General features: G+C 47.1%; 1 long non-coding RNA gene across 1 annotated transcript; it reads left to right on the forward strand.

Moving 5' to 3' along the window:
- The first annotated feature begins 26,682 nt into the window (after positions 1-26,682).
- LOC142021259 (uncharacterized) lies at positions 26,683-47,523 on the forward strand. The gene is made up of 3 exons (XR_012647635.1): positions 26,683-26,845; positions 46,186-46,434; positions 46,894-47,523. It is a non-coding gene; the product is annotated as an uncharacterized LOC142021259 (long non-coding RNA).
- Positions 47,524-72,089: the final 24,566 nt, after the last annotated feature.

The raw sequence follows: 72,089 nt of genomic DNA on the forward strand, positions 1-72,089 counted from the left end.
CGCGTCACAGCAGGCACGTTCTCTTCGCTTGGCCTGGTTATCAATCTGGCAAAATCAAAGATAGATCCCACACAAGACATAGAGTTCATAGGGGCATGCATAAATTCTGTTACAGCGACAGCGTATCTACCAGAGACACGCTTTCGGGCCATCGGCTCCCTCGTGCAAGTCATCACCTTCAGCCCTACGGTGCCGGTTCTGACGTGCTTACAGCTGCTGGGCCACATGGCAGCAGCGACGTTCGTAGTACAGAACGCCAGGTTACACATGCGCAGCATGCAGCACTGGCTGGCGAGTGTATACAAAGCAGCAACACACACCATTCACAGGGTGGTGTCGCGCACGACAGAGGTGCGCAAATCCCTGCAATGGTGGGTAAACCCCAAGAACATGCTAACAGGGGTACCCTTCCACCAACCACAAGTATCGGTTTTTCTTACTACAGATGCCTCCCACATAGGGTGGGGAGCACACATGGGCGAAGAGGTGATGCAAGGACTGTGGTCCTCCACGGAACAGTCAGTGCACATAAATATACTGGAGCTCAGAGCGGTGTTCAACACCTGCAGACACTTTCGAGACCATATACAAGGCAAAGTAGTCAGGATCAGTACAGACAATACCTCCACCATGTTTTATATAAATCAGCAAGGAGGAGCTCAGTCCCGTGCCTTATGTGCGGAAGCAGTCCGGTTGTGGAACTGGTGCATCGCCAACAATATAACCTTGAAAGCCTTGTACTTACCAGGCGCTCACAATGTGAAGGCAGACCAGCTGAGCAGGTGTTTCGCACTCACGCATGAGTGGCAGATCCATCCCGATCTGCTACGACCGATTTTTCACGCATGGGGCTTTCCCCAGATAGACCTGTTTGCCACTCAACACAACAAGAAGTGCCCACGATACTGCTCCAGGGCAGGACCGGGACGGGGGTCCCTGGGGGACGCATTCGTGATCTCCTGGAGGGGCCCCCTGCTTTACGCTTTTCCTCCCATAGTGCTGATCCACAAAGTCTTGAAGAAAGCCAGGAGAGAAGGAGCCCAAATGATCCTGATAGTCCCAACGTGGGATCGACAGCAATGGTTCCCCCTACTCCTGCGCATGTCGGACCGTCCACCGATGCCCCTCCTGTTGGTGCTGGATCTGCTCACGCAAGCCCAGGGGTCCATAGTGCATCCGCACCCCCAAGGCCTGCGACTACAAGCGTGGTTAATCCATGGCTCAGCTCCCTAGAGAGCACATGTACGGAGGAAGTGCAACAAGTCCTAGAAAGTAGCAGGAGGACTTCCACCAGGAAGACCTACAAGCAGAAGTGGACTCGCTTCATGGCATGGTGTTCTACCAAACAGTTAGCCCCCCCTTTCGCTGCCTATACCTGTAATATTAGAATATTTACTGGACCTCAAGAGAGGAGGACTCTCACTATCCTCGTTAAAGGTCCACCTTGCCGCCATTTCGGCGTTCAGACATGAAGAGGAAGGGCACACGGTGTTCGCCCATCCCATGGTTACCAGGTTCCTCAAAGGGTTGGTAAACCTATAGCCCCCTCGGAAACCGCTTCCACCTTCGTGGAAGTTGGACCTGGTGCTTAATGCGCTAACAGGACCACCGTTCGAGCCTTTAGCCACGGTTTCCCTCCGCCTCCTTACGTTAAAGACGACCTTCCTTCTCGCAATCACGTCAGCTTTCAGGGTGAGCAAGCTTGCGGCAGTTATGGCAACGCCACCCTGCACAGTATTTTCCAAGGAGGCGGTAACCATACGGCTGCATCCAGCCTTTGTTCCTAAAGTTTCTTCTGAGTTTCATATTAACGAACCTATTGTTTTACCCTCGTTTTATCCAAAGCCTCATAACTCTAACAAAGAGGCACGCCTACACCTCCTCGACCTGAGGAGGGCGCTAGCCTTCTATATAGACAAGACCAAGTCCTTCCAGAAAACGGATAGACTCCCAGTCTCTCTCGCTCCCAAATTGAAAGGAGAAGGTCTCTCTTTGCAGAGAATCTCGAAGCACATCGTATCCTGCATAAAAATGTGCTACGAACTCAAAAAGACTCCTTTACTGGCCACACCCAGGGCTCACTCCACTAGGGCGGTGGCGGCATCAACAGCCTTTTTCAAGGGCGTTGCGCTAACAGACATTTGCAGAGCGGCGACCTGGTCATCCTATGACACCTTCGCCAAGCACTACGCCCTTCACAGGGTATTCCAAGAGGATACCCGTCTCTCGACAGCGGTCCTCTTGGGGACAAGCTGCACATGATCCGATTACCCACCTCCTATTTTGGGTTACTGCTGGGTAGTCACCTAACGTGGAGCACCCACGGGGACACTCGAAGAAGAAAGAGAAGTAACTCACTGTAGTAACGGTGGTTCTTCGAGATGTGTCCGCGTGGGTGCTCCACCACCCGCCCATCCTCCCCGCTTCGGATCTCTGCTTAGTGTTTTGCAGGAGCATCCGAGGCAGTTGGTCAAGGAACTGGCGGGGACCGGATCGCGCACATGGCCAGGAGCGCACAAGGGAGCGGCGCGCACCGGCGCATGCGCGGTCCGGCAGAAACTGCTTGGAAGATCCGACCTGCGGCGCTGGGGCGAGCCCGACACCTAAGGTGGAGCACCCACGGGGACACATCTCGAAGAACCACCATTACTACGGTGAGTAACTTCTCTGCCTGTGGTGTTGATGTGCTTCACCCTGCCCAGAACAGTGGCAGCTGCTTAGAGGTGTGGGGCTGGGCCGAGGAAGGTATTTTCTGTGACTTTATGCAGAAAGTCAGGTTATAGCTCAGGTGTAGTGGAGGCAGGAAATGGCCAGAAGCTAGTGAGACTGTTAAGAACAGTAGAACAGCCAGTGAACAGGCTTTGGGTATAACAGAGGCAAGATGGATGTGAAGAGCTGGCAATTAGGTGCAGCTGGGCTAAAAGACTGCTCATGACATAGGCACGAGACAGGTGTGCAGTAGAGCAGTGAGCCCTATCCACCATAAACTCATCCAACACTTTTTTGAATTCAGTTATTGTTTCAAACTTCACAACATCCCCCAGCAGTGAGTTCCACAGGTTGACTGTGTGCTGTGTGAAGTAGTACTTCGTTCTGTATGTTTAAAATCTTCCTCCTAGGCATTTAATTGGCTGACTTCTGGTTCATGTGTTATTAGAAGGAATAATGACCACTTCCTTATTCACGTCCCACACTCTATTCGTGAGTTGATATATCTCTGTCATACCGCTCCTTATTGTCTCTTTTCAAAGCCAAACAGCCTTTTTAATCTCACCCCTTATATTTCATACCCCTGTTCAATTGCATTGCCCTTCTCTTTACTTTTTCTAACGCTGGTGTGTTTTGGTTTTTTGAGAGTAGGGAGACAAGAAGCACACATCACCTGAGGAAATGGCAATCTTACAATGTAATTAGTAATCCCTAAATAAATTGCACTCTCAGATATTCAAGCCCAGCACTACTTTATTGGCCTAAAGCCAATATCTGTGCATTTTTTAATGGCAGCTTGGAGTAGCTTTATATTAAAAATTGCATTTTAGAATATCTTCCAAGTCCATGTTTCCCTGTGGGGAGCAGAGGGTTGGATGGAGAATGGAACTCACTGCCCAATGACTGAGGAGTTCCATGGAATGTGCCCCTGGGAACCTTTCTCAGGCAGAGTTTGGTGACGGTAACATGGGAGAATATGATAAGTTATTGCTCTCTCTAGGAATTTTATTTGCATCGTAATGGGATGGAGTAGGACTGCAGTGGTCCTTCAGTACTTCCATCCTTACAATGTACTACCAGGGTTACATTTGTGTCGCAAAAGCATGCATATTAATAAGGAGGGCGACACCTCCTTGCCTTCTCAAAATAAGTTGAAGAATTGGAAACAATGACCCCAGGGTCATCTCTGAAGATGCACAGGGGGCACCGGGTGCTTTGAATTCGTGTTGTTTTTCATCCTGCCTGGTGTTGTGCAAGGGAAGGGGGTGGCTCCTGTTGTCGTGAGAGGGGCTGAGCTTCTCCTGCGGTATTGTACTCAATATTCCAATCACCTTGCAAGTAAATGGCTTGCAGCGCTTGCAGTGGTGTCAGAGTGAAAAACGAGCCGTGCTGTCATGCTTGGCCAGGCGGTGGCTGGCGGCTCTTGACTGAGTGCTATGCTGCAGAGTGTTCCTTTTTGGTATAAAGCACTTCAGTGCAGGGTTGCGGTGGGGTGTTTTTTATTTTAAAGCAAGAGACAAGCTCAAACAATGACTGCCGTCCTGACTGGCTCTGCTAACTTCCCATCCTGGGTTCCTCCTGTGGGGGCGTCAGTCATTGGCAAAGACGCAGGAGGAGTGCGGGCTAGGGTGGGCAGTGTGGGATGTATTTTTCTTCTCCCTGCTCCTGCTTTTTATTTACAGAGTCAGTTGGGAGCAGCCAGTTCCTGTGGTGAAAGGATTGGGAGCGGGTGGGAGCGAGGGGTGAGATTTTTCCCAGAGGGAGGCATCGTCACGGAGAGGTAGCGCTGACCCCTCGGGATGCCGTTAAGCAATCCACAGAGACTCTCTTGTTTTTTTTCATGGCTACAGATGCTTTTACTAGGCAGCCATGATACTCCTCCAGAATTCCGCATAGGCACAGAGGGACCCAGCCGCTCACTTCTGCATCAAAGCAACAGCATGAGTTGAAAGTGAGGGAAGGGATGTACTAGTGCCAGGCAACCAGAGTGGTGCAAAAGGCCACACAGGCTCTCTCCAGCACGCCTGGTATGAACGACATCATCCTTTGCTAGTCCTGCCTGGGTTTCTCACACACGGCTTTGCTGAGCAAATTCGTCCCTGGCCTGGGGTCCTTCTGGTCTGCACAGTCAGTCACAGCTGTGTCACTGCATTTTATTCCAGCCCCTTTGCTTGTCAAGTGCTGTCCTTCTACTCTTCCAAAGGCGAGAGAAGGTGGAAATTACCCTCTTCAGCTGCCTATACCATTATTCAAAGCCTCTGCCTCAGAATTCAGATGGTTTGTGTGTGTGTGTGTGAATATAATTATTACCCACTGAATGGCTGTACAGGGATCAGCTTGAAAGGAGGTGGGGGTCGCAGGCCACTCCCTCATGAACATCGCATTGTAAACCCCCTCCCTGCAAGGGAAAAAAAATACCTCCTTGGAACTGTTCTTTCCAGAAATTTCTGTCTTGTCCAGAGACAAACGCACCTCTTTGTCCAGTGAGTTTGTGATACAGCCATGTGCCCATCAGAGTCTCAGAAGAATGACCCTCCAAAATGTATTTTCATTTGTGCTAGGCCATTGCCTGGGATGAGCAGTCACCAAAGGTAGCCCATGGGGGTTCTATCAGACCTACGCACCAACCTCCAATGGAACACCTACTGTGCAGAAAGAATAAATCCTCAGGCCCAGGGCTGTAGGTTAGGTAGATTAAAGAAAGAAGGTGGAAAGGAGGAGGTACTTAGAGTTCCCCTTCCCATTTCCTTCTCCTTTCTGTAACAGGTAAGGGATATCATCTTAAAATATCATAAGGAGATTTTTTAGTTAGAAAACCATAAAAAATCATGAGAGGTAGTGGATGTACATGATTGGTACTCCATTCATAATTATATTACACATAACATGGTAACGATGGTGATGCCCATCTGATCGACTGGAGAACCATGTGATAATCTGTCTAACTTGTTAGGCTATGTCTACACTAGGCTAATAAAGTCAACCACAGATACACAATTCTAGCTATGGCAATTGCACAGCTAAAATCGACATATCTGCACTCAGCTAACTTGCCCGTCTGTCCTGGGGAAGTTTCTCACGTCTCGCAAGGAGTACAGGGGTCAACCCCTGACTGGGTCGATCTTCCAGGTTAATGTAGACCTCCCCTTAGAGTTATTGCACTCAGAGGACCTCGATCTATTGAGTTTTAAATCCCATCATTATTCTGTATTTTCAGCTAATATTCGCCCACAATTTCTGGTGCCTATTCCTCATTTAAGCCTCAAACAAACAGTGGCATTTCAAAATAAATATATAAAATAAAATGTGACTAACTTGTTGAAGGACAGCAGAGGAACAAAACAGAAGTTTTTAATGCTACTAGCATCTGGGATCAAGTTCTAAATACTGTTAAACATAGAGGAACACTCCCATTGATTTGTATAAATTCAGATATTTTAACAGTGCTTCAGCTTGCAATGGTGATACCATTGTTAATAGACTACTGTCAAATGAAAATTGCATTTCACAACTGGCAGATAAAGTCATTACCACAAAATTAAAGGCTTTGGCCCTTAAAAGCGAACAAAATCTAAAAGAAAAATATAAAAATTAAAACAAGCATTAAATAAATTTACCTGATGTAAAATCATAGAATCAGAGAACAATAGACCTGGAAGAGACCTAAAAAAACCATGGAGTCCAGCCCCCTGCTCTAAGCAGGACCAAACCCAAATAATAACAACATGAACATATTTCATAAACCATATATTAGCTAGTAATATATACATATTATATAAATGATAAAATGTTAGTCTAATTTAGTTTGGACAATAAAATCTTTAAATAACCCTTCAAAATATGAACACAGCCTTTTAAAATATCCTGTTGCTCAGTTTTTTAAAATGTCCCTAGCTTTCCCTAACTTAACTGTAAAACAAAAAGGTCTGCATTATCTACCAAACATCATAACGCCCAATCCCTATAAAACAATGCATTTAATACATTTGTTGTTTGTATTATATATATATTATATTACAGATTTATCAACGTTAATATGTAATAATGCATAATTACTATTAAATAACATGTACACATTTTAATGAAAGTAGCCTGTCATCTTATACATAAAAACGTATTAAAACTCAAGTCTTTGCTTTTGTTTATATATATGCAGCCAGTTCTTTGGCCAACTGCAAATAATCAGTTAAATGCAGCATTTTGTATCTATGTTAAAATAACCCCGTTCCTCATATTTAAGCTCAAAATTAGTTGCCATCTCTGTCTGCTACCTGTGAAAGAGCCATTCAAGTGGTAATGAAGCCATTTAACAGGTGTTTGGCAACTGTGTTAGTCGACAGGGCGTTAGTAAAAATTTTCTTTAAAATTATATTATTGTGTTGAAGATTATAAAATCATATGTCTAAAAATTTACACACACACCCAGTCTTGGCTGCCATTGGACATAGGAGACAAGTTTAGTAGCACTGTACAGGGCCCCATAAATCCCAGGGATGGCCGTGGTTTAAACTGTTTTGCTTCTCTTTATCTCTTGAAGCATCAGGCAAATGCCAGACTGTCCTTGGGCCCAGTCCAGTTGCCCTAGGCTGAAATGATAGACAATGTGTCCAGCAGAGCTGCCAGCAGGGACTGCAGCCTCTGCATCACTTTCCCATAAAGCAACATGCTGCCCTCACAGCCAATGTCAGCGGAGCAGGCTGGCTCCGGGTGGAAGAGTGTTCTGGGAGCGAGACTGCCCTGATTGGAGTGATTCATGCCTGAGTGATATCCTTTCACTGCTAGGGAAGGCAAGTGCAATGGGAGCATGCGCCATTTGCTGTGACAGGGAGATTCGGCTGGAGATGTACAATGGCTTTTGAATTGAGGGTGGGGAGGAGGGATGTCTGGTTTGGTTCCCAGCATGCCCATACAGTATAAATCAGTAAGTAATCCCCCCTGGCTGATGGTCCGCTTTCGCATAGATCTTAATGTAAGTCCATACAAATAGCCAGATACTGAGTGTGTATAATATACTAAATTACACCTGCCCCTGCTGCACGGGTACCTTGAAGGTGGAATCTCTGGACAGAATGCAGCCGTAAGGAGGCTTCCAGTGCTCTGGGAACAAAGGGTAGTTTAAACAATGATGGCAGCATTCTTGCATGCAATGTATTGTGAAACTCTTCTTCGCACCCCAAAACACCAAGATAGTGCTGGTATGGGATGTGCCTTGCTATAGCCTCTATAAAAGTGCAAGGGATACTTCTAACTGTGCTCTGATTGAACCCCAGAAATGTTTTGGACTATCACTCATGTAATATGCTTCTTCCAACTTTCCTGAATGGCTAACTACACAGGACTCATTTGTTGGCCATATAAACACTGCCTGCCTGCCCTGCCTATCTGTCTGCATCAGCATTAATGCATTTACAAGGGGCCTATTGCCACAGTATCTAGGCATCAGTGTGTTTGAAAGTGACTGCTAAGGGCCTGGGATTGGGTGAGTACTTTTTAGGTATCTCAATCAAAACAGGTTAAGTTAAAAGACATGAGCAAAGCGTTGCAGTCTGATATGGCCATTTTGTTGGCATGAGCTCGGGATGGCTCTTGAGTGACAAAGCCACAAATGCATGACACAAATATTTCAGATGAAGACCAAATAAAACATCATGCTTAGCTCACCCCATGAGATGTGTTGCATGTGCTATGAATATTACTAGAATCTACATTAGAAAAGTTCTAGAGAGAGCTAAAACTGGATTGATCCTTTTTTCCCCAAAGGCCTGAACCAACACCCCCCAAATCAATGAGTCTTTCAGTGAGTTTTAGATCAGGTCCATATTCTCCTGCCTGTAAAGCCAGGCAGCTCAGTACCAGGATTCCCTCTGTTACAGACTGCTGAATCAGAGAGAAATTATGCTTGCTGAGTTTTACAACCAGTGTTCCCTGTAAGCTGTGAGTTTGTTTGGCCGCCCAGGAAAGATTCCAATGCTGCCCTCCTGATTATCAGAGCTCCCACAGCCAGGTTTTGTTTCTACCAATGGTTCACATTTGCACCTGCCTCTGTGCACATTAAATTTTATTCTGCACATGACTGGAAAAAATCTGCATCTGGATGGAAAAGATTAGAGGGAACATTGGCTAAAACCTCTTTAAATGACCTAATATATTACTTTTTTCCAATAGGCCATGACTACACTAGCCCCCTCCTTTCAGAAGGGGCATGGTAATGAGCCACATTGGCAGTTGCTAATGAGGCACTGCCATGAATATACAGCACTTCATTAGCGTAATGGTGGCCACGCACGTTTAGAAAATGCTGCTTTCAAAATGCATGAAGCCTGTGCAGACAGGGGACTTTTGAAAGGCCCCCCCCCCCCAGACTTCACAAGACCCTTCTTCCCAAAACCAAATGGGAAGAAGGGGCTTTTGAAATCAGGGGGTCATATCGAAAGGTCCTGGCTACATGGGCGGTGCGTGTTTTGAAAGCAGCACTTTCAAAATGTGTGCAGCTGCCATTATGCGAATAAGATGATGCATATTCATTGCAGCACCTCATTAGCATCTGCCGAAGAAGCTCATTACCATGCCCCTTCTGAAAGGAGGGGGCTAGGGTAGCCATGGCCATACAGAATAATGATGGGATTTAAAATGCAATAGATTGATAGTGCAATAGACAGTGCAATAACTCTAAGGGGAAGTCTACACTACCCTAGAAGATCGACCCAGTCAGGGGTCACAGTTGACCCCTGTACTCCTCGCAAGATGTGTGAAACTTCCCCAGGACAGACAGGCAAGTTAGCTGAGTGCAGATATGTCGATTTAACTGTGCAATTGCCATAGCTAGAACTGTGCATCTGTGGTTAACTTTATTAGCCTCGTGTAGACATAGCCTAACAAGTTAGACAGCTTATCACATGGTTTTCCAGTTGATCAGATGGGCATCACCATCATTACCATGTTATGTGTGATATAATTATGAATGGAGTACCAGTCATGTACATCCATTACCTCTCATGATTTTTGAGTGATATCAATTGTTTTAAAGACCTAATACTAATCACCCTGTGTTAAATTTCCAAAAACACCTATGTGACTTGCTTGCACCAGTCACTTTTGAAATGGTAGCTAGACAACTGAGTTTCATTGACTTTCAATGACACTCGGGCACCTAAACAATCTTAAAAATGGCATCTTGACTCCTAACTCACTTAGGCCATTCTGAAAATTGTCCCCTCTTTCCACAAGATCTGGCAGTCCACAGGCATTATCCTGAAAACTCTGTGTCATATTAGTCACCAATGATGTCAAAGTCCTCCTGTTCACAACGGGATGTATTTATGTGATCAGGTCTCAAAATGAGCCAATAGTAACAACAAGAAGTAGCAGCAAACCAGGGACACTAGTGGAGGTAATGGAAAGGGAGGCTGGGTTTGACAACAAATACCATGTGATTGCATTGCTGAATGATTGACATGTCTTGAGATTGCTGTGCATTAGTTTTTTCATTATTTAGAGTGAAGTTTCAGGGAAGAAGTGTATTTTGAAATGGAACTGAAGGATCAGAATGTGAAGGCATTGTATGTAGATAGCCTTTTCTATGTTATTAACCAAGGTCCATGCCAGCTGGGTGGATTAGCCAAATAAAATTATTCTTACCATGAGATTTTTAAAAAATACATTTGAAATATATTTTGTTTGTTTCTGATTTTTATTTGAATCTTTAAAACTCAGAAGCTTATTTCTCAGCTTTTCTCTGTAACCGTAAGGTCTAGAATAATTTTTTCACTGAAATCTTAAATGGTCTTATAATCACATGACTGAGATCTGGGGCAACCTGGATCACTAGCATGCCATAGAAAGGGCATTTCTGCTTCTCTGTTTCACCTTTGTCTTTCTACCAGTGGCACACAATGGTTTAGTCTCCCAAGGGTTTAATATTTCTATCTGTATCTGGTTGCTGAGTGGTATTTGGTGGTCTGTGACATACAAAATGGATTAGAGAATCTATTGATCCCTTCTGATCTTAAATTCTACAACTAAAAATAGTGAAATTTCAGGAGTTGGTTGCATGGAGTATGGCAAACTGGGCCCTTCTCCACCTAACCCACTTCCTTCCCAGAAGCTTGAAACCCAGCCTGGAGCAGCAACGCCGCTGGGTATGTTGTATCTGGATATTGCTACTGTGCTGATGGCGTGCTTTTCTGAGAGTTCTGAATTCAAGATGGCTGCTGCTTGGGCTGTGAACCCCATTTCCACTGATGATGATTTCCATGGTGACAATGACCTTCCTTACCCCCAAGGAGCTGTGAAGGAGCAAGGAGAAAGAAAAATACCATTTTCTTCACCAAAGGATTTTGTTTTGCTGGGTCCACAAATTCTTCCATGTGGCCCATTTTGGGAACTGAAATTCTCACACCCATTTTCACCAGAGGAGAATGGCAAATTTTCACTGGTGAGCAAAGGTGTGACTTCCCAGGAAGACTGTTTTCTCTTGCAGACTGACACTGGTGCCCAGAATTCCCTGCAAGCTGGGAACTTGATTTAAATTACACTTGAACCTGTTTAATCCAGCAGCCTTGGGAAACAGGCTGTGCTGGAGCATGGAATTTTCCAGGCCCTGGGTGTTCATTGTGATGCAGGGCAGTCAGAGAAGGGGTTCAGGGTGTAGGGGCGAGATGAGCAGGAGTGTGTGGGTGGAGGAGGGAGGCTGGGAGGGTGTCCACAGAGCTACATCCTTCTCACCCTGCCAGGATCCTAACCGTGTGTGCTCCTGAATCAGGGACACCTAGATTATGGAGGTTCAAGTGTACTGTAGTTGCTAGTACAGTCCTCAGGCAGCTGTGGGTATTTCCCAGCCTTTTTTTCATCTTTATGAGACAGGAAGACTTTAATTATTAACATCTGCTGAAAAGAAAGGGAAATATTTAACTTCATGTGTATGGCGCTGGTGCTGCGTGGGAGAGAGAGGGTCGAGGAGGGCAGGAAATGTGGATTTATTTCACATTAGTGGGATGTAGGTGAAAGCTTCAGGCCAGCAGAATTCTGCTTGTCATCTTCTTTCTCCTTTGGGATCTTTTTGTCTTTTGCTGTTATCCTTGAGTTTCTGCTTGAGTCAGCCATACTGGGCAGGGAAATTGTTGTGCCTGGGACATCGTTATGTCTTGAAGAACTGGCGAAGACAAGAATTAGCAAGAGTGGAAAAGGGAGGGAGAGTTCAGCTCCTCTATCTACAGGTGTGTTTGAAAAGATGCCATTGAAGGACAAATCTGTCAGCATTAAAGAAAGTATCCCTCTCAGCACGGATTACAGTGATATCACATACAAATAAATAGGTGAAGCAATTATCCTGGGAGCAAAAATGAGAGGAGAGAAGTGTTAGGAGGCAGAGAATGCACCAAGTTTCCCTGAGCCACTGCAAATGTTTCCAAAACTAGGAGGACTTGATGTAACAAATGATGCATTCGCAAAAGAAGAGATATTTTCCAAACTAATGTGAAATTCATAAATTCCAAAGCCAGAAGGGACCAATCTAATCATGTACCCTGGCTCCCATGTAACACAGGTCTGGAAACGCCACCAAAATAACTATTAGAGCAGAACATTTAAAAAAAAAGTTGCCAATTTTAATTTAAAAATTATCAGGGATGGAGCATTTTCCACAACCTTCGTAAATAGTTCCAGTGTTTAATTATTCTGACCATTACAAAATTTATGTCTATTTCCAGTCTGAATTTGTCTAGCTTCAACTTCCAGGCATTGGATCATGTGATTTCTCTGTTAAATTCAAGAGCTCAGTGTTAAATATTTGTTCCATTAAAAATTGATTCGCAGGCTAGACTGTCTCCATCACCCCTTCATTGCCAGCATGTCTTACAGCACCAGGCCTCTTTGGTACAAGTAGAGCTCTGCAAATACAGGCTGAACCTCTCTAGTCTGGTGTCCTCAGGAACTGACCTTTGCTGAATGAGAGAATTTGCCAGACCATGGGAGGTCAATATTGCCTCACCAACACTTCCACTGCTTACTGGTCTTTTAGAAGACATTTAGGGGTAAATTACAGCTAAATAACAGCACAGAACACCGAGAGCCAGGGCTGCAAACAAAAGTTATAGAACTATGGGAAACTTGGCCACTCCCATGATAAGCAGACATCTGGGCCGTGTTTACACTAGCCCAAATCTTCAAAATGGCCATGCAAATGGCCATTTCGAAGATTACTAATGAGGCACTGAAATACATATTCAGCACCTCATTAGCATGCTGGCAGCCGTGGCACTTTGAAATTGCCGCTGCTCGCTGCCACATGGCTCGTCCAGAGAGGGTTCCTTTTCGAAAGGACCCCGCCAACTTCAAAATCCCATTTTTCCTATCTGCAAGTAGTTCCTGGGGTCCTGTCAAAAAGGAGCCCTGTCTGGATGAGCCTTGGCAATTTTGACAAACCATGGCCGGTGGCATGCTAATGAGGTGCTGAATATGTATTTGTATGGCTGAATATGCATGCATGGCCATTTCGAAGATTTGGGCTAGTGTAGACGTAGCCCTGGTGAACTAAAATTATGCTGGACTGCAGATGCTGCCAAACGAGAGAGTTGTGGACTAGAGAGGTTCACCTTGTAACTGTTTTTTCAGTCTGCTGGCAGTTCTGAAAAAAATGGCCAAAAAGTTCAGGGAACATAAGAATTTGAAAAGCAAAATTGGGGTCCAACTAAATGTTTTGTTTGAACTGAAATATTTTATTTTGGCACTTTTGAAATGTTTTAAAAGTAAAATGAAGTAAACTGAAAGCCAAAAAGTCATTTCTGATTTAATTGCATTTCCTTGTTTTCAAAATGGAAACAGTGCAATTTTTACAGAACTCTTGCCACTGACACATGCTGGTAAAATTGATGTCAATTCAGGGAAAGTTTTATTTGACCTAAATCTGCATTTTGTAGTGAAAAAAAATGTTTGAGGTGAAAAATATTACTGAGCTCTATATACAATTAATTAAAGACAGGTTTAGAACACTTCCTTTTCCCCTGCTGGAGAAATATAGGATAGAGGGGCAAAAGGAGTGAGTATATATGACTAAGTTTGGAGCTGGGAACCAGCAACAGCCTAAATTCTAGTCCCAGTCCTGCTAGGGACTCACTACATGACATCAAGCAGATCACAAAAGTGATATATAACCATGATGTTGGGGAACTAGTGAAAGACCCCTTGGGTCATGGAAGTATGGGACCATGGAAGCATGAGAGGGCATAGAGGATCTTGCTGTTTATGTGTTTTCACAACAGACTACAGGTTTCCTGAGTAGTCCACAGTCTACTTGGCTGCCTTTCTGCAGAAGGAAATGAAATAGGGAAAGGGAGCCAATCGGAGTATTGACATGTGATTTCAGAGAGTTTGGACCTTCAGCAAGGGGACCAGTTAGTTGGCTGTCCTGCTCCACTCCCAGAGAGTGCTGTTGGGTACTAAGATCTGACTGGTGAGCAGCTGCTGCCTTCCCCAGCCCTGGAAGAAGATTGTCACAGCATTACTGGACACCCTTAGGCTTCCTAAGGTGAGGGGATGGGTTTTGTGATAGTGTTGTTTTGAATGGAGAGGGATAACTTGGCAATGAAATAGGATGAATGAGACAGAATTCTCTCCCTACCCTTTCACGTCAATGAATTTGGTGGTGGGTTGCCCAGTTTGATCTATTTCTCTCAATGGCCATGTCTACACGAGCCCCAAACTTCGAAATGGCCACGCAAATGGCCATTTCGAAGTTTACTAATGACGCTCTGAAATGTATATTCAGCGCTTCATTAGCATGCGGGCAGCCACGGCACTTCAAAATTGACGCGCCTCGCTGCCGCGCGTCTCATCCCCACGGGGCTACTTTTCTAAAGGACCCCGCCTACTTCGAAGTCCCCTTATTCCCATGAGCTGATGGGGATAAGGGGACTTCGAAGTAGGCGGGGTCCTTTTGAAAAGGAGCCCCGTCGGGACGAGACGCATGGCAGCGAGGCGCGTCAATTTCGAAGTGCCGCGGCCGCCCGCATGCTAATGAAGCGCTGAATATGCATTTCAGAGCTTCATTAGTAAACTTCGAAATGGCCATTTGCGTGGCCAATTCGAAGTTTGGGGCTTGTGTAGACATAGCCAATGAAGTTGGTTGATATTATGGGTCTTTGCATAAAGTTGGGTTGTGGGGAGAGCTGGTTGGCCTCCCCTCTTCCCTGTGTGGTTGGTTTGCAAACGTTAGAATAAAATGTGGATGGGGTGATTAAGAAAGGTTAAAAGCTTGACTATCTCCAGTCCCTTCTCCCTGTTTCCCCTGCTCTACATCCTTATGCAGAGTCATGCAGATTTCTTGTAGATCTGAAATCTGCTAGGCTTTAGTCTGGATTCTGGCATGTGTGGCAGCTGTGTTACTTGAAACAGCTGGGCTGAACATCTCATGTCATTAGCTCAGAGAGACTATGGTTAGACATCAGGGTTGAAAATTGTTGGAAGTGCAAATTTCCCTAAATACAGTAAGGGCTGTGGTGTCATAAAGGATTCATGATTTCCATGCAAACAATTCACCTGGAAAAAGAAGTTATTTCTTCTTTGTAATTTTCTGGGAATGTAATTAATTTTTAAGGCTAAAGTCATAGAAAAGAACTCATTAATTTCTCAAATTTCACTTATTTACACTAAAAATCTACCTTCCTTGGATGGATAGGTCCTCTGGTAAATGAGCGGTGTATCAGTACCCACAGTGGTCTTTCGAGTGGCCTTTGTAATCAACTGTGTTGCCTTTCATGGTGCCACATGGCCACATTGTGAGTGACTTTCTGTACTGCACAAACAAGGAAAAAAAGTCCATTGCCAAGACCAAAGTACAGTAATTAGTAATATGAATAGTGACCTCTTGCCATCTTCTCCTTTCTGACACCTCTCTCTTTCTTTCTTAGGATCACTATCTAATTTTCAGGACAGATTTTGGCTCTATTTTCTTATTTCCCCTCCCCCTGTCCCTTCTCTGCTCCTGGTTTTCAAAGTGATGCTCATTGTATCAGAGGACTCATTGCACCAGCTGAAGCCCAGTGGAAGGCACGCAGTTCTTGCACTAGCTTCGCTTAACACCTCAGCTCTGTCCATTCTGACTTGCAGCATCCTTCTTGTCAAAGGTATGCTGCAAGCTAGGGTCATGATTCCCCTGCTTGTGTACACTTACCATGCTAGGTCTCATCGGGCTAGTGTGAATATAAATAGCAGTATAGCCACAGTTGCATGGGCAGTGCTGGAACAAGTGCTGAGTATGAACCTACCTGGAGATGGTGGTTGCCGCTAAGCCATGCCTCTGCTACAGATGTCTCTGCTACTGTGCCTACAATGCACAGGCAGCAGGTGAGGGTGCAGCTAGGGAAGACAAGTCTCACCCTCGCCCCTTCCCACACGAGGCTCCACCCCTTCCATCTTAGGCCCTGCCCCTTCTGCAACCTTCCCCCTCTCCCGCCCCGCTGGAGCCCAGACATGCCAGAATCCAGCTCACCAGGGCAACCGGGGAACCGGGCTGCTGTTCCACAGCCCCAGTCTTCCCTGGTTTTGGGAGTGTAGGCAATTTTGGGAAGTCAATACCTTCTCTTGCCTACATTACCCACTGCCTGTGCTCCACTGCCATTTACATTTACACTTGCTCTATAGGAACCAATACAACCACAGGGAGCAACAGTTCTGGGTGCATACAGCCTACCTAGTTCACCTCAATCTACACTTGTTACTCAAATCTGGAAGCCCCAAACAGCAGTGCCACAGTCTCTAACTTGCTGCCACCCTTCACCAACTTCCCACATCACTATGCCACCAGATTGAAATTTCTGTGGGAGGAAATCCCAGGGACTGCAGTTTCATTAAAAATTTCCCTTCTCTGGCCTTTGTTCTGTCTTTTACTCTTCTACTCCTCTTCAATTGATAATGCAACAAAGGCACCAAATAATGAAGTAATAACCTCCATGCCATTTGACAGAATCAGAGAATCATAGAACACTAGAACTGGCAGGAACCTTGGGAGGTCATTGAGTCCAGTCCCCTGAACTCATGGCAATACCAAGCACCACCTAGATCACCCCTAATAGATGCCTGTCCAACCTGTTCTTAAATATCTCCAATGATGGAGATTTCACAACTTCCTTAGGCAATTTATTTGAGTGCTTAACCATCCTGACAGTTAGGAAGCTTTTCTTAACATCCAAACTGAACCTCCCTTTCTGTCAATTTAAGCCAATTGTATCTTGTCCTACCCTCAGATGTTGAGGACAGTAATTTTTCTCCCTCCTCCTTGTAACAACTTCTTAGGTACTTGAAAGCTGCAATCATGTCCCCATTCAGTCTTCTTTTTTCCAAACTAAACAAACCTATTTTTTTTTTCAATCATCGCTCAAGGTTTGTGTTTTTTAGACCTTTAATCATTTTTGTTGCTCTTCTCTGGACCATCTCCAATTTCTCCAAAATTTTGAAAAAATATAAAAGAAATCTTAGGGTCCACCCCAACATTTTTATGACATTTTTGACAAATTGAAAGGGTAAAACCAGTGTTTTGGGTTGAAAGTAACATTTTCTTTCAGACTGATGTTGAGAACTCATAAAGATTTTTATTCTTTTTAAACAACAGCAAAGGCCATTTTGACATGGAAGATCATCTCACTCTGAGAAATCAAATAGTTCAACTTTTTTATGTGGCCACGAGCAACGTGGCAAAACCATCACAGATTCACAAAACGTTTGTGTTGCTGAATCTGCATTTTCCATGGAATAAAATGTCTGACCAAACAATTTCACTGAGATCTATGAATGTAGGATTCCAAAGAGAGGAAATGCAGGTGCCTCAAGCAGTTAGACCTGCCAGGTGATAAACTGTTGGTATGTAGGAGAGAGCTTCTTCAGATACCATGTAAGTTCCTATGTCTGAGCAGCAGAGCTAGAGGCTTTGTGGGAATGGGGAGCAGAGAAAGAAGGGAGGGGGAAATGCAAGATGCATGAGTACAAATGCGTGGGGCAGAGCCTCTGCAATATTTCCATTGTAGGGGAGTGTGTCCCCTCATCCTCTTAGTTCCACTGCTCCTGGTTTCTCATGTGCACCCCTGTGACAATAGGCTTAGAGGTGGCTACCTTACAGCCCTGCTTACTTTCTGCAGGGTAGGTGGCTGAATTCCCCTTTTCCCCAGCCCAACCTCCTCTGGAGTGCCCCTGCCTTGTAGACTGCACTGCCTGTGTGTGTATATGGAGGAGAGGGAAATTTCCGCCCCCAGAGAGAAGGCAGGATTATTTCATCTTTATAACCCGGAGTGTGCAGGTGACACAGTAATTACTTCTGAACTCGCTAGCTCTAATCACTAAGTAATATATGGTCAATGTAATTACCACCTGTATGCAGACTCTGTAATTACCGTATTATGAAGCAACAGGGTATTTACCAAGCAAACTCTTCTCAGATACTGGGTAATTTAAAAGAATGTATGCAGTGTTTGTACAGGCAAAACCCCTTGTTTCAATTAGCAAAAATCAGAAGTTTTAGAAGGCAAAGAAAGTGGCAGGAATTGAACTCCAAATTAACAAATGCCATTTTGTTCAATTTTCCTTTATTTTAAATAGCCTCTGCTGGAGTGAATTGAAATAAAGGACAGTTCATTTAAACATTTACCCCTATGAGCTCATGTTTCTTTTTGTTTCATGCTTCCTGGCACCTATGGACAAAGATCAGTGTGGAATTAGTAAAGTAGCTGGATTTAGGACTGATTATGCATTATACAAAGAAAAAATGATTCCAGGAACAAAACAGAACTTCACCCACTACCCGCTCCCTGGCGCTCAGTGAAATGATTGGGTAAACTTCCACTGAATCCACCAGGAAAGGGTCTGGTATTACAAACATTTCTTGCAAGGCTCTGTGCGTTCTTCAGCTCCCATTGAATCAGTAGGATTAGATGAGCTGCAGAATCTCCCTGAAAATCCTCCATATGTCTCAGCATCATAAATTAGGGATGGAATTTTGGCTGCATTGACATCATTGGCTAAACCTCCGTTGCCTTAATTGGGGTGAGAATTTCACCCCAGGGCTATAATTTGGTTGGTAGCCCTTCCAAGTAGAAAGGTATGCGAGCCCTTAAATGTTTCCAGGGGCTGATCCTGCAATCCCTAACCATTGAGTCCTATTGAGTTTAAAAGGCCTTCTCCCAGGAGCAGAGGAGACACTATGGCTGTGTCTACACTCGAGAGTTTTGTCAACAGAAGGGGCCTTCAGGGCTGGGTCTACACTAGAGAGCTTTGTCGAGAGAAGGGGCCTTCTGTCGACATAACTCAGGGAGCGTCTACCCACTTAAAGCATTCTGTCGACAGATTCTTGACAGAACTCTGCATTTGCCTTAACAGTATTATCCCTCAAAAATTCAAGGCATAACAACCTGTTGGCGGAGGTTCTGTCGAGATTTCCCTGTTGACAGTAACTGCTGTTGACAGGTGCTTCTAGTGTAGACATAGCCTATCTGAATAATCGTGGTGCCTTAGGAAATTGCCAGCTTTAGCTTTCTAAATGACCCCTAATTACATAGTAAAAATGTGTTCCTGAAGATTACTGGTTAAAGCACAACAAGCAGCATTTCTTCCTTCTGTAATAGGACAATTAATGCTATTAACTCATTATACTCCCCTCTAATCCATTTTTCTTCAGTTGCTGAGAATACGCTAGCATACCAAATAAAAAATAATTAAACAAATAAAAAGGTAAAAAAAAGTTTGGTGGCATCTTAAAGACTAGCCATTTATTGGGGCATAAGCTTTCATGGGCTGCAGCCATGAAAGCCCATGAAAACTGAAGGCCAAATAAAATTGTTAGTCTGTTTCAGCAAAAGTAATGGGGAGCTCTGTGTCACCTTAAAGACCAACACAGCAAGGCCTCTGTAGGAGGCAGACAGCACTAAATGAGTAGCAACCACTATATAGTGCTGCTCGCCCAGGCAACATACACTAAATTTAATGACTTTCACCTGGGTGAGAATGACTGAAGTCAGACTACTTTCACTATATAAAAACAAAAAAGCAGTCAAGTAGCACTTTAAAGACTAGGAAAATAGTTTATTAGGTGAGATTTCGTGGGACAGACCCACTTCTTCAGACCATAGCCAGACCAGAACAAATTCAATATTTAAGGCACAGAGAACCAAAAACAGTAAGCAAGGAGGACAAATCAGAAAAAGATAATCAAGGTGAGCAAATCAGAGAGTGGAGGGGTGGGGGGGAAGGTCAAGAATTAGATTGAGCCAAGTATGCAGATGAGCCCCTATAGTGACTCAGAAAGTTCCCATCACGATTTAAACCATGTGTTAATGTGCCGAATTTGAATGTAAAATTTGAATATAAAATAGTGATGGGAACTTTCTGAGTCACTATAGGGACTCGTCTGCATACTTGGCTCAATCTAATTCTTGACTTTCCCCCCCGACCCTTCCACTCTCTGATTTGCTCACCTTGATTATCTTTTTCTGATTTGTCCTCCTTCCTTACTGTTTTTGGTTCTCTGTGCCTTAAATATTGAGTCTGTTCTGGTCGGGCTATGGTCTGAAGAAGTGGGTCTGTCCCATGAAAACTCACCTAATAAACTATTTTCCTAGTCTTTAAAGTGCTACTTGACTGCTTTTTGTTTTGATAGTGTATAGACTAGCATGGCTTCCTCTCTGTTACCTTTCACTATGTAGTGTGCACTTCCTGAAAAATGAAGTCAGGCATAGAGCATGTAATGGATGCATAGGAAAAGCTGTTAAAGGTAGGAAATTTTCTTTCCACCACCAATGGTAGAGGAGCAGACATTTCTGAACAGTTGACCACTTACATTTTAAAATCAAATTTATTTATTTGAAATTATCACTGTTACAGTTACTCTCTGTTATCTTTTACTTCAACTTGTTAATCAGGAACCAACCCTTCCAAAATGGTGAGATCTTTCCAAATGGTGAGACACTACAGGTAAGCTTTACTATATAGTGCCTCATGACTGAAGGCACCAACACTATATAGTGCATTTTACCCAGGCACAAATCACTGTATAGCCGGCTGTGCCTGGGTGGTCTTCACTATATAGTTGATCATGCCTGTTGGGTGAAAATCACTAAAGTTAGGCAGTAGGGACTAAAGCCATAAAACATAGGCAAAAGAAAAACAATAAAACACAAAAAACTGATTGTTTTCACTCTTCATCACTTTCATTTATTTCATAAGAAAATGCAGAAAGAAAGAGAGGAGATTAAATACTGGCAACACCCAGCACCCAGTCAAAATGAGTCCATCATTCTGCATTGTCTGAAGGTGACTACGCTATAGTCAGGTCTGCTGCTGTGAATGTGATGAAATCTCCTGACTACCAAGAAGCTTTCGAAGCCTTGGTCAGTCTTCCTGTGAAGAAGTACTTGCTCCAAAGCCAAATGAAGCAAGACAAAGTCTGGGGTACAGATGCTGAGCTCTTCACTCTTGCCACAGCTCTCCAAACTCCCACAGCTGTCTATTACCAGCCAGCAGGAGCATTGAAACTCCATCACAAAACCTCTAGGAGTTCCATGCCAATCCCAAGCTTGTATAAAGATGAATGTCGATGTGCTGATCATAAAACAACAATATGAATGAAATCTGATTCCAGTACGACTAACTGATAAAGAATGGTGGCTCAGATGTTGCCTGGATGAACAAGGTCTGTGGTATTAATTGAGCAACTGGGGCTGGGTCGATAAGTTGGCTACCAAAAGAAAATTACAACTAACACATATACTATTAATTGGAAAGTGGAACATTCAAACGCAAAAGTTAGAGCTGCTTTGAAACTAGATGGAGAGATACAGATGTGATCTACTTGGGCTGGTGGAGATGCGTTGGACGGCATCGGGAGAGATGTGCAGTTGCAAAATCATTTGGTCAGGGAATGAAATGAAACGAAGCAATAGGCAAGAGTTAGATTCCTTCTTATCAAAAGAGCTAGAGGAGCATTGTTAGGATACCAACTGGTGAGTACAAGAATGATGGTATCAAGATATGAAGTGAAACTGTTCAACATCTCAGTTGTTCAGGTGTATGTACCCATGTTGGATAGTACGGAGGAAGAGATTGAGCTATTTTGTAAAGACTTGACAAAGATGCTGGAGGAGATACTGAAGAGAGAAGTGTTGATCATTGGAGGAGATTGGAATGTGAAGGTGGGAACAGATAACAAAGGTGGGGAGAGAGTCATGGGAAGGTTTGGATACAAAGAAAGAAATGAACAAGGTTAGAAACTACTATAGTTTACTATGGAGCACGAGATGCTGATTTGCAACATGAGATTCCAACAGAAGGATTGTTACGAATAAATGAAAATTATGATGAGTTCAAACTGTCAGTTCTTTGTGTTTTATTATTTTTCTTTCGCCTATATTTTACGGCTTTAGTCCCTTCTGCCTAACTTTAGTGATTCTCACCCAACAGGCATGACAAACTATATAGTTAAAGCTACCCAGTCATGTCTGGCTGTATAGTCATTTGCACCCAGCTAAGCTGCACTATATAATGCTGGATGCCTTTAGTCATGAGACACTATATAGTGCAGCTTACCTGTAGTGCTTTGTGACTGCTTCAACTTTGAAACTACCATACAAAAGGCGACAGGTATGGCAACAGAAATCAGGGAAGCAAATGAGGGTGTGGCCCCATTCCCAGGCACTTCACCCTGTATTTTATTCTCCAGATCTGAAGTGGGTCTGTCCCATGAAAGCTCAGCACCTATTAAATGATGTTATTAGTCTTTAAGGTGCTAGAGCAGGATTGCTTTGTTTTTGGTCTTGTTTGCAGTGTTATCGTAGTTCTGTTGGTCCTAGGGTATTAGAGAGACAAGATGCATATGTTGGTGGGGGGAATAGGGGGTAATCTCTTTTCTTGGCCCAACTTCTGTAGGTTAGAGAGACAAGGTCTCTGTGAAACAAACTTTGGTTCTTTTATGCTTTCCCAAAATAATAGGTTTTCTCAGATTCCATTGAAAAATAATTACTTATTAAAGATTTTTAATCTGTTTTCCCCAACTCTTTTTTCAGTGGAGAATTTCTACAAGAATAAACAGACCAGCAAGTTTCTATTGCTTAGGCTAATGGGAGCTTAAGATTTGGTTTCCAAAAGTTACATGTGTCCAAGTCTCCCATGGAACGTTAGCAGGTAAGTTGCAGCTTCTTTTATTTAGTGTTCAGTTTTTCATTAGTTGCTGTTCCTTAATGGGATTTTTGGAGACAATATTTAACCAGTAAAAACCAACTCTCTGATTTTTGGCAAATGGACAATTTTAGTCATCTGCATTTTAGTCAATCCTCATCCCTTACATCAACTAAATTAGCTACCAAACTGGTCAAAGGAGGTACAAATAAGAATTACAGTAAAAGTGCTTTTCTTCCCACCTTTTTGGGCCATCTTTCTCAGTTATTTTTCACCTTTCTCATTAGCATTTATTAAAATATTTATTATTAGTGAGCTGTAGGTTGTTCATCTGCTGAATCAATACTGGGTTTAAGATTCATATATTTCTTTTACTTTCATAGGTCATGTTTAATGGCACTATGTCTTCCAGTTGCAATACCTAGTATTAATACTTTGCACTTACATGGTACAGTCCTCAGTCCTACAGTCCACAGCTAAAACCTCTACAGCACATCATCAGGGATTTACAACCCATCCTGGGCAATGATCCCCAACTTTCACAGGCCTTGGGAGGCAGACCAGTCCTTGCCCACAGGCAACCTGCCAACCTGAAGCAAATCCTAACCACCAACTATACACCGCACCACAGTCACTCTAACTCAGGGACCCATCCATGCAACAGACCTCGTTGCCAGCTCTGCCCACATATCTACACCAGCAACACCATTACAGGACCTAACCAGATCAGCCACACCATCGTGGGTTCATTCAGCTGCACATCTACCAATATAATTTATGCCATCATGTGCCAGCAATGCCCCTCTGCTATATACGTCGGACAAACTGGACAGTCTCTATGTAAAAGAATAAATGCACACAAATTAGATATCAGAAATGGCAATATACAAAAATCCGTAGGAGAGCACTTCAATCTCCCAGGCCACACAGTAGCAGACTTAAAAGTAGCTATCCTACAGCAAAAAAATTTCAGGACCAGACTCCAAAGAGAAATTGCTGAGCTACAATTCATCTGCAAATTCGACACCCTCAGCTCAGGCTTAAACAAAGACTGTGAATGGCTGGCTAAATACAAAAGCAGCTTCCCCTCCCTTGGTGTTCACACCTCCAGATCAACTGCTGGTAGTAAGTCCCACCCTTCCTGACTGAGCTAACCTTGTTATCCCCACCCTTGCTCTGGCTTACTTATACCTGGCCCTGCAGATTTCCATGACCAGCATCTGATGAAGTGAGTCTGTGCTCACGAAAGCTCATGCTCAAAACTTTTCTGTTAGTCTATAAGGTACCACAGGACCCTTCGTTGCTGTTACAGATCCAGACTAACATGGCTACCCCTCCGATACTTGACATTAATGGGAAAGTGAGTCCTGGGAACTGGGCCATCTCTCTATCCTAGAGGTGCACAGCATACTGGTCACAGGCGATGTCTGAGGATTTATAACTTGGCCAGAGATTTTGTTTGAGGCTGAAACTTGGCGTGGAAAGTGGAGGACACCAGGTACTGAATTTTGATATGTGAGCTAATTTTCAAAATGGGCTATTCAGAGGAAGTGCCAGACACAGGGCTGCAACCAGAAGAAATCACCCAGTGTGTATAGAATATGACTCTGTGTTTGCGTCTGAGAGAGAGAGAGAGTCAAACCTGCACTTGCCTTGTGATGAATAAAAGCTGGCAGCATTATGAGTCCACGAAGTATAGACTAGACTAGCCCAGACCCCTTGAGGTAAGTTTCATGGCTCTCTCATGACATCACCAGTGGGCGTGTGTTCCACGAGCTGGTAAGAGAATCCCAAGGAGGGAGCTGTCAGTGAATGCTGCTGCAGAGACCGGGGAACACATCCTCCACATTTTTGGCCTGGATTTTGGAACAACCTAGAAAGCGAATCATTGCTAGTTCTGTGGGAGCTGGGACATGTCCATGGGAGTCCAGAGACAACTGTGTGAATACACAGTGCAATGTCTTGGATGCTGAAGTAGAGACATCTGTTTTGCACTGCTCATAAAGCCCAGTGCAAAACTTTAAAGGAAAGGCCCCTTTTGATTTCAGTGAGCATCAACGCCAGCTCATAATTATCATTAACTTCACTAGCAAACCTCAGAGCTTGGATTTAAGGTGCTGCCAGTGGCCCAAGATACCACAAATTCAGTCAAAAGTTTCAGCCTAATTTGTGGTTCAAGGAATTGTCTGTAAGTGCAGAATAAAGGCCAGAAATTAGCTGGGCCCAGGGGTGGGAAGTGTTACTGGCTATGCAGTTGCTACCATTTATGCATCAAACAGAAGCAAGGAAACCTGCTTGCATTTTTTGGGGGCTTGAAATAATTGCACCAGTGAATATGTGAATCAGGTGCATTGCATAAGGCTCCTGGCATGTTGGAGGGGTGGCTGAGTCTGGACACAGCTTGAAAGGGTTGCTTGCAGTGTTCCCTGGAAACTGAGCGCTTGGGAGCTGCTCAGGAGAGATTCAGATGCCGCCCAGCTGATTAGCAGAGCGCCCACAGCACCCACATCTGACAGCATCTGTTTTTGTTGGTGGTGCACATCCCTCCTTGCCTTGGTGCATGTGACACAATTTATTCCGCCCGTGGATGGAAAATATTAGCAGGAATATTGATGTTTGTATCTGGAATAAGGAGCGGGTGTATGAGCAGCTCTTAGATCATGTAAATTTCAGCCTGCCCGGTTCCCCCATCCTCCAGCAGCATTCCAGCTGAGCAGGGACACTTGGGGCCAGGGGGCTGCTGGAGGTCATACATTAGCTTCTGACAAGAAAGCAGTTGGCAAAGCAGAGAATCTTAGCCTGACATTGCCAGCTGCTGCCCTGTTGGTTGGTGACATAGAGACTGAGCGAGAGAAAGGACTGAGCGGAGAGATTGACACAGGAGGGCAGATCCATCAAATCACTGTGCTCCAGGAGAATTATAGGCCATGCAGTCAAAGTTATAGGCCAGCAGGACCAGCATCATAGAGTATGAGCTGGAAAGGTCCCTGGCGAATCAACTTGCCTGGCTCTCTTTTAAATAATAATTATTAAAATGTTCCTTCTTGACACGTTTATGGAGGCCTGCTCAGGGAAGGAAATGTCAGTGCGTTTCAGCATGAGGTAAGCAACCCTCTGCTGACGAAGGCTGTTGTCATCCCTGAGCCAGTGTCCTCGGTGAGCAGCCTGTCCCTGGATGAAGCAGCCAGCCAGGCCTTTATGAGAAACAGCATAAAAGCTGGAGTTAATTGCACTCTGCTGCCATTTATAGCCTTAATGACTTTCCATTTTAGCACCATCTGAACTTGAAAGAAATATTTCTTCACTCTGACTAGTCCTGAATTTTTATCTTGGTGTGCGCAGCTCTGCCAGCTCCTCACAGCTTTGTGCCCGCGCTACTTTCCAGGGCAATAAATCCCAGTGCCTTTGGAGCCTGACATCCAATCTGGATGTGAGCAGAAAGCCAATGGGTGTTCTCTTTCAAGTTTAGTGCTTCCCTGCATCAAGTCTCCTCACTTCAATCAAGCTAGGGTGCACCCAGTGGCCATACAGATAGAGCCGAATGTGGCGACCTTCTCGCAAGGGGACTGATGACCAGAAAGGGCAAAAGGAGTGGAAGTCGGAGAAGAAAAGGCCACGACCACACCCTTCCCATCCAGAACCTAAGGGACCCATTCTGCCACCCTCTGTCTCAGCAAGAATTCATCGCTATTGCCAAATGGCTGTGTGCCAAGGCCGTCAGGCTGGAATTTACTTTATCTGAAAATAAATAACTGGGCACGTAAATCTCCCCGCCTGCACGCTCTCTGAATGCCCCATGACTCCGCACTGAGAGCCCAGCAGCAGCACTGACAGGATGAAATCCCTTTTTGCAGATGGGCTAATGGCTCACAGCAAAGCTAAGATTATGGGTTTGCTTCCTGCTGTGCATCTGCCCTGCTCAGATGCCACCCTTGCCAGCTAGCTGCCAACAGGAATCGGGGTGCTGTGGGACCTTACACTGGAGGTAAGTATCAGAGAGGTAGCCATGTTAGTCTGTATTTTTGAGGACAGCAAGAAGTCCTGTGGCACCTTATAAACTAACAGATGTTTTGGAGCATAAGCTTTCGTGCACAAAGACCCACACCCCTTCCACCTGAGGCCCCACCTCCCACCATGGCCACTGTCCAACCCCCTCCACACAATGGGGCTCCTGGCCTCCAGCCCACAAGAGTGTGGCCTCACAGCCCCTGGAACTCCGCCGTTGTCATGGCTGCAGCTGCCACCCATAAGAGGAGGCTGAGGGTGGGAGGCAGGAGCCTCTGGTAGAGCATGGGCAGCACTAGGTGAGGCAGTTTGGGAAAGGGTTGCCTCCCCCTGCCTAGGGTGACTGCTGCCCAGGGACATGCAAATGCTGCAGCAGAAAGGGCACGCTGGGGAAAGGCACCTGCTGCACGAAGAGAGAGCTCTGGGCGGGAAACACGTGACTGGTAGCAGAAAAACATGTCCTGTCTGGGGGGTACAGGGGAGAAGACAGCAGGCTACCATCACAGAGAGGCACCCAGTGGCAGAGCCTGCACATAGCTGTCGGACAGCGCTCCCTGCCAGGCCGAGGGTGGAACCCAGGCACAGTGCAGTGAGCAACACTGCCAGCCCCAGAGGTAGTGTTAAATCATGAGTCCCAACCCATGAGACCCAGCATGAGCCTGAAAGAGAGCCAAAGGCACTGCTGTCTGTTTGCACCCTCCCGCTGGGGGAGCCGTCTTCCCTCTTCCAGCTGTGTGAAGTCACGGTAGGGGCCAGAATTCAGCCTGAATCCAGACCCAGAATGAGGTGTAGGCTTCTGTACGCTTCTAGGAGCAGGCTTCTCCTTGCTCTGGCCTAAGCCCAGTGGGGTGGGGAGCTGTGGTGTTCCTACTGCACCCCGCTCCCTAATCACTATGGGGCTTTCTTCTCCAGCTGTCCCTCCCAGCCCCACTGGGCAGCCCTTCTCTCCTGTCAGATGCCGGCCCGGCTCCTCTGTATTTATCTCCCACAGATTTTTCCCTCACAGTCTCCTCCCTGCTCATTCTACCAGTCGCTTTCTTGGCCCTCTAGTCTCTGTTTCCTTCCTGTGCCACATTTCTTTGCGTGACCTTTGGTTTCTTTTCTGCACCTCATCTCCTCCACTGCCCTACCTCCCACTTGGACTTCCCCTGGTACCCACACTCCCCAGGTCTCCCAATCCATATCTCAGTCACGTCAAGGGGAGTGTTTAACGGACTTGCGTTAATTATGATTATGCATCAGGCTGGTGCTGAAGTGAGCAGCCATCTCCACAGAGAGCAGCCTGGCCTCTGTCCCACTGGAAGCACTGCAAGAGGGTGGCTGCCTTCATTAGCAGCGGCTTCCTTTTTATCTGCACAGGACGTAGGGAAAGGACGGCCATTTGGGCCCATTAGGCTAAGTCCCCAGGGAAGGCAGCAGTGTGAGTTGGTACTGTACCAAGGCTGGAGACAATATAAACTGTCCTAGGCAGTACAGCAAAAATCACATTTCTGTCCCCTTAGCAAGCGCGTCGCCCCATCCCCAAGGTCATCACTATCCGTTCTCTCTTTCTAGGCACGTAAATGTCCCTCGTCACCTCAGAACCTGAATGGTTTCCCACTGATTTTTGTGTCTTGTTCCAGCACCTTCTCTGCACATCTCTGCCCAGCCACATACCAGCTTTCATTGTCTCCTGCCTCTGCTCTCTTGAACCTATTCACTGCTTGGCCCTTCTTCCTCAGGCCTCCCTTGGTCTCACCTCCCATTCACCACTTCCAGCCTTTCATTTGGTGCTGCTGCATTCCCTTGGCACGGCCTGCCACCTCCTTTGGGTCCAAAAATCTCCTTTTCTGCCGTCTCCTTAAAACTCCCTTCCTGTGCAGTGTTCCTAGTGTGAGCTCTGTAGCACAGAGTGTTCCAGCCCTTATAATCTGTGCATTACCTCCTAGTAATGTAAAGTGTATGGTAGGGATCTTGTCCTTCTGTGTCCTTGTAAAGGTCCAGCTACTGCTATGCTGCTTAATAAATAGCAGTAATAATATTCTGTCTGTGGTTCCCATTAGCATAACATGTAGCAAATTATCCTTACTTTATACAAGTTGAACCTTTCTCGTCTGGCACCCTGAGGACCTGACCAGTGCCAAACCAAAGAATTTTTCGGACCACAGGAGGTCATTATTGTCTTAGCAGCGTCACCAACACTTCCACTGCTTACTGGGATCTGAGAAGAAATGTAGCGGTAAATTACACCTAAAATAACAGCACAGAACACTGAGAGCCAGGACTGGTGGCTGTAAACAAACTTTATGGGATCATGGGCAACTTGTCTACACCCATAAGAAGTGGACGTCCGGCTGAATAAAATCGTGCAGGATTATGGACTGGATCAGAGAGGTTCAACCTGTACATGGCCAACTGAACTACAGGGCAACAAAGTGACTTAGGCATGGTTCCCATGCAGCGGGTCTTGAATTCAGCTCTTTGGCTTATATCTTAGCTGCATCATCCTCCTTCCCAGTCTTCCTCTACCATTGAAAGACATGTTTTTAAATCTGTGGGCCAGATCTTGTCTGAGTGTAAGCAGGTGCAATGCTATGGATGGTGAACCACATACACCATGTTGAATTTAGTTGCCTCTGCTTATAAGGGCCTATTATTCATGGAAGCTCTTTGTGCAGCTTATACAGAAAATATTCCAAGGGAAACTTTTCCAAGCTGTGCTGAGCCATCCATCCCATGGTTCTGAAATGTAAGCAATGAGCTCAGCTGAGAAATATTTCCAAATAGCGACCATGATAATAATGGCAACTCCATCTACCTTACCAAAGGGGACCCCAATGCTTTGGTGCCTTGTAAAAATTTGCTGGGATCAGTTTTCCTGAATTTTCCCTCCCTAAAAGACGTTGCTGAGGACGTTTGCTCTCCTCTCCTGAGTTTAACTCCAACTAGTGTTTCCTGGCATGAGGTCACAGTGCATTTACCTCATTATTCTTACATCTGTGACCAGGTCATACAGCCCAGCAGATTTTGTTCTTCAAGTGCTGGTAGCAGCAGCTCTTTGTCTTCCCGTGCACTGAAAGTTTTCTCTTGGGGATTCGGTTTGGAGGAATTGTAGGAAAGAAAATGATCAGCTGGATGACAGAATATGGGTGATTCCTTTTGCTTTCTACCTTGCAGCACCCATTGGTTGTTATCCAGCTGGGTTGCTTGAACCAAAGTGGCTTTCAATAGTAGTCAAAACTACCTGGTTGGACAGCTGTCAGGCATAAAGTCTCTTCCTCGCTATCCCTTCAAGGAGAGAGTCAAATAAATTGATTAAATCCGTCTCTGGGCTGCCAGTTCCTGTTCCCCATGATCCCTACCTTCCTTCCTTCCTTTATTCTGCTTTCCCCTCATCTTCTCCTTCATGAACTAATTAATGTCTGATCTCCTCAGTGGTTCCTCCTTAAAAAAGGAACTGTCTCTTAACTGCTCCCATAACTTGCCTGTCAGTTTTGATAACAGTCAGGGCATTGCTTTTGCAAGTGTGCTACAGTAAAATTACCCGCTTTGCTCTTGTCAAGCAAATGAGCCCCCAGGCCTATACGAGGTCTCTTAATGCTCAGGCTGTGACAGGGACATGCCATGCACCCAGCAGCCTGTCGTAGCAATGCATCTGAGTTCACCACGCCCCTGCTGAGCAGTTAGGTTTAATTAACCTGCATTAACGTCCCTAGGGATAATATTTGCCCTTGGTCTGCTTGGCAGACTGGAGTTTGCCTGGAGACTGTTGGATGACTTAGCTCCCCTTGTTGGGATCCAGATGTGTTTTTATCTCGGGAATGAAAATAAACTATGACTAATATGGTCTCAAGTACCAGCTGCTGTAGCCTTGGGCTTTGCCAGCCCTTCCAAACTGCAGGAGAAATTATTGATAGTGCTAAACAGAGCTGAACTCAGAGGTTTGTCAGGTGTATGAACATGACTTTGTGAATCGATGTACACATGGACATCAGTTTTTTCCATTCCTGAGTTACAGGGACATAGAAATGGCCGGGGGCACAGGGCGGGGAGATCCCACTAGTCCCCTGGATAGCCAGCTTTTTCATGCCAGTTCTTAAGTTCTAAACCTTCCTAGAAAGAAAATGAGGCAAAATAATGAAATTTCTTTTCTAGCTGCAAGTCACCTGGGCAGAACCATTTGTCTTGCTGCATCTGCAGCCTGCCTATAAGAAGAGCCATGCAGGCTTCCATAAAACCAACAAACACTAGAATGAGTTGGGAATTTTTCAGCTTGGTGTTTTTTCATTGGACAATGCTGATTTGTCGAATCCAGAAATGTTTAGAGTGGCTTTTCAGGAGTGCCCAAAGCAGTTACAGCTTCTTCCCGAGCCAGGCCTGGCTAGGCTGGCTTGACTCCTCTCCAGCTTGCAGACAGAAGAGAACACCGTGTGTTTGGACTGGGTCATTCCTAAAGTTCTCCAAGCTCTCCTCTGCTCTCATAAGCTGTGTCTACACGTGCACGCTACTTCGAAGTAGCGGCACTAACTTCGAAATAGCGCCCGTCGCGGCTACACGTCGAAGTAGGGACCGTGTAGACGATCCGCGTCCCGCAAAGTCGAAATTGTGGGGTCCTCCATGCTACACGCGTCAGGCGCTATTTCGAAGTTATTTCGAAGATATTTCGATGGCAGCCATCAGCTGGGGGTTTGAGAGACGCTGTCTCTCCAGCCCGTGCGGGGCTCTATGGTCACCGTGTGCAGCAGCCCTTAGCCCAGGGCTTCTGGCTGCTGCTGCTGCAGTGGGGGATTCATGCTGCATGCACAGGGTCTGCAACTCGTTGTCAGCTCTGTGTATCTTGTGCTGTTTAGTGCAAGTGTGTCTGGGAGGGGCCCTTTAAGGGAGCGGCTTGCTGTTGAGTCCGCCCTGTGAACCTGTCTGCAGCTGTGCCTGGCACCCTTATTTCGATGTGTGCTACTGTGGCGTGTAGACGTTCCCTCGCAGCACCTATTTCGATGTGGTGCTGCGCAACGTCGATGTTGAACATCGACGTTGCCAGCCCTGGAGGACGTGTAGACGTTATTCATCGAAATAGCCTATTTCGATGTCGCCACATCGAAATAGGCTACTTCGATGTAGGCTTCACGTGTAGACGTAGCCATACTGTGCTGAAAAATAAAACGATGACTGCTTGTGCTGGAAGTTGAGGAGAGCAGCCCTATGAGCACAAGAAAAACAATGGGATCCACACAAGTGTGTCTGACTCTGCAGTTTTTCCAGCATCCTGCAACATACCAGTGCTGGGTGGGCACAATGGGTGGGCCTGAATGGGCCATTGCCCATCTACTTAGCATTCAGGTCCACCCAAAATGGGGGCAGGAGCCCCTGAATCCACAGGCTGAGGCTCCTGATCTCAGGTGGGTGTCCATCAGCCTGGCCTCACGGTTCTCCTGCCGCCACCAGGCACTGCTGTCACATGCTTCCCCGCTGTGGGAGAGGTACTTTGTGGGGAGGTCTGGGCTAGTGCTGAAGCCAGAAACTGGGGCAGGAGATCAAAGGGGCAGAGCTGACAGACACCGAGCCTGGATGGGGAAGGGTGAGTGGAGCTCAGCCACTGCTAGGGCACCCCTCTGACCCATGGATGTGACCTGCAGCCTGTGTGCCCCAGTACCTGCCAAGCAGTAAGGTGAGGGCGGGGGAGACTGGTCGCCCATTCCCCTGGGCCTTCTTTACCAGGGCACCAGAACCCTCTTGCACCCCCCTCCCCTTCCTGCCCCTTTCCCCAGGGCCCTGGATCCCTCTTGCCCCCTCCCATCTTCCCAGGGCACTAGATCTTTCCTGCTCTGTCAGGGCTCTCCCCATCATTGCCTGCCCACCAGAAGTCTGGGCCTGTCCACTGTTCCTGTCCTAACTATGCCACTGGCCAGGGCCACTTCCCCTGCCAGGCTAGAGGGTACGGGCCCCCTGCTGCCATCCCTTGCATGACTGGCTGTGGCAAAAGTGCTGCCCCCTCCCCTACGTCACTCTCCCAGTGGCCTTACTGCCCTGTATGGGCCAAGGGCAGGGCACAACAGTTCCACAACTGCAGCCCACCTGCGACAGGATTTTGTGGGTTTCCTGCCCAGCCCAAGATGTTTCCCAGCTGTGGACTGGAGCGATGCTTTGGTCAAGCTGCCCTGGTGTGGTTGGCCTCTAGACATGCTCAATGGTGGAGCTGGGAGGAGGCCCCTAAAGACTTTCCCTATTTCATGTGACTAGGCCCCAGTCTCAGCAGAGGGCGAGGGACATGATGCAGAGGAGCAGGGAGGCACTGTGGCTGGCATTCGGTGCGTGGTATTCCTCCTGTCACACCTCTCTGCCTGCTTGAGAACCCCCACCTGCACATGCGCTTGGGCCCATGCAAACTTTGAAACACCAGGATCTCTACTAAGAGTGAAAGCAAGGGTGCCATTTTGGGTCTCAGTTATCCAGTATGGGGGTATCGAATGAGGCCTTTCACCCAAGGGGGCCATTTCGGTGGGACGGGGGGAGCATCCATGCCTACCAGGATGCTGGCTGCTCTTCCTCCCATGTCCCTGACTATGGGAGTGAAGGAGAGGAGAGCCCACAGATTGCTGGCATGCCTCTCACGCCTTGCTGGGGAGGGGGTGGGGCAGAGGGGTACTTCAGGGAATCTGTGACCTTTCTCTTTGCTCCCTGGGACCGGGAGATAAGCAAGCCATGTCCTGGTGTGCACAGCTGCTGCCCGCCCTCCCCTCCCTCTTGAAATGGCACCCTTGGGTGAAAGGCCCCATTCAACTTCCCCATACTGGGTAGCTGAGACCTGACACAGATCAGTTTGTGCCCCAAGCAGTGTGGGAGTCCAGATCCCAGCTCCCTGTGCTAGGGTGAAGCAAACAGGGGCGCCAATGGGTTTGTAAAGCCCTAGCAGTGAAAAGAAGGCAACCCTTCGGTGTTCCCCATGGCTGGGAGTTCCAGCCGGCATCCTGCCTTGTTTGCTCTCCCTCTGCATGGGTTCTTGCCTAGGCTCTCCTGCTGCTCCAGCCTCTCCCCTTGCTCGTCATTTGCGCTCCATTTCTGCTGTCAGACTTGGCCCCCTTGCCAAGTTTGTAGGCAAAAGGCTCTAATGTCCTGGTTTCATCAGAGTGGCAGGTCAGTGTCAGCGATCAATCCCCCATTCACCAGCGTGAAAATGAGCAGATTAGAGCAATAAGTGGGTGTTTAACAGTAGCCGTGGGCAGGGCGGCTGTCAGCACTTTTTCTGGGTGTGTGGCATCAGTAAAGAGCTGAGATCACCGTTCAGTAACTGTCAGAGAGGAAAGGCACCCAGGCTGACAGTTTAATTGCTTTCCTTTCTCATTATATCTTCCCCCCCAGCCCCAGATGCTGGAGGTGCCATCTGATTACCAAATAAATGCTATTTTTGGTGCTGGTGTTTGCGGCTCAGCAGAGCACCCAGCTCTTGATGGGCGAGAGAAGTAAATTGCTGGGGAAGTGGCCATTAACACTCATTTGCATAGGTTAATTGTAATGGATAATGAAGGACCTTAGTTTGTTTTTTTGAAGGGGCTGCTCCAGGATGGTTCCTCTCGCCTCCTCTCGCTGTTGTTGAGATTGAGGAACATCTTTCTGTCTGCGGCAGACAGGGGTGTGCTGTGTGGCGGAGCCCAATTCCGGCCTTTGTAGTGCAGGTGCAATTTTGTGCATGGAAATAAACAGATGCACAAAAAATGGGCTGGGCTGGCACCTGCTTGCAGGATTTAGATGCTCAGCTAGCTGAGGTGTGGATGCAGATGGGCACTTTGGCATCTAAAAGAGGGTGCCCAAGAAACACCAGGCATAGAGACCCAGGGATAATTGCTATTGGGATGACAGGCTAGGCAAGGTCAGGTGACTCTAGCAGGGCTCCCACCTAATTTTTTATACCCATGGGCGGAATAAATTTTGTTATGTGCTCTGAGGCATATCAAATGTGCACCACCCATAGAAACACACACTGCTAGTGGTGGACAGCTGTGGGTGCTCTGCTAATCAGCTGGCCGGCAATGGAATCTCTCCTGGGTGGCCACCCAAGTGGTCAGCTTACAGGGAACACTGGTCTCTAGCCACCGTTTGCCAGAAGCTGGGAGTGGGGGACAGGGAAGGATCACTTGGTGCTTATCTGTTCTGTTCAGTCTCTCAGTTGTACCTGGCACTGACCACTGTTGGAAAACAGGCTCCTGATCTAGATGGAGCTTTGGTCTGACCCAGTGTGGCTGTTCTTATGCGCTGCATTCATTTACCATACCACTTACACAGCTCAGTGCTCATGTGCAACCCTATGCTACCACCAGGGAGAGGTTGAGTGATCCTACGTCAGTGACATCCTGTCTCAGCTAAGAGAGGCATCATTCCAGCCATCACATGCTTAGACTGCTGGGAAATATGGGTGACTTGATTCAGTTTCACCCAGAAGAGAGACCATGTATTAATAATAAGGATCAGCCATTTCAGCAGAATTTTTTATCGGAGAGTCTGAGCACTTTATGTCTTAGTCATTACTTGAGCTGAGCATTTCCATAAGTAAATGATAGGCCAGGAGTAAAACCACCACTGGAATGTACCTTGACCTTGGGGTCAGTCTGAACTCTGGAATTGAACCTACTTGGTCCCAGGGTTCTTACTGCCAGTCTGGAAGGAGGACATGTCATGGCCTAGGACTCTGACAGCCTCACAGCACTTAAGAGCTGCATTACAAGAAGATAGCCAGTATGGGAACAAATGGCAAATGCATGAAGCTGGTCAGGACAGGAGTGACTGAGTCAGGAAACTTGTACAAACCCACTCTGTTCCTGACTCCAACCAGGGGGCTCAGTTTCTGACTTCCATGATTGTTAAATTTAAATTAAACCACACTGGGCTCCTCCATTTTTATTACATGAGCTAGGAAGAGAAATGTACCAGAGGGGATGCATAATATATTCAGAAATAGGGGAATAAGAAACTATCGAGAGGCGATGAAAAAATAACCCCCTTCTTGTGGTAATTTGATCTGCCAATTATCCATACTTCTGAATTGATTATGCAGGCTTTCCTGCTGCCCTCCAAGAAACCTGTGTAGTGCCTGTGAGAGAGATCATCTGAAACCCTTTAATAAAAGGCAAACACACAAGGGCTGCTTCTGTTGGATTTTTCCCACAGTGCAGCTCTTGATAGTGAATAACTGAGATGAGCCTGGTGAGGCTTTGGCAATGAGGACAAAGTGAATCTTGGAAACTTGGAGGTTGTGCTTCTTTGTCCCATCTTGCAAAGCCAACTGCCTGAGAAGCCCATCGGGTGCATGGCGGACAATGAGCAGAGTAGTTTGTTCCCATGAACAGCACTAGGATGGAAGATCCCTTGTGGTTTGTTACTACCAGGCCAGGCTATACACGTGCAGAGCCACCATACTGAATTGTAGGATCTGGCTAAATCTTACCAACAGAAGTTTGCCCAATCAAAGCTATTTTTACCTCACCCACCTATTTCATAACAAGCCATGGTGTATACCTACCCTTCACTAGCCCACCGTGAGCTAAATGTCTGTGTGGCCCTGAGGCCATGTACTCAAAGAGCTCACCAGGTTATAACTCTCTCATGTGGCAACCTCCCTTGTCTGGCACGACCATGGATGTTGCTGGACCAGAGAGCTCCAGCTGTGCAGGGACAGAGTGGAGCCGTGCTGGTGGCAGGAAGCTCTGCTGGCAGCCTGCTCTGGGGAGTTTCAAGGGGAGCACCGAGGCAGGGAAGGATCACTAGATGCTTACCTGTTCTTGTCAATCTGATGCACTTGGCATTGACCACTGTTGGAAAACAGGATATTTATATAGATGGAGCTTTTGTCTGACCCAGTATAGCTGTTCTTATGTGCTGCATTCATGTACACTATGGGGAGCCCATCTGGGGTAGGGAAGCCCTACTGTGGGGAGCCCAGCCCTGCTAACATCCCTGCAGCCACATGAACCCAGGCCAGGCAGGGGGAGCCAGGCAGACCTGTGAGGGAGACTGCAAAATGGGCCCCCCCAAGCATCCTGGGGTCCTGAGCTCCCCTCATCTGGTGAATCCACTCATAAGGAACCACTCAGGTCCCAGACGAGGGAGGTACAACTTATAGGATAGTTTGATCTCCCCAGCTTTGAAACAGGTGCAGTGAAAGCCAGCAGTCATAGATTTCTATGGCATTTGCCACCCCCTGGTTATTCCAAAGTTTGTTGCAAAGCAATGACCTGGCTGCAAAGAGCACTTTCATGGCAGAGTTAACCCAGTGCAGACAGTTGTCTTGTTGCAATTTCACCCTACGTACAAGCGCTAGCTCACAGCATTGTGTCTGGTTTTAATGGGAGGGGGATTGTAGGCACAGCTGGGGGTCTTATGCCCTCTCCACGCTTATTCATTGTGTTTTCAGGCAGCTTTCGGCTTTCTAATCAATGATCTCTCACTACCTGGCTCTTTGAGCAATGCTACGCGCTCTCCAGCCTTTGCTACAGCTCATCTCTGCACCCAGGCTGCTGCTCTTTTTACTCTGTGTGTGTGTGTGTGTGTGTGTGTGTGGTAATTTTCCTGGTACACTTGAGGCTGTACAGAGATTAAAAAGAGGAGGCAGAGACCCTGCTGCTGCCTTGAAGAGTTCACATCTGCTTGGGCTGCCAAAAGCCTATGCTTGTGATCTTTAGCAAGCTTTTAGTGACACACAGAGATGCTAGCAGTGAGTTAGCAGTGACAGGAGGGAGGAGGGGATGGCAGCATGGGACTATTATGCAGCAGCTGCATTATATTTTAAAACACCATCATAGGAGCTCTTCTTTCCGAGTGAGCTTCCCATTGGCATATGGCCTGTGTGTGGAGCCCTTGCACTGGCCATGCGTGCAGTGGTGAATCACACCCTCCATGGCTGACTTGCATTTCTTAGCACTGTCAGGAGAGAGTTATGTCTGCCTCCAAACTGTCTAGATCCATAGTTCTGGAGCAGTCTGAAGGCCACTAATTAAAATGGACAGTCCTGGCTTCAGAGCAACAAGCTGGGAACATCCCAGCTGAGAACATTTTCCTTCCTGCTGCTGGAAAGAGCAGTCACGGAGCACTATAAATGATGGCCTGGAATCCGCTCTTTCCCTGGGTGGTCTCATGAGGCATGCTGGGCGTGTTGTGGGACAGAAGGAAACGGACTTGAAATTGCTTTGGGAAACCTTGTGCTCCATGTGTGCTGTCCAGTTTCATTCTCCAGCCCCCTCTCCCTGGAAAAACATGGTGACAACAGTTTTCAAAGTAGATATAATGGGGCATCAGCAGGGAGAAGAAAGCGGGGTTCAACTACATCAGTGTAAACAAACTTTTTATGTCAGGCCCCACTTTTCGCCCCTGCAATTGGCAGCCCCCTCTCTCCAATCTGTCTAATATAATCCAAATGCACAGAAATTGCGGTTAAGTTCATATGAAAAAAAACCTCAGCATTAGTCTCTTTTTTTCTTAGAACAAATTGTGAAGGAATGGAGTGTGGACTTTGAAGTTGTGCTCCCTGCTTCAAAGTTAACTTCCAAGTAAGCGAAAATGTGTGTAGACTCTCTGCTGGCTACTTTGAAGTACTGCCTAACTTTGAAGTTAGTTCCTCGTGTAGACACACCCAGAGTTGAGCTATTTTTTGTAGTTCCAGGCTTCTGAAGCGTTAATCAAGGTGACACCCTGACCTTTTTTTCTTTTTTTCTCTTCACCCACTGCCCTGCTCTATATACATTCTGTATTCTCATTTTTGCTCTCAAAATCTGATGAAGTGGATCTAACCCACAAAAGTGTGTTAGAAAAACTGTTAAAGTGTTACAGCTCTGCTTGTCTATCTTACAGCGAAACCGGGTTAAACCGTCTCCACTATTAGTTGATTTACGGTGCCCCCTAATTCCTGATTCTGTAGCTCTCCTTTAGCATTTCATAACATCCAACCCACAAGAAGTGCAGATTTTTTTTTCCTCAGAAACCTTTTCTCTTTATTGTAATTCCCCCACCCACTTTTTGCTGTGCCTTAGAATGAATTAGAAAAGCCATTCAGTCTCTCTGGTGCTGAAAGACAGAATTCTATAATCTAATGTGACAAGGTAAAGCAAATAGGGGCAGAAGAGAGACCGTACACTCATGGCCAGTGAGACGAGTCTGATGTTTTATGTTAAACTAGAGAGCTGACTTTTAGTGGTGAGAAGAAAAAAGCTTTTGAATTTCTGGGGCTTGCCTGGGTCAGCAACCTCCTGCCTCCCTGATCCATTTTCTGTAGACATGTAATTCATGCTTGATTTGTTCCTAGCTGTATTGTGCTAACTTCTGTTGGCCTCTGGGCTGGTTTGAAAGTTTCTTTTTGCACCTTACTCTCCTCTCAGGGCAGATGTCTCTTTTGGCAATTCTGGGGAGGTGGGAAAGATGTCAAATGGACGATGCAGAATTCACTTTAAAGTGAGCTGTTAGGAATTGGTTTGACATTTTCAACAAAGGGAAAGGTTACTGCGCACAGGTTTTCCATTCCCATCTCCTCATGGCTTGCTTGTCAATTGTAACTAGGATGAGTCGAAATACTCAGAGTAAATGGATTACTCCTCACATGCTCTTCTCCTGGCTCAAAGAATGGTTGAGCCCTCTTGCAGCACAGTGCACCCTCTCCTGGTGACAAGCTCGGATCCACCTCTGACTCTGGGTTCTAGTGGTGCACACAGCTGAAGTCTGCATGCTGGGACAGGCTCTAAAGGTTGAACTACTGGAGGACAAGAGGCTTTGCCCTCAAAATGAAACAGCTGAGAACTGATATCTGGAGGGCCCTTTAAACACCTTTGTGATGTGTACAGATCACATCACAGTGACTTCTGTCTGGTTTTTCTTTACTCTTGGTTCTCTTTGGAAGCTCACATCACCCTCAATTCCTTCTCCCTCAGCTAAGGGCTAAGAAAGGTGAAGGGGCCCCAAAGTGGCTAGCACCTGCTATATCTATTGTAATGAAAAATGCAGGGCAGTGATGAGACTAAAATTTGGGGGGGCAGCTTCAGGTGGCATCTGTATTGATCCTTAAGTCCCGGCTTGACAAGGTCTTAGGTGGGATGACTTAGTTGGGGATGATCCTGCTTGAAGCAGGGGGCTGGATTAGATGACCTTCTGAGGTCCCTTCCAGCCCTATAATTCTATGATTCTGTGATTCTTCAGAGACTGGAAGGAGCTATTTAAAGCAGTCCTGCGGCACCTTAGAGACCAACCAATTTATTAGGAAATGTGCACTGTTCCCTGTAATTTTTTCCATCCATGGACAGAACAAATTTTGTTATGTGCACCGAGGCATGTGCAGAAATCACTACCAATAGTGACACTGGCTGCCGGCTGTGGGCACTCTGTTAATCAGCTGGGCAGTACCTGAATCTCTCCTGGGCATCAACCCAAGCGTTCAGCTTACAAGGAACGCTGGTCATGACCTTTTGTGGGTAAAAGCCACTTCATCAGATGAGTTAGAGTAGAAATGACAGAATCCGGGTTCTGTACAGCAGCAAAATATAAAAGAAGTCACCTCTCATTAGCAGGACCAGTTAATGAAGCAAATTAAGCTGGATGTGTCTCATTCATAGCATGTGATATAGATGTGTGAATAGCAAAGGCGGCCTTGGCGCATGAGGGACAGAGGCAGCAGCCTGTGTGGTGATTGGAGAGTAAAAAGTGGTAGAAAAGGAAGTGGATGGTACAGTCTGCCCCACTTTGAATGCAGTTAAACCAATGGATCTTCTAAACCTTGCCATAATGGCCAAGAGTCATGCACTAGGAGCTGCTCAGTCCCAGGAGCTCACTCTGCTGCTACCTCTTAAGAAACAGCTCTGGGGAGGGATTTGATTCCACTCAGGGAAAGAAAAGCCATTGTGCCGAACCTATAAGTGGATGGAATTGGTGTCCCTTGGCACATCAAATAAAAAGACTCTGAAAGGACAGGAGGAAGGGGCTCACTTAGCTCTTTCCAAAGAGCAACCACAGAATGGAATTGAGGCCCCATTGGAAAGGCAAGGATTGCCCCAGTTAGCTGTTTTGTCCCTCTCACTGTCTGAAGATGCTCCCTTACACACAAAGTTAGGTGCTTCCATGTGTTTGTTGGCAGGGGAAACGTTGTTATATTCTGTTCTCATAGAAACATTGTTTTGTAAATGAATGCTTACTGATGTTCCCATGAGGTTCAATATTGTATTTAGCATTGTTAGTGAATCCTCCTTAGTTTTCTCATTAAATTCAGCATTGTTTTGTTACTGAAATACTGTTCATGTTCTATACGACTGAATAACTCTACCTCCCTGTAACTTACATTCTGTTAATAATCCATTGGTACTTTACCTCCTGCTCAATAAGGAATTACCAGAGCGGAATGTCATATGAGCAGCAGGAATTCAGTTTGAGCTGGAGGAATGGATAAAGGGAGTATGAGAAACTCTCCCTTGGTTTGTTGGTGGGGGTGAACAAAGGAGGAGAAAGGTATAAGTATAGCTCACTTCTTGTTGTAAGGCTTGCAGGCTTTGAGGAGAGATCCCCCTGCACCTTACTTGGCATTCCAAATAAAGATTCTTCTTCCACTCTCGGTGTGTTATTGGGCCAGCATTGCACACCGGGCACGAACTGCCACTGTGGCACCTTAAGAAGGAGGCAACGTTTAAATCAGTTTTACTCTTTTGGCTTGCACTGAGAACCTGGAATTGGGACAGCTTTTGTGTGGCCATGTTCAAGGCAGGATAGAGTCACTCATCAACCATTTAAAAATAGTTTTAATTAATTAATCTGTTTATCTGATTTGGTAGGGATTCTGATGGACCAAATTCTAATATCTGAAGCATGTACCCCATCTATTTTCATGGGTCTTTCTCCCAAAGAAAAAGGGAATAAAGGTGTCAGGATTTAACCCTACAATCTTTACTAAAACAAACCTTTCAATGTTCTTCTGTCTAAGCAGCTAAATGAAATGGGCCCCTGCAGCACGTCACTCTTGAAGGGTAACCAGCATCCTAATGGACTGAAGGAACTCCAGCCAGGCCACATCCAACCTGTCTCCCAGGCAAAACAAGATCAGAACCTTCTCAGAGCTTTGAGCAGTCCTAGGCCCTCCCAGTGAGTAAATAATGCAGCAAGCTTAAAGCAAGGAGTGTCCTCATTCTGTCCAGCAAATAGATTTCTGATGGATGAGACTTTGCTGACACTCACAGGCAAAAGGCAAAGGATGATTTTTTTTGTCTCTGCCACAGCCACATGCTTTAGCAACACATTCATTCTCTTTGCTTGAATTAGTGTATTTTGTCTGCAGAGCATTAATCTTGTAAAATCAGGATTGTGAGTTCAATCCTTGAGGGATCTTTCAAAGTTCTAGGGCAGGTTAGGTTAGAAAAAAAACCCTGTCAGGGATGGTTATAGGTCCTGCTGTGAGTGCAGGGGACTGGATTCAATGACCTCGAGGTCCCTTCCAGTTCTATGAGGTATGTATGTCTGTATATATCTTCCTGGCAACTTTTTGGTTGCAGTTCCTGGGTAGAAAATGCTAAAGTAGGGGTCAGCAACCTACGGCATGGGTACCAGGAGCGGTACACATGCTGATTTCATTGAAACATGAAGCAGGAGCTCATCCCCTCCCCTTTTCCCCCATACATGCAAGAGCTTGTTCACAGCTATGCTGCCTGTGGATTAACAAAACACCACTTATTCCTACCAATCACCACCTAAACAGTAAAGCTCTGCATCTTTATTTATTAATGAAGCTGTGGTAAGTAGGACTATTGGTAACTTTAAAAAGTAGCACCAACACTCAGCCCATACATAGAGTCAAAAGGTCAAATTCTGGTGCTCGAACTCGGAAAGGTTGCTGACCTCTATGCTAGAGTGATGCAAAGGTAAGGGATATCTAGATGCCATTGTTTATGGATTTAAAGCCCCAGCCCTAAACATACCTAGAGTCCCCACCCCACATCTTTAAAGTGATTTGCTTTCACTACTTCTAACACTGACATAATTGGAAAGGGAATATGATACATCATCTCTTGTTTCTTGAGCTTATTCTGTGACAGGTTGAACCTGTCTAGTCTGATACCCTCGGGACCTGACCAGTGCCGAACCAGAGAATTTGCTGAACTGCAGGAGGTCAATATTGTGTAGCAGCATTACCCTAATTAAGAAGGATGAAACGAAAAAGCAGTCAAGTAGCACTTTTAAGATTAACAATAATTTATTAGGTGAGCTTTCGTGGGACAGACCCACTTCTTCAGACCAAAGCCATACCAGAACACACTCAATATTTAAGGCACAGAGAACCAAAAATAGTAATCAAGGTTGACAAATCAGAAAGAAATATCAAGGTGAGCAAATAAGAGAGGAGAAGGGTAGAAGGGGCAGGGGGGGAAGTCAAGAATTAGATAAAGCCAGGTATGCAAAAGAGCCCCTATAATTGGTTTGAACAAGTGGTTTGAACCAGGATGTGAATTTTCTGGGTCATTATAGGGGCGCTTTTGCATACTTGGCTTAATCTAATTCTTGACTCCCCTCCCCCTCCTTCTACTCCTCTGCTCTCTGATTTGCTCACCTTGATATTTCTTTCTGATTTGTCTACCTTGATTACTATTTTTGGTTGTCTGTGCCTTAAATATTGAGTCTGTTCTGGTATGGCGATGACCTGAAGAAGTGGGTCTGTCCCACGAAAGCTCACCTAATAAATTATTTTGTTAGTCTTTAAAGTGCTACTTGACTGCTTTTTTGTTTTGATAGTATATAGACTAGCACGGCTTTCTCTCTGTTACTAAGCATGATGAGAAATTCATCTGAAAGGCTGCATCGCTATAGAGAGACCACTTCAACCAGCTCTTGGGTTGGATCTGATCATCATCATCATCAGCCATGGGCTCAGCACCCGTTGGTGTCTGGTGCCTCTCTCACTATTTCCTTCCATCTTTCCCTGTCCAGTGTGGAGTGGCTTAGTTTCTGTAGACTAGCTCTGCACCAATATCATCTACCCAGCGGGGGGTCTGTCTCTCCTATTTGAACCATCCATTATGTCGAATACAGGGGCCTTGATTTTTTGGTCGTCATTTATTCTGCAAATACACCTGAATAGCTGTAACTTGTATTGTATAACCTTCTGCAGTAGGTTCTCTTGTGGCTGTATCTTCCTGTATAATTCCTCATTGGTGACCTTCTGCATCCATCCTACTCTTAAGATCTTTCTATAACAACTCTCAAATGCCAATATCTTTCTCTTGGAATCTTTCGTTATCATCCATGTCTCCAATCTGCACAACATGCCACTGAATGCACATTTTCAAGACACTCAGCTTCATTCCTAAGCTAATTGCTTTGCTTTTCCAGATCTTATCCACCGCCTTCAAACTCACTCTTGCTTTCGCTATTCTAGTCACTATTTCCTTCTTATTGGACCTGTTCTCGTCTTAATTAATGATTTCTATTCCATTTGCTTCCTCTGTCTCCTCTGGAAGCAGCTGGTTTAGTGCCAAGCGTCAGGCTGGGCCTCAGGCTATGTGAGCTCTGAGTGCTGGTCTGCGTAATTCCTCTGCTTTCCATGCAGCAAAATATGGATCTGGAGGCACAAGCAGTTACAACAGTGACAGCCTTGCTGTATTAACCACAAAGCAGCCATTTGCTGCTAGAAGGAAGAATTAAGGGAGGAGGCAGGAGGAGAATGAGGTTTCAGAATTGCAAAATCATTATTCCCAGGGTTTGCAGCTGACTAGCCACATCCCTCAGTGTGGACTCCTGAGGTGAAGGAGTTCCGCCTGATGCATGGACTTGGTTAGACAGCCAGAAGCTGCACCCTGTGTAGCGGACACAGGATGCCCTGCACACCTGGAGAGCACAAATGCACCAGAGAATGCTCTGCTTTTCCCTGTCCACCTCCACCATGTTGCGTCCACTAGTTTATGTGCAGTGAGTGAGTGAGAATATGGTGAGGCCAGGGCCCTGGTCACTTCTGTCTCATTTCTGCCTTGGGTGTTGTGTGTGTGCCATGCTGGCAGGCAAAGTGAGAGGAGTAGGGAAGGAGAGTGATCTTTTACAATAAAGGGAACCCTATGTACACTCAACATCCAGTCTAAAGCCTGCTGAAATCAGTGGGAAGGGTTCCCCCCACCTTTGAGTTCAGCAGACTTTGAATTGGGCCCTTCACTCTGGTGTCATAACAGCAGTTCTTGGGACTTTTTAAATTGTTGTAAAAACATCACCTGATTAACCTTCAAAACACTCCTGTAAACAGAGAGGAGAAGAGAAGAATATTCCTTTTTTGTCAGTCAGGAAATTGAGGCACGGAGCTTCTAAGTGCTTTACTCATGCTTAACCAGTCAGTAGCAAGATGCTGGATTTCCTGATGCCAGCTCCTGCTTTCAGTCTGCAGGACCACTCTGCCTCTGTACTGCAATCGAAGCTAACATACCTGAGATAGGGTTCATCTCCCTAGCTCAGGTATCAGAGCAGTGAACCCTGGGTAGCTGTGCAGAGTGTTAGTCTATGCTGCATGTCATGCTGCCATAACTTCACTGCTGCAGCAGCCAAGCTAGCGAGATTAAAGCTAGCTCAGGGCGGGTCTACACTAGATATTAAAGTCCATTGTACATATAACCTGTGTCTACACATGAAAAAACTTCGAAATAAATGGCCCTTTTCTGAAAGAGTGGGAGAAGCGTCCACACATGTAAACCCATCTTTCGAAAGAAAATCGAAAGAACGGGACACACACTTTGAAATACAAACCCCGATCCGTGTCAGGAAGATTGCTCCCTTTTGAAATAATAAATCGAAAGGGTACACATGTAGACGTTCCACAGTCTGCTCTTTCGAAATACAGGTCTGCCATGGCGCTGATCAGCTTGAGCGCGGGGCTACTCCAGCCAGCAGCAGTGGGGCTCTATGGTCCCTGCGTTTGGCTGCCTTGAAGCCGCACACATGCAGGAAACCCGTGGCAGGAAGCTGACAGTGTGCTAGGAGCAGCCTGCACACGCACTCCAGCCTGACGCTCCAGCACCCTCATGGCCCGCGAGCCCCACGGCCCCCCCTCCAAGCCCCCACAAGGCGCCCAGGGCTCCCAGGGGGAGGAAAAAAAAGGGCCCCCTCCTGGACGGAGTGGGAGCTGCGGGACCTCCTCAGCCTCTGGCAGGACGAGGGGGTGCTGTGCCACATGGGCGTGAAGTGGCACAATGCCTCAGCCTTTGGCCACCTGGCAATGGGCCTCCACACCGGGGGCCACCCGGAGCGCACCGCAGAGCAGGTATGCTCCAAAGTAAAAGAGCTGCACCAGGGATATGCCTGGGCCAGGGACTAGGCTGGACACTCCGGGGCAGGACCAGCCACGTGCCTTTTCTACAGGGAGCTACGGAGCATCCTGGGACCCCAGGAGAGTTCACCCCCACCCCCGCGGCTTACCTGGACACCTCCGGGAAGGAGCTGCAGCCAGAGGAGGAGGAGGAGGAGCAGCCCAGACTGGGGACCCAGGAGGGTGAGGGGACCACAGACTGGTCCAGTGAGGAGGGGAAGCTGACCATCGTGATCCCTCCTGCTCCTCCAGCCAGGCAACTGAGGGCCGGATATCTCCAGACGTCGCCAGGGGACCCTCAGGTATGTCCAGGGAGGGGCACACACCTACTCCATAGGGTGGGGGCGACGCAATGACTAGGTGCCCGCACATGGAACTGATGGTCCCGGGCTGTATACAGGCCAGCCCCCACATGGGATGCGGCACCCCGCAGTGCCACACCAACAAGACCCAGCACCCGCACCCAGTGGACAGCGCCGTAAGCCGCACAGGGGTGGCGGCCGGTCAGTGCTGGACGGCGCCTGGGGCCCGCGCACCACAGGCTGGGAAGGGCCACCTGCAGGAGAGACCCCTGGAATCACACCCAGGCTGGGAGGCCCGGTCCTGAGGGTGCGGGGGAGGGGGCGGTCAGTGCTCCTTGGAATGGTCAGTGTCCCTTGGGGAGGCAGGGGTCCCATGGGGTGGGCTCAGAAGCGTAGGCCACAGCCGGGTCCCCTCCGTCTGGGGCACACTACTGACATGCTCTCCTCCTCTCCACACAGCCGCACCATCCGTGGGCCAGGAGAACCCCGACCGCCATCCCTCATCCCGGAGAGCCCACCTACAGCTCTTGGAGGTATCTGGACTCCACCCTGGGCAGCGCGCTGTTGGGGCCGTGGCCGGAGGGCCCCCCCGGAGGGCTGAGGAAGATCCAGCCACCCAGCACCAGGCCGAGGTGGCTGAGAAGCATCTCCAGCTCACCCGGGCCGACATGGAGTGGAGGAGGGCAGCCTGGGATAGGCTGCTGGACACCCTTGAGGGCATTGGCCATGCTGTGCGGGAGCACACAGCCACTGTGGCCCACCTCCTGGCCCCCTGGTGTCTCCCCCCACCAAGCCTGCCCTCTCCGCCCCCACCAGGCCCACCCACTGGCAATATTTGCCAGTGGTACCGGCACCCTCCCCCCACCGCCAGGGACCGTGCACCTGGGGGGGGGCAGGGGCTCCAGGGGCCAACAGGGTTCGTGGCCCACCACCCCTGCCCCGGAATGAGCACCTCGCCCCGCTCCGAGTTAGGTTCCTCCCGCCCCCCTCCAAATTAGGTGCCCCTCGCCCCCCTCCAAGTTAGGTTCCCCCTGTCCCCCTCCAAGCTAGGTTCCTCCCTCCAAGTTAGGTTCCCCGCTGTACATCTTATTACAAACATCCAAGTTATATAAATGTTTCTTTATTATTCACCACTCCATGCTGTGCTCCTCGGTGGCTGGTGGGTGGTGGATGTGCGGGTGAGGTGCTGATGGGGGTGGGGGTGGGGGTGGCAGGGATGGTGGGCGATGGATGTGCGTGGGATGTGGGCGTGCATGGGGGTCAGAGGTGGCCATCGGCACAGGCCTGCTGAGGGCCTCCCAAATTCAGTGGCCGTCCCGGTGGGCCTGGCACATGGGGGTGGTGCCAGGCTGCTCATAGACAGTGTCAGCCAGAGGGCCCCCTCCGGGGACATAGGCATCCCCCTTTCCCTCCACAATGTTGTGGAGGATGCAACAGGTGCCCACCACCTGGGGCACATTGAAGACCCCGACCTCCAGCCGTGTGAGGAGACACCTCCACTGCCCCTTTAGGCGCCCGAAGGCCCACTCTACCACATTGCGGGCATGGTTGAGGTGTTCATTGAATGCCTCCTGATTGGGGTCAAGGTGTCCCGTGTAGGGCCTCATGAGCCACGGCTGCAGGGGGTACGTCGCATCTGCCACCATGCAGAGCAGCATGGTGACGTCTTCTGCCATGGGGATCTCCCTCTGGGAGACGAAGGTGCCAGCCTCCATGCAGTGGCAGAGGCCGGAGTTCCAGAAGACCCGGGCATCGTGGGTGCGGCCGGCCCAGCCCACACAGAGGTTGGTGAACCAGCCCCTCGTGTCCACAAGGGCCTGCAGCACCACCGAATTGTAGCCCTTCCTGTTCACGTACTGACCGGCGCTGTGTGGTGGGGCCCGGATGGGGATGTGTGTGCCATCCAAAGCGCTGATGCAGTTCAGGAAGCCCAGGTCCTGGAAGCCGGCAACGGTGTTGTCCACATCCCCCAGGTGGACGAGCCTATGGAGCAGCATCGCGTTGATGGCCCTGATGACCTGCAGAGGGGGAAGGGGGACACGCGCTGTAGTGCGGGTGTGGTAGCCATTGCCCCCCCCACCTCAGGCCCGTTCTGCCCTCCTCCCATCCAGCCTCTGGCCTGTGCAGCCCCCGCCCCCTCCCATCCAGCCTCTGCCCCATCCGGCCCCTTGCAGGGGAGGGTTTCCCTTGCCCCAGCCCCCCTGCCCACCCGGCCCCACCTTACCTCCATAAGTACAGTCCCAATGGTGGCCTTACCCACCCCGAACTGCTGTCCCACAGAGTGGTAGGAGTCGGGGGCGGCCAGCTTCCAGGTGGCAATCACGACCCGTTTCTCCAGGGTGAGGGCTGGCAGCATGCAGGTGTCCTCATGTCAGAGTGCAGGGGAGAGTCAGTGGCAGATCTCGTCGAAGGTCTGCCTCAACATGCAGATGTTCCACAGCCACCTTGCCTCGTCCCACTCCCCTAAGCATCACACGCTCCCATCAGTTGGTGCTGCTGGGGTGGGTCCAGAGGCGTCAGGGCATCCGGGGGGCCGCCCAGCCATGCCCCAGTGGGGGCGCCCCATGGCCCCGGGGGAACCTTGCAGCCACCCGATGAGCCCGGGTGCAGCTGCGGCAAGGGTGCACAGCACTGCCACCAGGGCATCCATAATGAGGGCATCTACCTGCAGGAGCTGTCGCTGGGCCTCCAAGGTTGGCATGAGTGGGCTCTGCCGGGCTGGAACAGGCTGGGCAGCACTCAGCTTGTGCGGAGGGGAGGGTGGAGGAAGTAGCCCTTTAAAGGAGGTGGCTGGCTGCGTCCCCAGAAGGGCTTGTCATCCATGGGACCCCATCCGCGGCGTTGCCTGCCTCCCTTCTTTTGAAAGAGAGCTTGGAGCCGTGTGGACGCGCTCTTTCAAAAGACCTTGACGGCACTTCGAAAGAGCAGATCGGAACACTGATCTGAAAAATGGTGGCAGGTGCTCTTTCGATGGCTGCTTTTTCGAAAGCCAAACTTCAATTTTTGCCCTTTCGAAAGGGCACTTACGTGCAGACACAGCTATACTGTTTTAGCTAGGGCAACTGAGTAGCTAGAATTGACTTATCTACACTTGACTTATCTGACTGTCCCTTACTCCTCATGAGATTGAAGAGCATATGGGTCGACCGCTGACCCCAGACAGTTCAATTTCATGGGTCCCTATGAGGTGTCGAAAATCAAACCCCGGAAGATGAACCCTAGGTGGGTCAATCTTCTGCATAGCAAAGACCTGCTTTTACGTATGTCAGCTCAATTACACTCACACCCTGTCTTTTTCAGGTCTATGAACCCTCGGTCAATTTGTAGTGAGCAAACACTAGTTAACTGGTAAATGTGAAGAGAAACTGCTGTGTAGACTGTGCCTTATATTAGGGTTGCTCAGATTCCAGCAGCCATGCAAAAACTTTGGCACAGAGGAGAGTCCCAGGAAGCTACACAAACCCTGCTGAAAATGCTACACTGTGGGTTGACATTGTTAGGACATAGACACACATCCAAACTGAGCACCAAAATTCAAACATACTGGAAACCGTGGGCGAGTTTGGATCCAAATCTGAACTTTTTTTCAGTGTGTTCAGGAGTAATTTATAAGGGCCCGGTCCTCAAACACCAAAGTTGCTAGGTACATGGTACAAAGTGATCAGGGTTCACTCAAGCACAGTGAGAGACCTGCCACCCAAAATCTGCTTATACTGTGGTGAGTCTTGTCCTTTTGCTATCAGTGTCATGCTGCATATTTAACCTATCAGGCCATGTGTGCCCCTCTGTTTTAATTTGTCATTTTATTCCTGGGGTGACAGCTGCATTGTTATCGGAATATTATGAGCTCATTCCTGCCAGAAAGGAAGAAGTGCTGTGAAGAGAGAGCTGTGGGTTACTCATCACTGAATGACTCAGCCTCAATAAGGAGGCAGTTGCTAGCCATTCTATGGTGACTCCTCTTAAAATCTTATATATTCTTCTAAAACCTCTGGTTGAAAGTGGTGTGTGCTTTCTTTGGTGGTTCTTATAATACCTCTTTTACTATAATCGTCAGTAGTTGTATTTATTACTTAATCAAAACAGAAAAACCATATCCCAATGTCCCTAAAGATCACAGCATTCCCTCAGTTGTCAAATGCCCCTCCTGCCCAGATCTCTGTAGTGACCTTTATCTTTGGCACAGACATAAAATCACCCCAGGAGTCACTATGCAGCTTGGATAGTAGACCTGGCCTTCTCCTGGTATTTTGGATTTTAGATAGTGCAAATATTGTCCAATGAGAAGACAAGAAATTACAGTGTTTGGACTTGATAAATGGCTCCCCAATGTGGGAAAAAACCCACAGGAAAATATACAACAACAGATTGAACATCTCTAGTCCATCATTCTCTAGTCCAACAAAATCCATGGTCTGGGATGATTTTAGTTAGCAGGATGCCCACTTATCATGGGTGTAGCCTACTTGCCAATGGTCCCATAAAGTTTGTTTCCAGTCCTGGCTCTCAGTGTTCTGGGCTGCTATTTAGCTGTAATTTACCCCAAATGTCTTCTAAGCTAGTAAGCTGTGTAAACGTTGATAATGCTGCTAGATAATATTGACTTCCTGTCGTCCAGCAAATTCTCTTGTCCAGCACCATTCAGGTCCTGAGGGTGCCAGACTAGAGAGGTTCAACCTGTATCAGTGTCTTCTATTACTTCTGTTTAGGCTCCTGGGCATGTGGGGCCCAATCCAATGGGATCACTCATGTGCCTGAAATTTCAGTACATGCTTATGTGCTTTGGTCAATTAGCACCTCACAAGACTAAGCCCCTGTTTTTTTCTACTGGTCACAGAAGTGGGACACAGGAAAGACTTGAATAGTGGGAGCAGCAGCTTTGCAGATTGGCTCAGAAAGGGCAATATGTGTTCAGGAGTCTGCATGGATGAAAGCTCCTGGGTGCTTCTGCTACCTATTCCTCACTTGATGCTGGGCAAAATTGCCCCTGGAGAAGAAGAGCCAGCTCAAAGCCGCAAGTTTGGGGTGTGCTGGGAGGTCAGAGGTGCTGTGGAAAAGTCATCTGGAAGTATAAAGAGTGGAATCCCTGGGTGCTTCGGAGCCCTATCTGAGCTTGCTTTGGGGTATCAGCCAACAGGTTGGTCTGTGTGCGGGAGAGAAACAGGATCCCTGTTGATGGATGCAGGGGCATAAAAAGACTGCAATTATCATAGCAACTGCAGGCTAGGGCCCTGTCCCAAATTGGGGATGGATTTTTGCACCTCATGGACCATAATCCCCTGTTTGTGCCATCACAGTCGCTCACTGTGGGAATGACCAAGCCAGCCCCAGTAAAATGGAGGCGTCCAGCAATGTAATACCTGATAGGAAGCAGATGAGCTCAAATAAGCAAACCAAATTCACACCTCTGTTTCACACCTCAGCATCTGAAGAAGTGAGTTAACTCACGAAAGCTCATGCTCTAAACTTTTCTGTTAGTCTATAAGGTGCCACAGGACCCTTCGTTGCTACTACAGATCCAGACTAACACGGCTACCCCTCTGATACCTCTGTTTTGGTGTCAGGAGTCCCCAGCAACTCAAGAAGAGAATACCACTGGGAAGTCTGTGTGTGTGACATGACATGAGACAAGTGAAGGTGTGTGCTGAAGAACATTTTTCAGATGTGTCCAAGATGTGTCAGCTGCTCTTTAAAGCTGTAGGCATTGCTGCTCCCTGGTGGCAGTGAGGGGTTAATCAGTGTTACAGGGTCAATGGAGGGATGGATGGGGGTTTTGGCTGTTTTGTTTTTTTTTAACATGTTAGGGAGCACATCTGATGAGTCCTCATGCCTGGATTGACTGGCACACTTCCAAAGGGAAACTGTTCTGCATTACATGTTAGGAAAAGCGTGTGTCAGGCTTATTTGGCATTTCCCGGGACAGGCTTCCAGCCTGTCTCTGTAAAGCTGACTCCACATGAATCAGCCTCAGTGATGCTGGGCCCTTCTGTTGAAATGAAATAACATCCTGAGATTAGAGGAATGTAGAAACACTGTGCTATAGAACAGACTCTCTAGGGCATTTTTCATAACTGTAGTGCTTCCTTCATCCAGCTCCCGGATTCCTGAGGTCTCCAGAGTGCTACAGCCATTTGCAAAGGTGAATGAGGTGATCTGTTGCCCCAGTTTTTAATTAACCTGTTCACATCACCTATAATTACTGGACTCCAGCTGTTCTGTGCTGCCTCGTGCAAAATCTACCCACCTGTCTCTATCTGGTAGAGAACTTGGATTGATCTGACTGAGAACTTGGATTCTTTTGCTACCTGTTTTATTTCCCCACAGGGGTGCGAGTTGCTTTGATGATATCGGATTGTTCTTGAGAACTATACTGGAAGCCTTTCTCATGAGTACTGGCTTTTGGCACTGTTGCAAGGTAACTTGGTTTCTACCTCTTACTTTTATTGCTCAAGCTTCTGAACAAATTGTCCTTTTGGGCTCAAACTTTCCATGCTTGGTTTCAGCCCTGAGGTCATTTATTTTGGGAAGCCTGTGGGAAGACTGAAGGAAATCCCAGAATATCACCTAACAGTTACTTAGTTCTTTCCATTCATACCACATGCAGCAGACCAGTATGGCTATCCCCAGGTGACATACCGGCAAACTGACTCACAGAGAAGGTGAGTGATTTGTCAGCAGACCAATGGCAGAGACAGGAATGCAGCCTAGGTGTCCTTGAGCATCATGTCCTATCCACTGGGCCTCACTGTCTCCCTTCAGCCCCTGTTGAGTTGTCTCTATCTGTAATCAGTAAAAGAATTTTACCACAAGACTACAGACATCTCCACTGGAATTCATTTGCAAATTTGACACATTTAAACTGGGCCTGAATGGAGATCTCACCTATCTTATGTGTTACAAAGGCAATGTCCCTGCTTTTTGCAGGAATGGGACACACCCTGCTAAATTCGTTTCATCGGTTGGTCTTCCTAGTGACAGCTCACCAATTTTTCCTCCCCGCCTCCAAGCTAAATAAACCCTGGATTCGACTTTTCTACTCCATTTTTCAGCTGAAGAAATTGGTCTTTTTCATGAAAGCTCATGACCTAATACATTTGTTAATCTCTATTTACTTGATGTCACTTACACATATACTGCCACATTATTAAAATTATTATGAAAGTGCCGAGACAACCCAGCTAGGATAAGAGGTCCAGGGTGGGAGATGCTGGACATACACATAAACAGAGTAGCAGAGCAGCAGTTGGGTTAGTCTGTAGCTCTCCTGTGGCACCTTATAGACTAAAAGATTTGTTGTAACATAACCTTTTGTGGTCAAAGACCCACTTCATGCATCTGACAAAGTGGGTCTTTGCCCACGAAGCTTATGCCACAGAACTTCTCATAGTTTTGAACATAAACAGAGAGAGTCTGCCACAAAGCGTTCAGACTGTGGCTAGACAAAGGTTGGCAGATGTGTAGCACACATTGTCTGTTCTGCAACTGCTGGTTAACAACATTTACTTTTGAATGAATTAATGCATTTCCCTTCTCTTTTAAAAGCTTGCTCTGAAATGAATGCACATACATTTTATGTTATCAATTTTTTTCTGCACAAGCCACCAAAAGGAATAAAGGAATCAAGGAGACTATAACTTTGATTCCCACAGGTATCTTCACACATTGTACCTCCCTACATACAAATGCACACCCTTGGCTACATGGAGACACTTTTTCATGTACTTCTCAAAGGGCTTCCTAAATGACCCAGCCAGGAAGGGCAGCGGGTGGGAGTAGGAGGGGGCAGGGGAGAAAGGATGGGGAGGGAAAGAGGCCAGATGGGGATGAGAGGGGGGCGGTGAAGGAGAGAGGAGGGGCCAGACTGACCACAACTGGAACTGAAAGCTGTCCACCTTGGTGACATCTCCTAGTGTTTGCTCAGTTAAAATCCTTTGGTGGTGGTGGAACGTGCTGGCTTGAGGGCTCTCATTTTGAAGATCCTCTGTGCACACAATCAGCAGCCACAGTGCAAAGGTAATCCTAGATCCCTCCTTACTAATCTGCCTCAAACTTGACCTTTAGAGGCTGCCTGTAGATGTGTGATGGAGCTTCAGTTTCCATGGTTCATTCAAGAGTTGGTGTCTCTGCTGAGGCAGCTGACGAGGGGCGGGCCAAGGGCAGAAGCCCTTTGCACAGTTGAAATCATGGTATTGGCTGCCTCTGCCCTCCACGTAGTCCTTCAGAGCCTCATAGAGCACTGAAATGCTGCGACATTTCAAAGAGGCCAGGAGCTTACGCTGTTGCTGAAGTAGCAGTGGTGGTGGCTGAAACTCCAAGCCTCTTTGAAATGCCATGCCCTGGGTCAGCTGCATGCTTTGCCTTCCCCTCCACCATCAACAGGCCTGAACGTGACTTTTGAAGGAAAATTGAAATAATTGGATTTGTTTAGTCTGGTGATGAGATGATGGGACGTGATAACAGCTTTCAAGTACCAGAAAGGGTGTTACAAGGAGGGAGAAAAAATATTCTTCTTAGCCTCTGATGAAAGGACTAGAAGCAATGGGCTTAAATTGCAGCATTGGAGGTATAGGTTGGATATCAGGAAGAAACTTTCTAACAGTCTGGGTGGTTAAGCTCAGGAATAAATTCCCTGGGGAGGTGGTAAAATCTCCATCACTGGAGATTTTAAGAGCAGGACAGACAAACCTCTGTCAAGGGTGATCTAGAGGGTGCTTGGTCCTGTCATGGGTTCAGGGGACTGGACTCAATGACTTCTCAAGGTCCCTTCTAGTTCTTGTACTCTATGATTCCACAGTTTTCTCTTTACTCCCCAGACAAGCTAGAGGAAAATAATGAAAATGTATGCGAAAAATGAAGCCTGATCCAACCTACACGAAAGTAATGGAAAAATTGCTCCATGAACCCAAATTTACAGAAGGTACCACTATGTGGACCATCATTCTACTGATGTCTGAGCTTTTGGCTGGCCTGGGGTTCCATGCTGGCCCGGCCCTTTGAAGGATAAGAACCTGTGCTCACAGGGGTTCTTGCTTTAATTATTTTTAATTAGCTGAGGTTACTGCACACCGGGTAGATTCTTCCAAAATCAGGCAAAAAATAGCACACTAGAATTAGAGGGACAAGACATGAAAATCAACATTCATAGTAATTTGCATCATCTCAGACTGACACAGTATTTTCGGTTACCAATTTGTTCAATAACCCAGAATGCTTTGAAATCAGGGCCCACACAGTTCTGTTCTGCAGAACAAGGGGAGGAAAAACTACAGGACAACAAACCCCAAGTGGCTTGCCCTACATTGCAATAGGAGATGGCTTTCCAAGTCTGTCATGACCCTTCGGAGGCTGAGCTGATTAGTTCTTCTGTCACCACATCACCTCTATTCTCTGCGTTCCCACCAATTATTTTAATTTAAGCTCACCTCACATATGCATAATGAGCCAAGGGCTTGTCATCAACCCCCTTATTATTTTTTATGTGTTTTCTGTCTCGCAGGAGGGTAGATGTGAGTCCGGTGAACAATTAGCTTTGCATTTCCCGCATGGCCTCTCGCCCGCAGGTAAAATCGCACTGCAGCTAAATAAAACCTCGGGAAATGAATTGCAGACTCGGATGGTCCTTAAGCCCCTGAGGCATTTAAATTCTGGATTTAGCAGTGGGATTATTGCTTTGAAGAAGCGGTTAAGCAGAATTGCCTACAATAGGCTGCTTGTATTCCTGAGCTCTTTTAGGAGGAACCCAGACCCTTTTGTTGTAGCCTTTTCAAACTGGTCATTGGATCAAGTGTCCCTCACTGTTTAAAATGCACACTTCAAAGTCTGATCCCACCCCTCAGTCATATGCCTCTGGCCTCTGCTTCAGAGCACGTATGTATGCCTGTCCAGGGCATCCCCAAGGGAGCCGCCTGAAGGCACAGATCTCCCTGGTGTTTGTTGTTTCTTTGCTCGTCTAAATGGAAGATTACTACAGGATTATCTGGATTTTTTTTTTTTTTTTTTCGGTTCTTGCTGCTGTTTAAATGCTCAGCTGTGGTGGGCGGGTCCATGTGCCATGGCGTGGGGGCACATAGCATTGTCCTGCATGGTGTAACTGACTGGGCACTGATTCAGTGTTGTAGCGATTCTACAACTAGTAGAGAAGGTACAGTCCAAAGGAGGTCAGGTTCTCTTCTCACTTACACAGGGACTCTGACCCATGAACTCAGAACCAAGAAGCGCTGCTACAGACAATAAGGAGCGAATGATGACAGGAAGGGAAAAGCATAGAAAAGAGTCTGTGGGACAAAGGTTTTTTATTTGTCTTATCTCTTCTGTAACACAGGTTGAACCTCTCTAGTCCAGCACTCTGTGGTCCAGCAACTTCCGTGGTCTGGAATGATTTAACTTAGCCAGATGTCTATTTATCCTGGGTGTGGCCAAATTTCCTGTGGTGCCATAAAGTTTGTTTACAGCCACCAGTCCTGGCTCTCAGTGTGCTGTGCTGTTGTTTAGCTGTAATTTACCTCTAAATGGCTACGTCTACACTAGCACACTACATTGAAGTAGACTATTTCGACGTAAGAACATTGAAATAGGCTACTTCGACATGTATCGTCTACACATCCTCCAGGGCTGGTGCCATCGACATTCAACCTCGAAGTAGTGACGGAGAAAGTTGAAAGGAGACGCCCTGGAAGGAAATGCGGAGCATCCACACACACAAGCACTCCCTGTCGAAATAAGGGGCCAGCAAAGCCCCAAGCCACTCCCTTAAAGGGCCCCTCCCAGACACACTTGCCCTGCACAGCATGAGATCCACAGAGCCGACAACAGGTTGCAGACCCTGTGCATGCAGCATGGACCTCCAGCTGCAGCAGCAGCAGCAGCCAGAAGCCCTGGGCTAAGGGCTGCTGCACGCAGTGACCATAGAGCCCCACAGGGGCTGGACAGAGCGTCTCTCAACACCTCAGCTGATGGCTGCCATGGAGGACCCTGCTATTTTGATGCAGCGGGACGCTGATTGTCTACACACACCCTACTTCGACGTTGAATGTCGAAGTAGGGTGCTATTCCCATGTTCGGATAGGAATAGCGATTTCAATGTCTTGACGCCAAATGTCGATTTCAACATCGAAAGAGCTCACGGCACATGTAGACGTGATGTGTACTATTTTGATGTGCCAGCTACTTTGAAGTAGCCTGCTAGTGTAGATGCACCCAATGTCTTCTAAGAGCCCAGTAAGCAGCGGAAGCATTGGTAATGTGCTAGAGAATATTGACCTCCTGTAGCTCAGGAAATTCTCTGGTTCGGTGCTGGTCAGGTCCCAAGGGTGCCGGATTAGAGAAGTTCAACCCCTACAAAGGCTATGCTCCAACGTCTCCTGTGTTTAGACTTAGGTAGCCACGCTGCCCTCTTGAGATGACAACAGGAAGACACTATATTTGCAAATGAGCTGGGTTCCCAGTATGCATGGCCCCTGTTAACTCTCCTGTAGGCGCAATGGCTGTGTCTTGGACTGGGCTGTGGGAATGACCTGTGATTTCCCAGAAGTCAGGAAAACAGGGGGAATTACAGCCAGCAAGAAGGAACTGTGCCCTGCCCTGCTGGAGAGAAATGGGTAGCCAGAACACTCTGCAAAGACTATGAATATTGTTAAGTTTCAGGCAGGGCAGTCTGGTGTCTGAAGGTTCCTTGAGGAAAGAGTTCCCTCTAAGCCGCAGAAGAGAACTTTCACAGCCTTTTGATTGCATCCTGGCAGGTAACCTTATCTGGCATTTGCTCCCAGCACTGAGGAGGTCCCCCAGGGAGAGCTGATGAGTTAATGACCGTGGTAAGTTTTCTCTGTGAGCTTTAAGACTGAGATGAGGAATTTCTCGCATGCTGAGCCCACTCCGTGCTGGTCAGGGGGAGCTGTGACACCCGAACAGTGACATTCAGAAGGTCAGGCTGCTTCTTTTCTTTTTATAAGTGCCAAAGCTTTTGAAACACCATCAATGTCAGGAAGAAGAAGAAGAAAAAAAAATTGGTTCTGTTCAGAGCCTGTCACTCCTGAAAAGAGGTGAAGACAATTTCTCTCCTGATTTCTTTACTTTATTGATCTGTATTGTGCTTATCACTGCAACAGCAAGATACGTACAGAGCTAAAATATGTTCAGATTAGTAACTTTGCTTGAGGACAGATCTTAAACTGTAGAAATAGGCCAGTAAACCCATACCAGTTTACACTAGATTAAAAGGAAGCAGGACTGTACTGCAGTCAGGATGTAGGATTAGATAGTGGATACCAAGTCTAGTCCTGAACTCTGCCTCTTGCTCACTGTAGGGTGACCCTCAGTGAGGCAGCTCTGAATAGTTAGTTTGGGAACTGGAGAGTCTGGGTTTGGCTTGTATCTGGTGGCCTCATATTAGTAAAGAGACCCCTTTATATCATTAGAAGGAAGCTCTGATTCATTTCTATCATGAGATCCACAGCGGCATCCAGGCACCAGGGATTCTCAAAATGTGCTCCAGATCTTAGACCAGAGCATATGTAGTATCTAGCACATGAGCTCCGAGCCCAGTCAAAAACTCTGTGTGCTACTGTGCTGATAATAACAAATCCCTCCCCATGACTCATATCTGTTAGAGAAGGGCAGTTGACCAACTTCCCCTGAAATCTTACCCTTCTGTAGTAATCATGCAGGTAAAGCTCCAGGTCTCAACGTGCTTTGGTATCACTCCATCAGGCACATACAATAATGCATAGGCTGCAGCAGAGTAGAGCAGTACTGAATGGATACTGCAATTTATGGCTTAATTGTCACAAAGTTGAGCCTTCCCATACACATGTAATACCAACAGACCCAGGGTGCTAGCCCCAGGGATAGAACCTGAAAGCATAGGCTCTAAAGGCCTGCCCTCTACCATGTGAGCTAGAGGTCAGCTGGCTCTAGCTAAGGCTGTAGAGCAGAGACTTCATTCACCCCAGATGAGGTCTCAGTGCCTCACAGAAGAGCGCACTGTTTTGGACAGCAGGCAATGGAGACATTTGAAGCTGCAGTGTGTGGAATCAGGTCCATTTGGTAGAGAGATGGGGTATGCCCCTGGGGACTTATTAGATTGCTGTTATTCCTTCATTTTCATAAGCACTGAAAAGCAGAACCTCAAGATGTGCCAACAAACTATAGGTCAGCTAAACGGTGGCTCTGGGCAGTAGCTTCACTCATTCCACTTGTCCTCCCACCCCCATATCAAATTGTCTGTCCAGGAAAGGTATTAATAGCTCTGTGACCATTATTATATTAATTTATTGGCCTCCTCTGCTCTCCCCCACATTGAAGTCCAGGAAGCTGCTATACAGCCAATGAACTAAACAACTGTTATGGTTGTTTTGTTTTCCAGATAAGTGAACAGTTTGGTTGTGTGGGTGTGATGCATAGTTGTGCTTGCACACGAGAATGATACCTTTTAATTGGCTTCATAAATTATGGGGAATACACATCTGGGCAAGACCATGCACGAGCAACAATAATTTCACAGCTTCACTGCAGTCTGATCCCTTTTGACCTTAATTTGCATCCCTCCACACTGAGGGAAAGTATCTGTTGGCATGGCTGTGCCTAGCCAGCTAGGGTAGGAGCCACTGCAGAGAACTCAGAGCCATTTTTCAGAAGCGGGCTGGCATTGCTTGGCCCTGCCCTCTGATTCATTCACTCAGCTTGTGTTTACCTTGATTACCTGCAGGGAGGCTGAGTGCATGTGGCACTGGCTCCTACTTTTCACTGTGCAGCAATGAAGCTCCAGCCTGCTGGTAGAAGGAGTGTGTGTGATTAGGACACTGGAGTGTAGCCTGAGCATGTGACACAAAGAAAAAGGCTCTGTCTAGTGCTGACTCTGATTTTACCAGCTCTGTATTTTACTGTGAGACAGTGGTAAAGAATCACAGTGTCACATTCTTTAGGCACTGAACAAGGAACTTCATTAGACTACAGAAAACACTACGCTTCTGACAGCTATTGTGCCTGCCTGCTTCCCTTTGTAGCCTCTACCGAGAACTTTCCCTACACCTGTAACCTGCCTTGCTTGCTGCTATAGATTTAAACCTACACAACCTACATTGTCATCAACTTAGATAATGAGATTACCTCTTAGGCTCAGCCCAGCCTTCAGAAAGTAGTTCTGTGTGAAATGACATCCCACTTTACTGGTAAAACAATGGTCCAAACAACACAGTTTCAACAACGGTTTCTAGTTTTGCATGGTTGACAGGCCGGGTGCTGACTGACTAAGTAGCAGTGCAGCAGAAAAGGACCTGGGGATTACAGTGGATGAAAGGAAGGGTATGAGTAAACAGTGTGCACTTGTAGCCAAAAAAGGCTAACGGCTTATTGGGGTGCATTAGGAGAAGCGTTTCCAGCAGATCTAGAGAAGTGATTATTCCCCTATAGTTGGTGCTGGTGAGGACACATCCAGTTCTGGGCCCCAGTGTAGAAAGGATGTGGATGCATTGGAGCAGGCAAGGAAAATGATGAGGGGGCTGGAGCACATGACCTATGAGGAGAGGCTACGGGATTTGGGCTCATTTAGTTTGCAGAATAATGAGGGGCAATTTGATAATGGCCTTCAACTTCCTGAAAAGGGTCTCTAAAGAGGATGGAGAAAGGCTGTTCTCGGTAGTGACAGATGGCAGAAAAAGGAACAATGGTCTGAAGTTACAGAGGGAGTGTAGTACATTGGATAGTAGGAAAATCTATTTCATTAGGAGGGTGGTGAAGCTCTGGAATGCTTTTCCTAGAGAGGTGGTGGAATCTCCATCCATGGGGGGGTTTTAATTGACCAAGTCCTGGCTGTGATAATTTAGTTGGGGTTGATCCTGCTTTGGGCAGGGGTCTGGACTTGATGACCTCCTGAGGTCTCTTCCAGCTGTAGGATCCTATGACTGATCGTATTTTATGTGAGCAAAGAGCCATTTAAATGGAGAATTGGGTCCCTGAATGTCCAACTGCCCATGACTGCATTTTTGCAGATGCCATCTTCTGCGTGTTCTAAAGTCAGAGGCTGGACTGCCAAACCAGCCCCAAGTGGGAAAACAACATCTCATGTCATGTTTTCTACATTGAAAATATTGTTATTTAAATGCAATTTTAATTCACAGGTATAATCTCATTGGTCTGTACTCAAAAATAAAAGACCCCACCCCAAAAAAGAGCACTAGAGGCAATGTAGTACAGACAAATTGGGTCCGATAAAGAAGCTCTCAGGAGCCAGGGTGAACATAGTGAATTTAGTGTTCATGAAAGGTGACAGGCTTGGGCAGTGGAGTCTTTTGTTTTCCCAAAGGTGTATATATCATGGTTAGTGGCAGTGTAAGCTTCTAACAACACCATCTGGGCAATGCAGGTTCTTTGGCCCCAGGGCATCCTTTGTGTTGTTTTTGTACAGATCCTAAAACACAATGGACGTGTGGTCTGTGAGTTGGCCTCCTCAGAGCAACTGTGATGCAAATAAATAATAACAAATGTGATCAGTGACCCTTTGCTGGAGGAGAATGAAAGTTGTTCATTCTCATGCCAATGCAAGCCTTGGCCTCTTGGAGGTGGCCAGATGTAGTACCCATTAATGCAATCTGTGTAAGTCTCAGAAGGGTAGCCACCTTAGTCTGTAGTTGCAAAAGCAATCAGGAGTCCTGTGGCACCTTAAAGACAAACAGATTTATTTGGGAAAAAGCTTTCATGGACCAAAGCCCCCAGGTATTTTTACCAGCTGTAGTAGTGTTTTCTTCTGAAGAGTGGGTGTATTCCCTGGAAAACACAGAGTGATTTCCCACAGATAGAGGATTTCCCAGTAGTGCTTTTTGCACTCTGCTCCTTTGGGTTATAATCTAAACAGAAAGGGGGCTGACAACTTTTGCAGGGCCTGGGCAAGGTGTTGAGGGGGGCCAGCTCTGTGCCCCCAGAAGGAGTGGGGTCTTGGGAAGAAGGGGCTGGGGATGTCAGGCTTCTGTATTGTGGTGCTGGCCCTCCCCAGCCCTGAGAGCTGTGTGGCGTGATGCTCCAGTGGCACTAGCAGAGGCAGTGGCTTGGAGTCCTGGGTCCCCTTGAATCAATAGGCCCCAGGGCAACTGCACCTGTTGCCACCCACATCACTGGGCCTGCTAACCAGCGATCAAGAGACCAGATTCTCAGTGCTGTGGTACCTACTAGTTCAGCTGTTGGCGTCTATGGTTTGCACATGCTTCAGTTTTTCAATGCCCTTTTAAAAATGCAGACTCCAGACCTTGCTCCAGGATCCTGCAGTACTTTAGAAAGTGTTACCTGTGGGTTCAGCCCGTCAGGCCCACAAAACTGAGCCTGGAACATATTCTACCTGTCGTGATAGTACCATCGTCTTTCACCTAAGCAGGCTCGGGGCCAGACTTTCATCCAGCATGCACTGGCATGACTCCATGGATCTGCTTCTCATTGTGTAGAAGCATCCTATGAAGAAGGGGAGCAATTTCAGCAAGATTTTTTAGCCACTGGAAGATGGGGATCTTGAGGCATCCAAGTAAATCCCCACAAATTTACATTTTGCTACTGCTTTCAACATCACGTAGCAGCTGGAGTAGGTGGCACCCTGGGGCTGATAGACTCCCCTGCAAACTCCACCCCTCTTCTTCTAGATGTTGGTTGCAAGTATGTGGCAGTGAGGTCTTGCTCCTTGTCATGCGAGCACTGGCATTTCCTGTATGTATTTCACAAAGCCAGTCACTCAGGACTCAGCTGGGCTGTGTCCAAACAGCAGCACAATGTCTCCTTTCCATATGTATTGATTGACTTTTCTGGAAAGTGGAAGGAAGCCTGTAACATCAATGAACAGAAGGTTCAGTCAGATAGTATGTTGGACAGATGGCTCCAGGGTAACCCCTCGCGCAGCGCTCACTGGAGGATGAAAGCGGCACTGGGGAATCTCCAGCATAGCTGGGTTGTCAGAAGAGAGACAGACACGGTGAAGATTGGAGCCTGCCTGCAGTTTTGTACCCCAGTGAGACTTCATTACAGACTGCTCAGAACTAGCCACGCTTTTAGAACCCTCCAACCATTTCCCCTTATGTGATGCTCATAGCAACTTCTAGTGGTGAGTGTTCCTGGAAGGGAGAGATTCCCTAGTGGTAAGCAGTCTGACAGGGTTTTAGCATAACAAAACAAAACAGCGGTAATGTAGCACCTTAAAGACTAACAGAATGATTTATTCAGTGATAAGCTTTCATAGGACAGACCCACTTCAACAGATCAATTGCATTTCCAGTACTGACTGACATCTTTAAGTACAGGGTACAAAAATTTGCAATAAATACATAAATAGCATGTCCCAGCTGAATTGATGTAGTGGCATAAGCCATGCTGGCCTGAAACAGTTACATTGCTCGTAATACTTGAAACTGAGGGATTCCTAGAAGGAAGGGAAATATGTGATGATCTTTCTCTTTGCTTATTGGAGGACTGGAAGGATACATATTTATTATAGATACCAGTCACTGGCAGTAGACGTGGTTTTTTAGTTAAAGTGATAGTGTTATTGTTTTTCAGAGCCAGAGGACTGTTTGGCTCCTCACACGACAGCTGCCATATAGTTTACCTGTAATTATAGTTCATTGGTTATATGAATTGTTTATACTTCTTGCCATTTGTCCATTTGAATAAGAGCACATATAAGGGAACATTGCCCTGTCCTGGCGTTTTGCATATGCAACAGACTGCTTCTGCAAAAAAGGAGTCACAACAGGCATATAGTCATGATAATTAGTTGCCTAGCACCCCCATCTGTGCTGCTATGATATGCTTTCTTGTACCACACTACTCAGACACTAGAAATCTATATGCATAATATAGAGTTCCAGGCATAGTGTAGCCCTGGTAAACAAGGGATATTGCTCTGTGTGGAAGTTTGCTACGCTCTGTGGCTTGCTAAATTCTTTAATAAGTGACTCTTGCAATATATAGAATCATAGAACATTTGAAATGACAATATTTTTGAAAGATACACACTATAGTGAATGAAAAAAGAAAGGTGTGGGTCTGGAATTATAACCCAGACCTTCCTGATAACACAAAAGAAAAACTAAGTAACCACCATGCAAACTCATGGAATTCATTACATAATCACAGTCTGCAATGAACGAGGTCAGAAATTATCAGAGTAATTTCTGACCTCATTCATTATTATTGGTAGTGCAGTACTGCATAAGCAGTGTGTTCAAAGGGTAATCTTGGAGCAGAGCCTTATTGGATTAGGCACTGTACAAGCACAGTGCAAAAAGATATCCCTGCCCCTGTTGGAAAACTGTTGGCCTGATCTATGGAAAAAATTCTGCTTGGAAGTAGAATGGAAATGGAAATATTCCTGCTTCGCACGTAGTCTTAGCCCTTTGCATGCAATATATGCATAACGCTTAAATTTCTGGAGCAGGATTGTTTTGCTCTTGCATCATTCTCCCTTTGGCTTTAGTATAACTTTCCTGCCTTCTTCAAGACAGCCTGAGCTCAGACTCTAGGGGATCAGTAACATTTTGACCTAAAAGACCCTGGTGACATTTGTAGTTCTTTTGAGCAAGTAACGACAATATCCAGAGTGGCCACAATTTGCCTTCCTTTGTACAGCATTGAGCAGCACATTCTGCTGAGGGTAAAGCTGATTTAATGTTCCGTCAAACTTTTATTCCTACAGTGGTTGAACACAGTAAATAGAACAGGTAACATAATGTTCTTCCTTGGCTGAAAAAAAAAAAGAGAACAAAATGACCTTTCTTCAATGAAAGTAAATGGGAATGAATAGCATGAGTATGTCTAGAATCCAACAACCAAAAGGAAATCCACTGACCCTCTCTTAGTGACCAGGTCTCTCCCTGCGCTATACTGGGAGTGGATGTCTGGGGAAAGACCTCAGCTTCTGATCTTCATAATTTCAGCTCTGGTCAACATAAGGCAGCTTACATCAACCTACTCAAAATGTTGCTCCCGCTAATGGAACTCACCCACTACACTAACTCTGCATCCACAACAGGCATTGTCCTTGGGCCAGTGTAGTTAGGTTGACACAGTGTCAGTGTGGACACCACATTGCTTGTATCAGCTGTTGCTACTTTTCAGAAACTGTCCCACAATGCACCAGTTTAACTCCTGGTGAGGCAAGCGCTTCGAGTAAGGGCATGTACTGCCAGCACAAGGGGTTTACTGTGGATGCGTAAAACTGATTCAATTATTGCCATGGCTGTATGTTGACATAACTTTAGTCAACTGAATTTTGTCATATAGTCTTGCCCTCATGATCTGAGGTAAAAGGGGGGCAGTATGATGTCCTGGCAAGAAAAGGCTGATAGTATGGCCCTGTACGTGGCTTATGTTAAAATGCTGCTGTGGCAGCATGCCCACTGAGGCGAGGTGGCAAAGGGGAGCAGTGGCCCCAGGGCCTGGCTTTCAAAGGGGCTCAGAGCTCTGGCCACTGCTACTGCAGCCGGAGCTCTGGGCCCCTTTGAAGTGCTGCGGTAATGCTGCTCTGCACAGCTGTGAGGGTGGAGCCCAGCACCGCAGTCTGGGTGGTGCAAAGGACAGACTGCCCTAGGCCCCTCCCCATCTGCCATTGGCCCTGCCCCTTCCAGGGCCCATGGTGGCAGTTGGCCCCACGGCATGGCAGGATTTTAACATTGCTGTCCCATTGCTTCCCCTGCCACCCCTCCCATCGGCAGCCTTGCCAGTACTGGGCCACCAATAGGCTGGGGATCAAAAGGGACAGCTCCCCTAGGACCTGGTGAATTAAAGGACTCTGGTAATCCTGGCAGCTGCTACCGCAACAATGGTGCCAGAGCCCTTGTGGGAGCCTCACATCTTTCAAATTGCTGCCACAACCTATGACAGGCTGGCTGGGGGCATCTAGTCCCCAGCCCTCTCCCTTCCACCTGAGGCTCTGCCCTTTCTGGGGGTCCTGAGCCATCCTGAGCCACTCTCTCACCTTTCCCAGGAACTGGCCTCCCCAGGGTGCGTACCAGCACATCCTGGTCCTTTCTTTCACCACTGCTCATGGTGTGTGTGCGCACATCAGGACCCCAAACATCATTTTACCTTTCCTCATCAAAAGCAGTGAGTTTCCAGAGGACAAGTTCATATCACAGACCCTCCACCACAACTGGCACCCAGAGAGCTTGGACAATCAACTGCTCTCTGAACACTAGAGGCCGCCTCACCGAACCAGGCTGGAAGCATCTTGGTAAGGAAGCTTTCCCTGTTGCTGCCCCTACTGTACACAGTCAGTGAGTCAATAGATGTTTCCAGTCCCCAGGACTGTCAATCCATATGAAACACACTCTCTCAAGAGAAAAGGGAAGGAGAATAGTCATTCAGTTTTCCAGGTATTGGTGATCCCTCCAAAGAAGACCCATTAAGATTACAGCCCTGTGGCACAATCCAAACCCAACAGGACTCAACTATAAGTGTCAATTTCAGCTCAGGTTGTGAAACAACTTTGTTGGGCTTGTGTCTGTTCCTCACCTCTTGCCCATAGGGTCAGCACAGCAGCAATCAGAATGACAAGGAGTCCGGTGGCACCTCAAAGACTAACAGATTTATTTGGGCATAAGATTTCCTGGGAAACATGTGCACCTCACAAAGGGGGCTGCAGCCTATGAAAGTTCATGCCCAAATAAATCTGTTAGTCTTTGAGGTGCCACAGGACTTCTTGTTGTTTTTGCTGAAACAGATGAACATGGCTACACCCCCAACACTTGCCACCACAGCAGCAGCTGCATGATCTGCTCCTGCCGGCCACTGTCACCTCAAGGTGCTGCATGCACTGTGGTGAGAATGTGCCAAAGACTTGCCGAGGCTTGCTCATTAGAGCAGTGGTGCGCAACCAGTGGGGGTTGTGGATGTCTTCTTGGGGATCGCAGCTCCAGAGCTGCTTGTGGCTCTTTAAAGAGCCATTTGTGGCTCCAAGTGCTGCTGTTGCTGCTGTCACTTACTTCACTTGCAGCTCTTGAGGTTGACGCCACCTAAACTTTAAGCAGAGGCAGCCTCCAGAGCCACAGGTGGAGTCAGCGGCCTTAAAAATGAAGCCTGAGCAGACTGCTAGTCGAGCTCATTTGCTCCAATTCTGTGCCCAACCAATGCTTTTTGTCATTCTTTTCTCCAGGACAGAGAATGTTCCAAGCTAGAAAGGACCAAGCAAGGAGCCTGAAGGTTTGGATATTTTTTAAAACTGACCATAGGCAAACCTTGAAGCAGCACTAACTTCTATTTGGAGGAGGGTAAGAGGCATGATTGCTTCATTAAGGAGAAGGTGTCACATGCATGTTTCTTAAATCCCACTAAATACTAGCTTAGCAGCATTATTGATGAGCTTTCCCCGTGCACACTGAGCTGTTAAGCTGCTCCTAGGTTCCAGCCAGAGGTTGAAGGATTTATCAAAGCTCCCAGTGAAAGCCAGACTAACTGGATTAGCTGTTAACATGGATTCAGGCTTCGAGTCAGATTAACACCAGTTGCTCAAAGTAGGTTTCTGTTGTTCCTCTTTTCTTTTCTTCTTCCGGTCTGAGCTGATCAGAATGACGGAGCAAGGTGCCTGTTTGTGCACAGCTGGGAACAGGCGAGTACCATGCTCTCACAGCACTGGAAAGGCTGTTGTCCTGCGTGATGTACGGAGCAAATGCCCAGAGGCAACAGGGGACTTTGAATCGCAAGATAGTGTATCCCATTGCAATATGATTGTTTATTATCTTTATATGTGTGTGCGCAAAGAGATGCATGATAAAGGGGGGGTGACCTAATGGATCAGGTGCTCAAGAAAGCTGGGATCTACTCTGGGTTCTGCTGCTGGTGGCTTTGGGCAAATGACTTTGCATCTCTGTGGCTCAGTTTCCCCATCTATAAAACAGGGATGACACTGACTCTGTTTGTAAAGCACTTCAGGCATATCTACAGTTAGGGAGAAAGTCAGCTTAAGATATGCAAGTCCAGTGACATGAAAAGTGTAGCTGGAGTCAACATATCTTAAACTGAATTTCTTCAGCATCCCCAGGAGGGGAGTTCAACAGGAGAAATTCTGTCAATGGCTTCTCTTACTCCTTGTGACCCCATAGAGTACCAGCATCAATGGGAGAGCAATGCGTAGTCAATTTAGCACATCCCTACTAGACCCACTAAATCTACCCCCAGGAGATTGATCTCTGGAGCGTCGATTTCCCATTACGTGAAGACAAGCCCTTATCTAGGACTTTTCATCAGTAGATCTCAGAATGAGACACTATTATTTATTAAAGTTGGGTCCAAGCAAATAATGTAGGCCCTGCCCCAAAGACCTTAGAATATAGAGGAGCAACCAGGATGAGGTCTTAGTAGTATCCAGATGCTTGAAAATACTGTAACTCGTTAAGAGAGAAGAAGAAGGCAAAGATGCTTCAGTGTATTTCAATGGCACAATAACCACCCTTCAGGACAAATTGTGCTACCCACATATCTGGGGATACCCCACCGGGTAAGGCTGGCAGGATCTGGCCAGTTATTCCACACATACATAGCTGGAGAACCTTCCGCAGCAAACACTCTGCAATCTAAATGCGGGAATTTGGCAGAGAATATAAAGGATAGGTGGTGGCAAATGCACTGTTAGGCAATCCCAGCAGCATCAGCTGATCACCAGTCCAGTAGGCATAGCTAAGCAAGGGTCCCAAATGCTCTCCAAGCAATTATTTGTCTGGAAACTGCTTTCTCAGTGTCTCTAGAATAGGGTGTGCAACATGGGGAAGGGCATGAAATTTCATAAGCAGGGTGCAGCACAGTTGGCCGCTGGGTCTCAGGCTCATCCGTCTCATTAAGAATGTTGCACCCTGTTACTGTTTTTATGTCTGTGTGTTCACATTTACTGTACATACCGACGAATAAAGTTTTTACATTCTACAGGCTTATTTTCTTACATGTGCCAAAAGGGTTTTCTTTCATATGAACATAAGTGAAATTTCCGTTGGTTTGGATTACAGGGTTGGTTGCGGGGGCCCTGCTAATTGCAGGGATGAAAAGTGGGGCCCGACTTTCTCCCCAGCTGTAGACGTGCCCTAAGTGCTTTATCGCCCCTGCCCTAGAACACCCTCCAAGAGCCATTAGGAGCTATGGCCCTTTGCCTCCACATGCTTTCCCCTTTTCTGCTCTCCTCAGATCTGTCCTGATCCAGCCAGGACAGACATACTATGCTGATCCTTTCTCATCCCCTGGAAACACTGAGCTACTGCGCTGTAGCTTGTAGATCCTGCGCCCTTTTTAATCACAACTCCTCTGACTCCCCGCCAGCTGACGCTCGGTCAGTCTAACCCATTTTTATCTTAATTACCTGACTTCAGTCCTGGCCATCTCCACACCTGTCCTCTCTCACCCTCCTGCTGTCACTCTGATTGCCTAGCTCATCAACCCTCCCATAGGCATTAGCAGCTCTCATCTTCTGTCTGTCACTCCTTCTTCTTCCCTCCCCTTGCTCTGTGTTGCTCATCTTCCAGCTTTCCTTTGTTCACCTGAGCCCTTCCCAGTTTGCCATCTTAGCTTCTTTCCCCTCCCTCTGAACACTCTTGTCTCTCTATGACCACTGCAGTGTGGAAGCTGCTGGCAAATGCCGACTTTTTAAAGGCAGCCACTCAGTGTTCTCTCTAAGCTGAGAGCTTGGGCGGCCTCCCAGGCGAGATGCAGCTTCTGCCCAACTGATTAGCAGAGTGCCCACAGCACCCACAGCTAGCAGCATTGTGTTGCTCATGTTGGTGCACATCTTTGCATGCACTGGTGCACATAACAAAATTAATTCTGCACCTGGATGGAAAGAATAGAGGGAACACTGAAATCACTCAATCTGCCCAACACCACAACATGTAGGCACTGGTTGCCTTTAAGAAACCTGCCAAACAGAGTTTGATATGGAAACACAGCTCATGCCTTAGCTCTGGCAGGGTCCTCTGGCACTCAGGCAATGGAATAAATCACAAAGGTGCCTCTGGTTAGCACTGAAAAACCTGGCCCCTCAATGCAGCATCATGCAATGTGAATGCACTTCTCTGTGAGGCTGAGGTTAGACAGGCACTCGAGCCTGTCAGGATTTTCGCTTTCCCTTTTGAAAGCATGACATATTATTTTACAGAATTCCTTATGGTTTAGCACTTGGCATTCTACAGCACATTGCTGTCGGATCCCTTTTGGATCACTCATTAAAAATAACGTCTCCCAGCCTGGAGGTCTGCAGAGATCTCAGCAAAGGCAGGAGGAAAAAAAAAAGCTATATCTGAAAAACAAAAGGGCCAAAGAGGTAGCCCTGGTGGATGAGCCAAGGTCACCTTGTGTGAGTAGTACTGAGGGTGGGGAAGGATTGTGGGTAGATGGTGGTTTGGAGATGTTGCTGTAGCTAAGGAGTATTTAACATTTGTCACCTTTGCTGTTGGTGGTGGCCCCAATTCTCAGTTACGTGGGGATGGTAATAAGACGGAGGAGGGGTTTAGGCTACCTTTATGCTTGCATATATTCTGATGATGTTCAGAACCCTGTTTAGTTCTTGGTGTGTGTTAGAGCAGCCCTAGGGCTGCTCTAGCTTACCCTCTGCTTTCTGTGTCCCTAGTTCCCTATGGACCATGGCAAGTGAAGAACAGCTATAATACAATGCACTCACCACAGCCCCTCCCATGTCCCCCCTGCACAAAGTGCTGGGAATAGGACTTATGAAGAGCCCTTACCTGTGTTCCACAGCAGCTAGGGAGGCCTATGCAAGGGACAGTGGCTCTTCATCCCCCTTTATGGATAGGATAGTGATATTACCAGCCAATCTCACATCAGGTCAGTCTCTTAATCCATGCCTTCCATTGCCTATGCTCCAGCACTGCTCAGTCCCAAATGAAACAGCTTCTGGCAATGCTGACTTCTCCCACACAGGCCACGGCAGCGTGCTGATATGTCTGCCACCTGACTGGGTGCTGTCTGGCTCATGGTGAGGTTTTTATGTGACAGGGCAGGCTTGTAGAATCTCTTCCTTCTGGTGGAGCTCAGCGGGGCCATTAAGGAGCCAGACTGCATGGGTGAGCAGCATGGCACAGAACTGCTCCAGCCACCATTCTGGGGGCACTGAACCTCTGGGACCATACTACCTAGTTCTTATGGCTGCAGAGGGGAGAGTCTGACCCCTGCTATGCCTCAGCTTTCCTGGCCAAAGAGCCAGCTATGTGACATGTTTTAGAGCCAGGCCTACCCCCTCCTCACTCCTAATGGTACTAGCATTACAGGGGCATTGAACAGACAGCTATTCAAACCTGTCACTGCACTGAAAGAGGATCTTGGCTCCCCATTCTCTGGCCCTACATTGCCCCTGCCCTGTATGATCTCTGAACCTCGGCATCGCTCTGTATTCAGGACGCAAGCGGGGTTTTATCTGTATGTCTTACAGCAACCTCACAGGCAGCAGGGCAGTGTCTGCTGTGATTGGTTTTCTCATCCCGCCATTTCCAGCAGTTACCTTGCCAGCTTCTTGCTGACAAAGCTCTTCAGAGTGATTAATGAGTTGGCACGTCACCATCAATGAATTAATCTCAGCACGGATGGAGCAGCAGGGTCTGTTAGTCTACTCCAGAAAATAGGAGAGCAGAGACCCCTCCAAGTGCAGCAGGGGGAAAGGTCTTTGCAGGAACGACAAGCCTCTCATATTTTTT

Source organism: Carettochelys insculpta, chromosome 15 (genome assembly GCF_033958435.1).
Source record: "Carettochelys insculpta isolate YL-2023 chromosome 15, ASM3395843v1, whole genome shotgun sequence".
Lineage (NCBI taxonomy): Eukaryota > Metazoa > Chordata > Testudines > Carettochelyidae > Carettochelys > Carettochelys insculpta.